The sequence below is a fragment of the Erpetoichthys calabaricus genome, chromosome 1, assembly GCF_900747795.2.
Source record: "Erpetoichthys calabaricus chromosome 1, fErpCal1.3, whole genome shotgun sequence".
Classification (NCBI taxonomy): domain Eukaryota; kingdom Metazoa; phylum Chordata; class Cladistia; order Polypteriformes; family Polypteridae; genus Erpetoichthys; species Erpetoichthys calabaricus.
The window spans coordinates 333,909,676-333,981,764 of record NC_041394.2 but is presented as its reverse complement, the minus strand read 5'-3'; the positions used below and the strand labels follow the sequence as shown (position 1 = coordinate 333,981,764).

Below are 72,089 nucleotides of genomic sequence, written 5' to 3'. Positions count from 1 at the left end.
ACCGCTGACCAAGTTGTACACAAAACCATGCTAGAAGAAAATAGTAAGTTGTTAGTACAAAAATTTTTTTTTTACATTTTATTTTGAGAAAAAGGGTAGAAAAAAAAGTATGGGGACTTTAGTCCAAGTGCTATTGAAAGCAGTGTGTCTTCAGACGACGTTTGAAGACAGTGAGGGTCTCCGCTGTTCGTACAGCAAGAGGAAGTTTGTTCCACCACTGAGGAGCCAATACTGCAAAGAGTCTTGATGCATGTCGTCCTCTTCTTTTAAGTAAGGGTGGTTCGAGACGAGCAGTGCTTGATGTTATGAGAGAGCGAGAAGTGACACGCTGCTTGACCAGTGCTGATATGTAAGGTGGTGCAGCTCCAGTTTTGGCCTTAAAGGCAAGGGTTAGGGTTTTGAACCTGATGCGGGCAGCCACAGGGAGCCAGTGCAGGTTCCGCAGCAGAGGTGTAGTGTGTGAGAATTTGGGAATATTAAAAATGAGTCTTGCAGCTGCATTCTGGATCAATTGAAGTGGTCGTGTTGCCTTTAGTGAAAGTCCAGACATCAGAGAGTTGCAGTAGTCCAGCTTAGAGATGACCAAGGTCTGGACGAGAAGCTGAGTAGCCTCTGTAGTGAGAAAGGGGCGGATTCTCCTGATGTTGTAAAGAAGATATCTGCAGGACCTGGAGAGGTTGCTGATGTGTGGATCATGCATAATTAACAGGCCATCCATCATTACATGTTGCAAGTAATATAAGCTAACATTAAGCACATAAAAATGCATTTAGATTTATTTGCAGACTATCATTGATGGTTGTTGAAGTTACTGTGTAGTAATGATGCTTGCATGCTAACCGGGTGATTGTTAAGACCGTCTTTCAATAAATTGTATTCTGAGTTTTTACTACTGTACTTACTTTACAAAAAAAGGAAAGTTTTACCCTTCTAAATGCCTGAAGTTACGTTGGAGTAATCCTAGCGTGTGACTGGACTCCTGCACACAACCAAATCTTAAAATTCAAGAATATTTTCACTTATGTGCAAAAAAACAAAAAAAGAAACACGCACACTCGTACACACACAACAGATTATTCTTTCTCAGAATGCAGATTTTGGCATTTGAACCCAAGTAGATTTCACACCTGTTCCAATTAATAAAGAAAAGCTTGTCAATCTGAAAAATTAACACAAAAATGCTTTAATTACAGGTATTTTGCACTTCATCAACTATCATCATCATCATCTCTGCCCGTGGTCCCATTTGGGGCATAGACCGCCAGTCAGCTCCCTCCACATTTTTCTAAGTTGAACTCTCTTCACTTCCTACACCATACGTTATTCTTTGTTTGCTCTGTGAGGGTGGGGAACAAATTCACTTCTAGGCTGGGGTTTAGCTCACCAAAACTTGCCATTTATTTATAAGGATGAAACAAACATTTACAAATGATGCACGTCTCCGCCACTCCTTGATGCAGTCTGCTCTACCTACTGTTCACATCCTCACCTAGAGTTTCTGTTCACAACAGCTTTATTCAAAGTTTACATTCATCGTATACTACATTAGAAGAGTTCGTCTCATACAAACTGCTCTTATCTTTATAAGCAGATCTTATAACCATTTAAAGTATTCAGTATCCCTTTTTTTTATTAACAAGTCATTTACTGAATCCTTGAAGTCTTTCCTTTGATTTGTTGTCTTTATTATGACTTTTGACATGTGACCAACAGTGCCTCCTCTTCCATACCCATCAAGTTTTCTCCTAATGTTGCCTACTTTTAAATCTTTTCCAGGCACTTCATCCAACTCAAAATCAAAAGCAATGTCTCTCTCCTTTTCTTTTCTTTTTTCTAGTATGGCAGGCCGACAACGCTTCCTGTGATGTTTTGCTGCCATCTGCTTTATAAAAAAACTATATACTTTCCCTTAATTTGTTTCTAAATCATTTATCATCTTTTCTTCTCAAAATCTATTGCTTTTCCCTGTATCATTTAAATACATCATAATTTTAATTTGAAACCAATTCTTTATAATCATCTTTTTAAAAAAAATCACTAAAATGATTAAAAGAAGTTCTTTTTTGATTGAATTTCCTTATTAGTTTCTCACCTTCATTCCTAAACTCTTTGCAAGACATTATAAAGTGTTGTAATGTTTCTTTTTGCCCATATTTCATGCATTTCCCATCCATACATTTTTCAATATAACATAAATACTAATTTATGCGGTGGGCTGGCACCCTGCCCGGGGTTTGTTTCCTGCTTTGCGCCCTGTGTTGGCTGGGATTGGCTCCAGCAGACGCCTGTGTCCCTGTAGTTAGGGTATAGCGAGTTGGATAATAGATGGATGGATAAATACTAATTTAGTCCACAATGCCCTTGATGGAGTCTATTATTCGTCACTTCTTCTCTCCTTGACTGGCTGTTTTTTTTAGTCAAGGATAAAAATTTATTTTTATCCTTGACTGTTAGTTTTAGTTGATATAAGTGCCTTCTCTTAGTGCCATATTGCCATACTATTTGCCACTCATTTATTAATTTTTAATCACTTGTTAAAATTTTATTTTCCCAAATGTAGTTCTAAATCAGTTAGTCAGTGATTCACCAACCCATCCATCCATCCATCCATTATCCAACCCGCTATATCCTAACACAGGGTCATGGGGGTCTGCTGGAGCCAATCCCAGCCAGCACAGGGTGCAAGGCAGGAACAAACCCCGGGCAGGGCACCAGCCCTCCTTAGGGCACATACACCCACACACCAAGCACACACTCGGGACAATTTAGGATCGCCAATGCACCTAACCTGCATGCCTTTGGACTGTGGGAGGAAACCGGAGCACCCAGAGGAAACCCACACAGACACGGGGAGAACATGCAAACTCCACTCAGGAAGCAAACCCAGGTCTCCTTACTGCGAGGCTACCACTGCGCCACCGTGCTGCCCAGTTCTAAATCAGCTTGTTCTTTACTCAATGCCTTTTGTGACAATTTTTCAGCAATCTCATTACCCGCTATACCTTTATGTCCTGGAATCCATACTAGTTTTGCTAATACTTTATTTGTGTATAATCCTGTAAATTTGTGTTTTAGTTTTTAAAATAAAATCTTCTCTATTATCCAAATTCCCAGACTCTTAACTCATTATCAGGTAAAACCGCAACTTTATGTCAGTTACCTATTCAAGACTCCAAGAAATTGACGCAATTTATCTGAAAAACGGATTATTCATTCTACACCAAGTTCCTTCTCAATTTTTTTTAAATAAAATGTTAATGCCACTCAATTTTTCTCTGGATCCTTTGATCCATCTTTGTATTTCTGAATATATTCCGTATACTTCCTATCTAGGTATTCTGTTATCACATACTTTTGATACATTCAAAAATTCTTACTTTTTACTTCCTGACTTCGATTAAAATCAATCTGTGGCCTAACTACAACAACAACAACAACATTTATTTCTATAGCACATTTTCATACAAATATTGTAGCTCAAAGTGCTTTACAAGAAGTCAAAGAGAAATTTACAAGAAAAGAAAAAGCCAAATAAGATCATGTAAGAATAGTATAGAATTAGTAACAAAGAAAAAAAAATCCACACAAGCTTATAAAAATAGATGTATAATTAGTAAACGGGCGGCGTCCTCACATACAAAATCATAATTCAAGTCTCTAAGGATGAATACGGTGATAAAGTCAGATGGCCATCCTGAATTTATTATTATTATTAATTTTAAAGTGAATCTTCATTTAATCCTGAATCTGATGTCAATGATGTCACTCTTTTCCCGTAAGACTTGCGTTTATCTTCCCATATTTATATTCCCAACACTCTTTCGAAATTTCCTTAATTAGATAGTTATCATCCTCATGTATTAAACAGGACCAGAACGTAATGCCATTTTCCGACTTATTCTAGCACAGCATTAGGAATTCATGGAAAACCAACCCTAGACTGTCAATCTCTCGCTCTCTCTCTCTCTCGCTCGCTCTATGTCTCGGATATACCAATTCACACCATGGGTGGAGTTTTGAAATAAAATCACTTTAAAGCAGATGGAAAATGTTTCATACACGAATCTTAATTAAATAAAAATTTGAAAAACATCAAATAGTAAAAGCAAAAAATTACAGTTCGCACTTAAGTCAAATATATAACCTCATCTTTCCTTGACGCTGATACTCATTTCTCCCTTTTCCTTTTGATGTCGGCTAGCCTCCGACTTCTGGCCAATCAGATCGTTATTACCACAGACAGCTCTTTCGCCAACCTCTCGCGCGATCGCTATCTCGTTGATGACAGCCACTCATACTGCATCCAGCTGTCACCATCCATTGTTTAAAAAATTGGAGGTAAGTTTAAATGTTTTCTTATTTAGGAACCTGATAATAAGACGCTGAAAATACGAAGAGTAATTTAGATGTCATTAGTATTGGTGGTAGGAGGAAGCATTTGAAGCTTCTGAGGTTTCTTCCCGATTGTTCCAGAAAAAGATCTGAAGTCGGCTCTTCGGAAATAGTAACATATGGTAGGTTACAGAAATCTTAGCAGCCGCGAAGTTCAAGGCAGCGGAGTAATTCTGCATAGTTTCTGTCCAAGAGGAATACTAAAACTCAAAGAACGGACCGTGTGTTCACTTTTATCTTATAATGAGCATGTTGTCATTAAAATACTGGAATACATTTACATGCTTTAATATATGTAATCATTTTCTAACACAAAATGTTTACATGTGTTTTGTAAAATATGTCATTTGTTGTTGAGACAACAATCATAGACACAACCTTATTTGACCCCAGGGAGACTATTGGCTTTTTAGAAAAGCTTACAGAGATACACTAACTACAGCTAAGAATGTATAGTACATAGAAAGTGGCCATAATAACTCCCGGGATTTGTCCTCTGTGGTTAATAAACTACTTCATCCTGCATCTGGCCTGATCACCTCTCCCATTGCAGACTGAAAAAAAAATTGCTTCACTTTTTCTGTGATAAAATTAAAAACCTAAATAAGTGAACTAATACAAGTTCTTCCTCCTTTTTGCATGTTCCCCCTCCATCCAGCCCCATTTCCAAATTTTCATCAGTTTTATCTACCGGTACATTTAAAAATGACCTATTCTGTAAGAGGAGGCCTATTTGTGCACTGTGCCCTATCTCCACCACACTATATCAAGTCCTACAGTATGCCTACATGCCATAATCCTAACTGTTACAACAATAATAAATGCATCTCTTAACACACTGGCTTTGTAAAATTGTAACTGTAACCCCCAACAATAAAAATGTATGGTCTTAATGCTGACAATCTGAACAATTTTCAACCTGTTTCTCACTTACCTTTTCTGTTTAAAGGTCTTGAGCGTGTTGTGATCTCCCAACGTACTAGTTACTTAAGTTGTAATAAACTGATGGAACCCTTTCAGTCTGGTTTGAGAGCATTGCGCAGCTGTGAAACTGCTCTGCTTCAAGGAGCTGATGGTTTGCTTACGACAGTAGACTCAGGGCAGACCAGTATATCAGTTCTGTTAGACCTTTGTGATTCATTTCGTACTGTAAAGCTGCTTTGCTACTTGTTACATTAAGCAAAGTTTAGCTGTCTGTGCCCTGCCTAAAAAAGTTAAGGACTCAATACCCCACCATTTAGTTCAAGGACAGGGTGGGGTTTTGTAATGGGTTTGTATTCTTTTCTCGCTATTTCAGCCGTAAATTATTTTCAGGCTGAGTTTAGCACAAAATTTTTAATTTTAAAATTATCCAAAATTTCTATATGTTGTTTTTTTCCCCAAATGCCCACAAAATCTCAACCGGTGAAAGCCTTTTTAGCTGTAGAAACCAATTGAAAAGGCACACTGAGCAGGAAAACTGTAAACACTACTTTTCAGTTCTGTTGTGCTACACTGAGCTTTCAAACATCAACCCAGTGGATTCTTGCTCTTCACGTCTCTCTTTTGATAGCTCACTGGCCTTAGAAGAACTGCTCACTGAGATGCAGTCAAAACTGGGAAGATTTTACTTAGAAATCAAAAAAATAATTTTCAGAACCAAAGTATGGCACGACATATTTAATAATTATTATAACATCAACTTTATTCATATAGCATACATTATCATACATTTCCATACATCTCAAGGTACTTTTTACAGATTAATCAACAAAGTCAAAGATATGCCACATTTACCTGGATTATTATTATTATCATTAATTAATACTAGGATAGTTTCAAATAAATGTAACTATACTAAATACAAAATCAGCCAGGTATTGTTAAGCAAAATTTGACAACTAAAGTGCAAATTAAACCTTCACCCTTATTTGAAAAAAATGTTTTCTAATTAAAATATTTATACATTAAGTGACAATAGAACAAAGATCTAATTTATATGAATATAAATATATACCTTACACAGTTTATCTTAATTTTACCTAGGCATATGTGCATGGCAAACAATTGAGTAGAAACAGTTTGAGGTTATTAAAGTTAATGAAAAGATACAAAAGCAAATAAAACAGTCCATAGCATTTTCAGTTGATTTTGAATGTAGATGGAGTTCTTGATTCCTGAATGACACGGAGGAGAGGAAAGGAGAGGAGAGGAGAGGAAAACAAAAAACTCCTAAGATTGGACAAACCCCTGGACGGCCACAGTCAGAAGACAGAAGGGAGCAAATTAAATAGTTAGGGCTGATGGTAATCAGTTCTGCATTATGAAAGTCAGAATGACCCTGGCCAGGTAGTCTCCCCCCTTCCACTGGGCACAGTTTAATTTGTTATATTTAAACTAATATTTTTCTTTATCAGTCTCTTAAAATTTGTCCAACAAAATTTATTTGTAGAGCACAAGAAGTGTAGCCCAAATTGCTTTACAAGAAAAAAAAAAAATTACAACTGCAAAAGTAAATTACAGGTATTATTGTAGTAAACAAGCTAGTGGAAAGGCACTTGTTTTATAAGAAATATTAGGGGGCTTTGCCCGCTAACCCCCCGGCCTGCGCTATGCACTAGCCTCTTTGCATCTCTGCCATTTGCGTATGTGGATTTCACTTTCACCAAATAACAAATCATTTTATTCTTGTTGATACGCCTCTTCATTGGGAAGAAACGCTACTTTTCCCTGATGGCAACACAAATTAGATGATCTACAAGTCTCCGACTTAAAGTTTAAATCCGAACAATATATTCAATTTTCTTTTTCGCTGTTCTGTTATTTCTCAGAGCAATAATTTCTATTTGTTTGCACTAATGCGATCTTTACTATCATATTTTTTTTGAGACTTTCAAATTTTAATACTTTCATTATCTCTAACCTGCTCTGCATGTGTATCGTGCCAACGTTTTTAAATTTTTTACAGCATTCTACTTTGTCATCTATTCTTTGTCTTTTATTTGCGGCCATGGACGTGGTTAAATCTCTTGGCACAAAGTCTTGTCTCGCAGGACTTGAAAGTTTCTCTGAAAAAGTCTTGTCTCGTCCTAGGCTAAAAAGTCTTGTCTTAGGAATTTTTTACATAATAGAGAGATTTGCTATGGTCAAATGGCGAGAGAGGAGAGGAAGACAAAAATTCCAGCCAGCAAGAATGCTGGACAAAATAAGCCTGTAGGGGGTCCAAGGCTAAAGTCTACCCAGTCCCCTCTACACATCATAACATATAAAAATGTGCTAGTCTTAGTCCAATTACATTTTCATATCCAGAGGATGTAGTGAAATTTACTTTTCCATAGCATCACAGGCAATGGTCAAGGACTTGACCAGGTACAGGGCACCACCACAAAAACAACCAAAAAAGAAAATGGTGATTGTGCAAATCGAACAATTGTATGAAGTACCAATTATAATCTATTATATCTGGTGCAAGTAAACGTCAAATTAGGAAACTGGGTTTGTTGAGGTTTTTTGAAATGCGCTAAATTTGTAACCTCGCATTATATCTTTTGGCAAGACAGTCCAGATTTTTCATGTACAAGTGTATTAAGCTGCCACCACAATTATTTTATGTTTGAGTCTTTATATTAAGCAAATCTGTTTGAGGTTCTGGTTTTACATTGAGGAATACGGGGTTGCAGACACTTCAAAATATAGAATGAGCTAGATTGTTCAAAATCTTACACATGTCTGGTAGGACTGAGTCTGAACTTAAAATACTATTAGAGACATGCAGCCACTATATTGATACTAAATTTGATTAAATGAAGCTCAGATTTTCAGATCCTGCAGTAAAAAAACACAGAAAAAAATTAAATAAAATACTGAAAAGACACCAAAGATCAGAACTGAGATTCATATGGAGGATTCATGAGATGTTTGACAGGAGTAATGCCCACTCCTCCAACTCTATCTATCTGTACTTCCTTCTTCAGTTGCTGCCCTATAATCTGGCCAGACTCCTCTACCTCACTTGAACAGTTAACAATATAAAACAACACAATAGCTAAATAAAGTTTACAATGTTCACACATTAATAAATTTTGACCCTACCGCATACTGTACTCTTGTTCCTTCTCATATCTTGGTACACCCCATAGATCAGCCACAGTGCGGATAATAGACTAACCAAAAGACAGGTAACTTGTGTGTGACCACGTCACATTACATATGAAGTTCTACATGAATTTTAACCCCAATATCTACTCTAAAGGTAATGGATAATTCCACTTTTGTAAAAGGAGAAAATGGGTGCTACAGTAAACTAAAGTTAAGTCTTTTTTTTTTGTTTCACAAGCCAACAACAAAGCACAATACCTCAAGGGAAAAAAAAGTATTTGCAAAAACACTGTTTTGTTACTGTTGGTACTTAAATTGACCTGAGAAAGATAAACTGTTACTGTGTTTATGTGGATTCATGCAGCGATACTCCTCTCAAATATTAAAAATCTGATGTTGCATACTACACATACAAGTAAATACAGATTACCCCATTCATGCCAGCTGAATCGATGGAACATGGGATGTCCTAACAGGATTGTGCAAAATATACTTATAAAACAGACAATCTCAATATAGTCTTACCTCTGAGAATAACACATCTAAGATGAAATGCACGTGGCTGCTATTGGGGAATGCCATTGTTGCAATTTTCACAATTTTTTTAAAGCATACCAAAAGGGCATCCTGTTATGAATCGGAGTCAGTATATGCAGATAAGCTGACTTTTCCTGGAATCTGCCCATCTACTTGGAAAGCCAGTCTCCACTGATGATCCTGCATGATCAAAATACAAAAAGGGCATTGTTTATTCTAAATGGAGTAGTTAGAAATATGTTATTGTTAATGACTTCCCCTTCCCCATTATATTTCAGTTCAGCCTAACTCTATATTATGACTCTAAACCAGCAGCAAAAGCAGTAAGCAAATAACGTATTATTTCAATAAGCAAATTAGAATAATGGGGGCCTATTTATGACACTGTACCACAACTCAAAAAAAGTTTAAAAGTTAAAAGTTCTCTTTAACTGAGTATTGCGCTTTCTAGAGTTCATCTTTTCACAAACATAGTTTCCAATCCTTTGAACTTACATTTACTCCTACTACTGTTAGAACTTTGAGCGACAGAGGCCAAATTCAGCAAGGAGCAATGCATAGTCCAACTCAAATGCCAAAATATAATCTGGTTTTACAGGATGGTTTTTCATTTGCAACAGGTCACATTGAAAATTAAATCATTAGGTGTTTAAGACATTTGAAATCTGGATTAATTTGACTTTACATGTATGATTAAACAGCTAACGTCCCCTTCATATACTGATACAAGTATACATCATACAACAGCAAATGTCCTTTGAAACCAGCTTGCAAAGTATGATGTTATAAAAAAGTTTGTGTAAATGAAAATATCCAGTGTTATCTTGTGACTCAGTAATTAATTTGGTAATGATATAATGTTTGAATTTTTTTTTTTAATTTTGATTTTAAGCACAGTTTATTATTCAGATCTTTTAAGCACTTTTTTTTTTCTATTGTTAGGGAGGCTCCCCCTCTCTGTCAAACATGAAATTCACTCTGTATATCACAGGGAGACACCCTTAGAATAAATATTACACACAAGTTCTCAAACAATGACACATCCAACATTTACATTTGTCAGTTTTCTTATACTGACCTCACACAGCACCTGCCCCTTGAAGATCAGGAAATGCAGTGAAATTCTCTTACAGTTTTATTAATTGCAGAATAGCAAAAGCAAACTCTTCTTCAAATAGGACGTCCAAGTGGATCTGAGGAGTTAGTATCACCAGTCAACAGTGTGGTGCCAGACATAATATCATAGATGTCTTTCTACAATCTAGTACTTTATAGATGTTTTAGGAAGGATTTGGAGAGCCCTTTAGATAAGGACAGATCCAGGCAGATATCCCCCATGACTACCTTGTCTAGGACTTGTGTACACTGGAATATTTGTTTTTCTCTGTTTTTATGTTGCCTTATTTTTAGATGATTTTACCATATCCTACTTTGCCAGCAATAAATAACAAAAAGTAAAATCTGAAAAACACACAATGTCTGTATACAATAGTGAAAATATGTACAGTATTTTTGTCATTGTGTATGTATGAATATATAATACAAAACATTTCCAATGCTCTGTGAAGGGGGACTGTATTTTATTTATTTATTCAGTCATTCAAATTCATTGCATTGATAGTCAGCCTTGTACTGTAATTACTACAGTATACTAACAAGAATGTTAATGGAGCAGGTAACTGGAATTATTTTATCTGACAGTGATCATTTTACATAATCATTTCACAATTTTACATTCAAATGTTGCAAGCCACTTTACAGCTGACTTTGCATCTGCAGGATTGCAGCTTCTTCATACAAGTGCGAGGAAGAAGTCAGGAACACTGAGGATTCACTTACAGGAGAGCAAATTGTGACACGTTTGCTACAGCTTTGCTGGCGTACGATCATCCCCAGTGTGAATATATATTCTGAAGTATTTATGTTTGTGTTAAGTTCAGAGACAGTAACTAGCCTTGTCATCATCAGGTATATGTGCACTATTATAAATATCAGACTTCCACTAATTATAGGGGGGAAAAATTAAAAAGGCAATTGTTAATCGCTGTTATGGTTTAGTTAATTGTCTATCAAATTTGCATGATAGTGGCAAGCCTAGTGACAAACTGGCATTATGTTTGTGTGTTACAATTTTTGTCCAAATCAAAACATAGAAAAAAAAAACATACAAATATTATTGTACTGTATACTAACTACAAACTCTTATGTAAACAAGTATCTCTCAACCTGTGGGTATGCGAAGAATGGTAGTATGTGAGGGAGCACCCAAAAAAAAAAAAAAGCTGGGAGCTGGTATAAGGGCAACTGAAGATTAAAGAGAGGAAATTTGTCTCAGTTGCAGTTACACAGATCATGAAACACGTCCAGGGTTTGAATTTTAGCCTGGGTTTGCAGATGCCCGTTACTTAAAAATCCCTTATAGTTTGACTTTCATTACTGCCTCTTTTATACCTTTACAGAATTCTAAATAAAAATATGCAATTTGTACATGCTTTGAGATTGCAATAAAGTGAACAATTCGCTGTGAGTTTAGCAAGAGGCAAGAGTATTCACTTTTTAATACCACACCATACTCAGCCATGATTAAAGAATGGAAACTTCACAAAACAGAGTTTAACCCTTAAATGGGGAACCAACCTTGCACATATCAAGCTGCAAATCGTATCAAAATAAAATTTATTTAATTAGTGGTTAAAAATATTCAGACAAACAATTATTAATGATGTTGATTTGTAACGGCCAACTCCTTACCCGGCAGGCAGCCACACTACCAGGTCCCCGTGGCCTGGATAAATTACTGAGGTAAACCTAAATCTACCAAGCCGTACCTCTGACAAATACAGTAATCCCTCCTCCATCGCGGGGGTTGCGTTCCAGAGCCACCCGCGAAGTAGGAAAATCCGCGAAGTAGAAACCATACGTTTATATGGTTATTTTTAGAATGTCATGCTTGGGTCACAGATTTGCGCAGAAACACAGGAGGTTGTAGAGAGACAGGAACGTTATTCAAACACTGCAAACAAACATTTGTCTCTTTTTCAAAAGTTTAAACTGTGCTCCATGACAAGACAGAGATGACAGTTCTGTCTCACAATTAAAAGAATGCAAACATATCTTCCTTTTCAAAGGAGTGCAAAGCAAGCAGTCAAAAAAAAAATCAATACGGCTTTTAAGTATGCGAAGCACCGCCGGTACAAAGCTGTTGAAGGCGGCAGCTCACACCCCCTCTGTCAGGAGCAGAGAGAGAGTTAGAGAGAGATAGAGAGAGAGATAAAAAATCAATACGTGCCCTTTGAGCTTTTAAGTATGCGAAGCTCCGTGCAGCCTGTCCTTCAGGAAGCAGCTGCACACAGCCCCCCTGCTCACACCCCCCTACGTCAGCGCAAGAGAGAGAGAGAGAGAGAGAAAGTTAGCTGGATAGCTTTTCAGCCATCTGCCAATAGCGTCCCTTGTATGAAATCAACTGGGCAAACCAACTGAGGAAGCATGTACCAGAAATTAAAAGACCTATTGTCCGCAGAAACCCGCGAAGCAGCGAAAAATCCGCGATATATATTTAAATATGCTTACATATAAAATCCGCGATGGAGTGAAGCCGCGAAAGGCGAAGCGCGATATAGCGAGGGATCACTGTAATATTTTCCCCCAATCAATGGTTAAACACAAGCAAACAATATCCAAATGTAAATCAAATGCAGTAATATATTAGATGAAATGAAATGAAAAACACAATAATACAAAACCCCTGCGTAATACTGTATATATATATTATATATATCCCTCCACCAGACCTCCAAATTGAAAGGCTATATATATACAATAATAAATCCTCCCTTGTCCCTGCACAAGAATAACAAACACACAATACAAATAATGACAACGAATGATTACTTAAATGATAATGAACGTGAAAATAAGTCCGGGTAAATAACTGTCCAAATTACTGATAGATGTCTCAAAATGTGTTTGATTCTACCGAATAAAGTACCGGAACAATCTCACCGTGATTCCTCGGCGATAGTGGAAAATAATGTCCAACCCCAGCGTTTCTGGAGATGAATGCATTGCAGTAATCCAGCCGAGTGAGAAGCAAACTGGAAAAATGTGATGTGAATGAAAGCAGAAATTGATGATCAGTTGCGGTTAGGTGAATTTCCTTCTCTCTCCTCTCTCTCTTTTTCTTCTTCTTTCCTTCCTTCCCTTTTAAATAATAATGAGCCAGATGTAATGGAAAAACCTCCGGTTCTGACGTTTCCAGGGGGTCGCTGCCTCCTCGCAACAGCCTTCCCCGTTTCTTGTTACGGGGACGACATTTAAACAAACACATACTAGTTTAAATGGAGTGATGTGACGAGACGCGACAGAGTGCAAACACAATAAGCAATAACACTTATGTGGCACAGATTGACTAAATTCACCAAAATGCTTTTCGCAGCGAATAACATTTTAACAGTTCAGCACATAACAATTTCAGAAAAATAATAACAACAAAAAAATAGGTGGTACTTCAGAATATTTAAATTCCTGTGTGGCGGTACGCCAAGACAAAAGCATGAAAACCCCTGATCCAGACATTGAACAGCACAGAAAATTGTACTTAAGAAAATTACTTTTGTGAAATTAAAATAACCAGTAATCTAAAATTTAAATGAAAATCCTTAATTTTGACTATAATCAACTTGTAATTCCTCAATTTTATTGTTAACTGTTCTTTTTTTCACAGTCCCTGCTTAATGAGAATTTGCAAAGTCGTTGATGAAAAAGGCCGTGAAAGAAGACACTTTGCCTCTTAAATCACACATCGTCTCTTCATACAAATATGACTGATCACTGCTTGAACGAGAAGTTCACTTCAATGTTCCGTAGAAAAAGACGACGAGATGAAGATGTTTTTGCACTATCAGGTTGGAGTAGTTTAGAGATTTTATTCTTGAATTTATAGTAGTTTGGGGGAAAAAAACTTGGAAGTGTTTTCAAACCACAAAATATATATATATATATATGTGAATTGTGTTCAAATGTCTCTCATTGTATCAAATTCTTGTTGTTCAGCATGTTTGACCTGCCTCAACAAATTTTTATTCCAGCTTGGCATTTGCTGTTTAAATCCGGATTTTTGTTGCTGATAAGATTGTGTAGAACCTTGTTAACAGCCTTTTCCCCGTTATGAAAAGGTTTTTTTTCCTCTAATTCCATGTGTTGAACAACAAATTTAATAGGAAATTTACTGTTGATATGCATGTATGAAGGTATTCACCGGTACTGACCTAAAACAGGTAAGAGGAGGTAGTGGTGACCAATAAGACATTCATTAAATTCAATTACTAAAAGCACACGGTTCAAATGAATAAACCTAGAGAATAATTAAAGGATACTACAAGAGGTTTTAACTAACGGTAAATTTAGTTCATTCGTGCTCATTTTGGAGAGGCCAGGGAGTAGTGGCATCACAAGAAGTGAAACTATGGAAGTCAAATTAACAAATTCACAGGCCCAGAGAATTCAAAAGTTTGGTATAGGGAATACTGTGGGTAGTACTGAATATTTTCAATTCCTAATAACAATAATAGTATGGTGTGTCACTTTTTAAAAATAAAGCGTTTTTGGGCTAATGGGCTGCCTGGGACGACGACGACTTCTTCTTCGATCATTGCTGACATATAACATTTTAATGGAATTAAAATAATGATTTATTTGAGCTTTTTACAGTTTTTTTGTACATTAAGTATACACTCAGAGCACTATTACCAAGTTAGGTAAAAGACAGATTACAAATTTTATAAAATACATAATGCACACACGTAAAATACGGATTCATTCGTTTAATGTTATTGTTGAGGTGTCTGTTCTACTTTCATTTCAGGTTTGACAAAGAAGTTTCTTAAACTTATGAAAAGATTCTCTTATGATGATCTTCTCAAAATCACAGAGTACTACATGTCTCAAGTAGTCTATGTGATTGAGTATGACATCACTAGCATCCTGCAGAACGTGGTCACCAAGAACATCCTCACCAACAATGATGCAAAGGTAAGCAAGTCTCCTTGTTACTGGAGACATAATTGATTAAAGTGGTAAACTCAAGTCAATTGTCTCAAGTTCATAGTTGAGACAGGCTGATCCTGAATAACAAACGGTACTGTCCGTGTCAGGTGGTCACGCCAAATTCACTTCTTTTGTGCGCTAATCGTTATCTTCATTCATTCGCTATTAGAAAATAAAAGCCAAGGAAGAGTGTGAGGGGCGAAGAGGTGTGGAGTCCTTCATCAGAGAAATTATGCAAAAGGATAATGTGCTGCTGGTCAGCCTGTGGGAAGCATTGGCTGAGGAGCTGGTGAGATTTCCATCTCCAAACCTCACAAAAATACTAGAGGAAGTAACAGATGGAGGTGAGTTAATAGAGTCTTATGTTAAAGTGAACCACTAATTGTACAGACAAAGAGGAGGGTGGGACGAGGGATTAAAAACAAAATAGAAAATCATAAAAATGTAGACTAGGGCTGTGTGATGTCTTAAAAGTTCACATCGTCATTTCAAAACATCGGCAATGTACGACTGTATTGGTAGGGAGAGAGAGATTCTTGTGGATTACAAGTAATTAGCTGTTCTACCTATTGTCACAAAATCAAAGAAGCCACATAAAGGTTTGGGGCAGCCACACGTATATTACTCCCTGGCTGCAAAATGGTTTAAAGGTTTGTACTGATGTGTACAGATTGGAGTCCAGAACAGAACTGAGGGGATCGAGGAAAGGTGGTGGCTTTAAAGGTCAGTATAGGAAGTGACATCAAAGGAGCAGGAACCGGAAGGGCCTTCATTCATAGGCTCACACCCGGAAGTGATGTCAATGGGGCCAGAAGCAGGAATGATGTCATCAGGGCCAGGTTGAAATTTCCCGTGAATGGTCTATAGAAAAGCAAGAGAAAGAATCCATGCACTCTGCTACCTCCTGGTCTGGCTCAGAATTGCTCTCATTCAAGCCCTTTAGCTACCTCTCATGCGCATGTGTGTGACACCATGTACCCGAGTGGGGTGATGGGTGGATATTTTCGGGACGCAGCAGTTAATTTTATTGTCTTATAGATTGCTGCAACTCAGCACATGCAGTGATATTCTGAAATGTCTTATGATGATTCAAAGGTGATTTTAAGGTACAAATCTCAGTGCCCTATTGTCATGAAACTCTAAAATTAGATTTGCCTCATATTAAAGTGGGTTTGAATAAATGTCACCCAACAGGAAACTAGAAGGTTTTTTTTTTTTTTTTCTTCAGGAAACTGAAGTTGCCTTTAGTCACTTAAACACGTTGTCCTCAGTTGTTCTCCTTCTACTATCTTCTGGATAAAAACAGCAAATCAGCATGCGTTTTAGAAAAAAATCATACTTGTGTTTGTTCATGGCTTGACTATAGTGCATGATTTGTCTTTTATTATCATGCATGCAAATGAAATGCTGCATAAAGCAAATAAAGGTTAGTGTTGATTCGTTCAAGCTTCCAATGATGTACACATAAGACGACAATGGCACTCAATTTTTTTTTTAAATGTAAAGCACTTCTTTTATACACTCTGTAATTAGTTTATTTCAGATTTTCAGAGAGCTCATGTTCACGATTACATTCCTATTGTAGCAAATCTCCGTGTGGAGTTACACCTTGCCTGATGAAGGGGCCTTGGCTGCCTCGAAAGCTTGCATTTGTAAGCTATTTAGTTAGCCAATGAAAGGTGTCATTTCACTCTACTTTCTCCTGTATCTACTGCTATGGAGAAGAGGAGAAAGGAGAACAACATGGTTTATCCTGCAGGTGGCGCTAGCTCCATTATTGGAATAAGTTCTTTTGTAATTGTGGCATTTTACATAACCCAAAACTATATACTGTAGATATAATATTAAAAACTGATACCCACTCCCTTAGTGATACGGCAGTAAGAAATCACATAGGAGAAATAACTTAGCTTTCTTTAATGACGATTTATTTTGAATAACAGGCAGGAAGTCATGACAAGACCTTGTGTAGAGTCTGCCATTTTTGTCGCTGCGTTAGAAGAATTTTCTGGATCGGATGAAGGTATCTCCCATCCAATGTGTGCTGGGCAATGTTTCAAGGCTTTATACTCTTTCACCGTGTGCAGGCCCCCACTTAGGTAAATCATGCCATTCCAAACAATAAAAAGAAGATCCAATGTCATGCTGACTCTGACACACAGAAATAGTGCACATTGCCCATTTGCAGTTGTTCTTAACTTGTCTTTTCTTGAAATGCTTGCCTAGCAGTTCTGAATGATGAGCCCCTGTGTGCTAAATCTGGCCTTGTGTTAGCTATACTTGTGAGTGGATTTATAAAATATTTTTTGTACAGGGCACAGTGACATATTAAACTTATATACTTATTAGACATGGTTTGTGGAAATAATAATAAAATAGAATAGTTTATACAGTGCATCTGGAAAGTATTGACAGCGCATCACTTTTTCCACATTTTGTTATGTTACAGCCTTATTCCAAAATGGATTAAATTCATTTTTTTCCTCAGAATTCTACACACAACACCCCATAATGACAACGTGAAAAAAGTTTACTTGAGGTTTTTGCAAATGTATTAAAAATAAAAAAATTGAGAAACCACATGTACATAAGTATTCACAGCCTTTGCCATGAAGCTCAAAATTGAGCTCAGGTGCATCCTGTTTCCCCTGATCATCCTTTAGATGTCTCTGCAGCTTAATTGGAGTCCACCTGTGTCTCGATGCATGCTCAATAATCCAGGTAAGGAAATCCTAGAAATTTGATTCTGTTCATCTGGACAAAGTTTTTAAGTGGGAGAAATATTTCGAGACTTATCCAAGTCTCTTCCTCAGTCTCAATTGACTGCAGGTTTCCCCAACCTTATAAACAGTACCTTTGCTTAATCACAGAGACTAGCACCATTGACAAAGGGCCAGTTGATCAGTGATATGCAAATTGTCCACTGATTAGTAGACGTGTGAACCATTCATAGAGGGTTGAGGAATGGCTGCAATCACAGCATTGTAAGATGGCGACAGAAGAAGTGGAAAAGAGGGCTCTATCATCCTATCCTGGAACACCATCGAGCCATTGGTTCAGATATGTGGATGACACCTGGGTGAAAATCAGATCTCAGGAGGTACCACAGTTCACAGACCACATCAACGGGGTGGACAAACACATCAAGTTCACCAGAGAGGATATGGAAAATAACAAGCTAGCCTTCTTAGACTGTGAAATTTCCATCGTCAACGGGGGACATTTGAAAATGGATGTGTACCGTAAACCCACACATACGGACCAGTATCTAAGGTTTGACTCTCACCATCCACTAGAGCACAAACTAGGTGTCATTAGGACTCTACAACACAGAGCTAACACCATTCCCACAGACTCAGAGGCCAGGGAAGCAGAAGAACACCACGTTAATAAGGCCCTGAGTAAATGTGGACATCCCAGCTGGTCCTTTGTCAAAGCAGGGAGGACACCTAAAGAACGCTCCAAGCGATTCATGAGAGAGGAAGGACATCCACTGCCTAAGCGAAAACCCTTAGTGATCCCGTATGTGTCAGGAGTATCGGAACAGCTGAGGCGCATTTTCTCGAAACACCGGGTCTCCGTGGCTTTCAAACCCCAAAACACGCTACGCCAAAGATTGGTCCATCCCAAGGATCGGGTCCCACGGCACAAACAGAGTAACATAGTTTACGCAGTTAAGTGCCAGGAGGAGTGCCGTGAATTGTACATCGGGGAAACCAAGCAGCCACTGGCTAAGCGCATGTCACAACACAGAAGAGCTTCCTCGTCAGGCCAGGACTCCGCAGTCTATTTACATCTACAGGATAGTGGTCACTCCTTTAAAGATGAAGAGGTGCACATCCTGGACAGGGAGGAGCGCTGGTTTGAGAGAGGAATCAAGGAGGCCATTTACGTGAAAAAGCAACGACCATCTCTGAACAGAGGAGGGGGCCTAAGGGTACATCTGTCGCCATCTTACAATGCTGTGATTGCAGCCATTCCTCAACCCTCTATGAATGGTTCGCACGTCTACTAATCAGTGGACAATTTGCATAGCACTGATCAACTGGCCCTTTGTCAATGGTGCTAGTCTCTGTGATTAAGCAAAGGTACTGTTTATAAGGTTGGGGAAACCTGCAGTCAATTGAGACTGAGGAAGAGACTTGGATAAGTCTCGAAATATTTCTCCCACTTAAAAACTTTGTCCAGATGAACAGAATCAAATTTCTAGGAGTCCACCTGTGGTAAATTCAGTTGACTGGACATGATTTGAAAAGGCACACACCTGTCTATATAAGGTCCCACAATTCATGTCAGAGCACAAACCAAGCATGAAGTCAAAGGAATTGTCTGTAGACCTCGGAGACAGGATTGTCTCGTGGCACAAATCTGGGGAAGGTTACAGAAAACTTTCTGCTGCTTTGAAGGTCCCAATGAGCACAGTGGCCTCCATCATCCGTAAGTGGAAGAAGTTCGAAACCACCAGGACTCTTCCTAGAGCTGGCCGGCCATCTAAACTGAGCGATCGGGGGAGAAGGGCCTTAGTCAGGGAGGTGACCATGAACCCGATGGCCACTCTGTCAGAGCTCCAGAGGTCCTCTGTGGAGAGAGGAGAACCTTCCAGAAGGACAACCATCTCTGCCGCAATCCACCAATCAGGCCTGTATGGTAGAGTGGCCAGACGGAAGCCACTCCTTAGTAAAAAGGCACATGGCAGCCCGCCTGGCGTTTGCCAAAAGGCACCTGAAGGACTCTCAGACCATGAGAAAGAAAATTCTCTGGTCTGATGAGACAAAGATTGAACTCTTTGGTGTGAATGGCAGGCGTCACGTTTGGAGGGAGCTAGGCACCGCTCGTCACCAGGCCAATACCATCCCTACAGTGAAGCATGGTGGTGGCAGCATCATGCTGTGGGGATGTTTTTCAGTGACAGGGACTGGGAGACTAGTCAGGATAAAGGGAAAGATGACTGCAGCAATGTACAGAGACATCCTGGATGAAAACCTGCTCCAGAGCGCTCTTGACCTCAGACTGGGGCGATGGTTCATCTTTCAGCAGGACAATGACCCTAAGCACACTGCCAAGATATCAAAGGAGTGGCTTCAGGACAAATCTGTGAATGTCCTTGAGTGACCCAGCCAGAGCCCAGACTTGAATCCGATTGAACATCTCTGGGGAGATCTTAAAATGGCTGTGCACCGACGCTTCCCATCCAACCTGATGGAGCTTGAGAGGTGCTGCAAAGAGGAATGGGCGAAACTGGCCAAGGATAGGTGTGCCAAGCTTGTGGCATCATATTCAAACAGACTTGAGGCTGTAATTGCTGCCAAAGGTGCATCGACAAAAAATTGAGCAAAGGCTGTGAATACTTATGTACATGTGATTTCTCAGTTTTTTTATTTTTAATAAATTTGCAAAAACCTCAAGTAAACTTTTTTCACGTTGTCATTATGGGGCGTTGTGTGTAGAATTCTGAGGAAAAAAATGAATTTAATCCATTTTGAAATAAGGCTGTAACATAACATAATGTGGAAAAAGTGATGCGCTGTGAATACTTTCTGGATGCACTGTATATAGGTTACTATAAAGATTTAACAAAAGGAACAGTGTCTTTAAGCAATGTTATCGTAAGAAAAGAAATAAGCAATATCTATTTACATCCCTGACTGCCACTTCTCCATTGTTATGGCTGTGGAGAACACCCAGTGTGCTGGTCTGGTGTTTCATTCGGCCCCAAAGTACGCAGTGAACCTTTGATCCTTTCAGTCCGGTTCATTACTTGTTGACCCTTTCAACTTCCACAGCCTGCTCTGGCTTTCATTTTTAACCCTTTTATCTCTTTACACAGACAGGGCCATCTCCTCCAAATGTTATTGGTTGTGGGAATCCTGTTGAGATCAGCCCTCAGTTTCTTTCAGTAGTTTTAGTTTGCATAGGCTGTAATCCACTGGAGGCTAACCTTCATACTGCCCGGTGCCAAAAAAATACTGAGTCAGCTACTTAAGCTTAAAGATTCATCACTTCACAGCCAAGACACTATACTTTTTTCCTGCAATCAGTGCTTCAAGTGGAATCAAGTTACTGATAGTACTCTTTTTGGTCAGTACCTTGTTCCTCCTACCAATTTATTATTACTTTCACACAGTTGGGAGGAGGGCTCTCCCTTGGAGATCGGAGTACATGTATATTAGTATACAATATCGATGGGGGTGGGGGTCCCGTTGAATCTTCGAGTACCAGTGCTACTGGCCCACTTTGAGCATTTAGTCTGCGATGCTGCAAATATACCTGCACTCTTCCCATTCAAACTGTATGAGAGGTGCACTGATCAGGCTGCCTTTCCTCAACTGAAGCACACTCCTTCTAGACTAGCTAAGCATGGGAAGATCACATGCCTTGTGCTGTGAATATGAGTGCTTTCTTGTGAGGCAGTGAGATAAAATAAATAAAGTGACTGCTGCAGTTTGGCACTTTGAGGATATTTCTGCAAATGTTTGGAGCCAATTGACAATATTTACTTAACATCATCAATGAGTCCAGCTACTTGGCGATGCACAATATCATCGACCATCTGCCAAGCACTTGGCTGGACTTTTTTGTGCAACATTTTCTAGAAACCATTATTAACACTGAAACATACACTGCCTGGCCAACAAAAAGGTCACACACTCTAATATTTCGTTGGACTGCCTTTAGCTTTGATTACGGCACGCATTCGCTGTGGCATTGTTTCGATAAGCTTCTGCAATGTCACAAGATTTAGTTCCGTCCAGTGTTGCATTAATTTTTCACCAAGATCTTGCTTGTACAGTAGGCACTAGGCATGATGGGTGCATCACTTCATCTGCCTCTCTTCTTACCCTGATGCGCCCATCACTCTGGAACAGGGTAAATCTGGACTCATCAGACCACATGACCTTCTTCCATTGCTCCAGAGTCCAATCTTTATGCTCCTTAGCAAATTGAAGCCTTTTTTTCCGGCTTGCCTCACTGATTAGTGGTTTTCTTATGGCTACACAGCTGTTCAGTCCCAATCCCTTGAGTTACCCTTCGCATTGTGCGTGTGGAAATGCTCTTACTTTCACTATTAAACATAGACCTGAGTTCTACTGTTGTTTTTCTTCGATTTGATTTCACCAAACGTTTAAGTGATCGGCGATCACGATCATTCAGGATATTTTTCCGGCCACATTTCTTCATCGAAGACGATGGCTCCCCAATATCCTTCCAGTTTTTAATAATGCGTTGGACAGTTCTTAACCCAATTTTAGTAGTTTCTGCAATCTCCTTAGATGTTTTCTCTGCTTGATGCATGCCAATGATTTGACCCATCTCAAACAGACTAACATCTTTTCCACGACCACGAGATGTGTCTTTCGACATGGTTGTTTAAGAAATGAGAAGCAACTCATTACACCAGTTGGGGTTAAATAACTTGTTGCCAGCTGAAAGATAATCGCCCATGCAGTAATTATCCAATAGGAGGCTTGTACCTATTTGCTTAGTTATAATCCAGGTGGCGACTTTTTTTTTGGCCAGGCAGTTTATAAATGACTCCCCAGGACACGAAATCTTACAGCTTTATTCTTTCCTTTTTTAAGCCTTCCTGGGTCTACAACAAGAGTCAATAAGTCGCGCCAAATTTACCTGAAAAGTGGACTGCCGCTGCCTTCTGGAGGTCACACTCATAGCTACATGCACTTCCCATTGTCTGGAGACATTACTTTGTCTTTTACAATGGTGGGAGACATACTGTAAGGTTTAATTCTTCTCAGTAACAGACCTTACCTCTTCCTTCATGTTCATAGTTATAAGCAGTAGTTGTGTTCATTTTATCCTTCTCAATTCTTTGAGAGGTTGCTGGGGAAATGTTCCCCAGTGTTTCATCTTTTTCTGTTCTTATCCCAAATCTTCAGATCCAAAGTTGTGTTATTTTTTACCCCATGTATATTTTCTGAACTTGTGCTTTTCATTCTCATTTGAGAAAACTGTCAGCTGATCTCAAACCCTGTGTTCTTTCATGTCTGACATTTGATTTTGTTCGTGATCCTCTATTCATTTCCAGTTTAGGTCATAACTTCTCAGATCTCTCGCTCAGATTTTTAATGATGAATTTCAAACCAAACGCTTTTTTTGTCTTTAGATAAAATATTTATGTGAACTGGTAAACTTGACCTAGTATTCCATGCTGTCAGGTCAACTCAGTAATTATGTTTGAAATAGTGATCCACATGCTTACTAGGTGTGATTAACCTTGGTGACAAATTTGCACACACATTTTCCTCTCTCTCCTTGCATTTCTGTTTCAGGCGTTTCTATTTTATGTCGCCATAAAGTGACAGTGTGGCACCAGTCATTCAAATTTATACAAGTGATAATTTCTACATTTCAGTTTTTAGTTTTTTAAATGTTTTTTAAGGAAGTAACCATTACCTTTGAATATGTTATGCTTTCATTACTCTTCCTCCTCATGTTTGTGATTGTCTATTGCTGTCTCTCTAGGATTGGACCTTATGAAGGATATTCAAGCCAGTCTTAAGCACCCTGACATTGACACTGATATCAGAGGTAACCTACTGGTCTTGTGTCTCTAGTTTCCAAATCCTCCAGCCCTGCCCTCCTCTGTTATCTCACTTGTTTGTGATTTTTTAATTTTTTAAATTTTTTTTAGGCCTTTATGACAAACACAAAGGAAATGTCTTTGAATCCACAAGAAATCTGGAGGAACAGCCTTCTTCTGTAGAGCCATGCACCAAAGCTGTGGGCTTTGAGACTCGATACATAGAGCTGGTGGTCATAAATCAGTACAAAAGAACCTATAATGAGACTCAACATGAACTTGTGAAAACTGGGAGGACTCATGCAGAGCTGGTGGAGCAGCGGACAAAAGAGAAATGTGAGCGTATCTGGACTGAGCAGCTTTTCAGAAGGTGTTCTAGAGGTGACATTCTCCCCAAAATTTTATTGGTCAGTGGAGTGGCTGGAATTGGGAAGACTACAATGGTGCAGAAAATCATGTATGACTGGGCCAGAGGTGCTCAGTACCAGAGGTTTGCATTTGTGTTTGTGTTCAGATTCCGAGAGCTCAACCTCCTTGACAATGAGAATGAACCACAGATGCCTCTAACCAGGCTGATTGTGAGACACTATAAATATCTTAATGACCCACGGCTGAGAGAAATCCTGCAGAAACCTGAATCTATCCTCTTTATATTTGATGGCCTGGATGAGTACAAACACAAACTGGATTTCACACATCGTCGGCTCTGCTCAAACATAAATGACTATTGTCCTGTTCACATACTGGTCACCAGCCTTGTCAGCCAGACATTACTGAAGGGTTGTTCAGTCCTGATGACAAGCAGACCAACAGCCCTGGAGTCACTGAACATGAAAAGATTTGATCGATTTGCAGAGATCCTGGGGTTCTTCCATGAACAAAGGCTGATGTACTTTAAGAAGTACTTTGTTGACACTGATTTGGGCAGTGAAGCTTTTCAGTACGTGGAGGATAACACTATCCTCTACACCATGTGCTTCAACCCCTCATACTGCTGGATTATTTGCTCTGGGCTGAAGAGCCACTTCACCAAGCCTGAAGAAGAGCGAGGAGCTGCGCCCAGAACTGTCACTGAGCTCTTTGTGATGTTCCTTCACAACATCCTGACCAATCACAGACGAGAAGCCGAGAACCAGAGGGAGATCCTAATTAAACTGGGAGAGATGGCTTATTATGGGGTGGATAAAAGGATTCTTGTGTTTTATGACAAATTTGAGATGTCCACCTTTGGTCTACGGCCATTTCTGTCCTCATCATTCCTCTCTGGGTTCCTCAAGGAAATCCTGCAAATAGAAAGCACTTTAGACCACACAACGTACACATTCTTCCATCTCACACTACAGGAGTTCATGGCTGCTTGTTTCTTCTACCTTGATCCATCAGCGGACATTGTGAAGATGCTAGAGAATCTAGACTCTTGTAAAGATGGACGATTTGAAATATTCACTCAATTCCTGGCAGGACTGGCTACAACTTCTGCGTTTGAAACACTGGGGAAAATTCTTGGGGCATTAGAGAGGAGAAAAGCAAAGCAGATCCTGGACTGGATGAAGCAAAGAGCTGAGCGGGCTCTGAAGGGAAGACAGAAGAGCAAACGTTTACAAGTGTGTCAGTGGCTCTGTGAAACTCAGAATAAGAAATTAATCAGAGATGCTATTGGGATGGATTTAAAGATGGATTTTAGTAAAACAACATTATCCCCTCTTGACTGTGCTGTTCTGGGCTCCGTCATCAACTGCTGTAGAGAGCTTCGGGAGCTTGATCTGTCAAACACAAGTCTTACCCCAGAATGCATCAAGAAACTGGCACCAGGTCTTATCTTCTGTAAAAGTGTGAAGTGAGTAATAAAACCTTCATGAGTTTATTTTTACTGTCTGTAAACATTTAAGGGTTTCAGTAGAGTCACTAAATCAAACATACTATTGACTTTTAAGATTTTAAAATAGGCCCCATTAAGGAAGGGATATCACTACAGTGGTACTTCTGGTCATGACCATAATTCATTCCAAAACTCTGGAAGCGACAAGATTGTATGTAAATAAAATTAATCTGTTCCAGACCGTACGAACTGTATGTAAATATATATATTTTTTAAGCACAAAAATAGTTAATTATACCATAGAATGCACAGTGTAATAGTAAACTAAATGTAAAAACATTGAATAACACTGAGAAAACCTTGAACAACAGAGAAAACTAACATTGCAAGAGTTTGCACTACACCCTTACGAACCGCTTGCTGTGAACACTTTTTTTAATGAGTTTTAAGCACAGGGAAAAAAATTAAAGTTTGAAAAATCCTTAATTTATACAAAAACTAACCATAAACAACCAAGAAAACTAACCTTGCATGAGTGAAGTTCTGGCGTGAAGGAAGTGAGGAGGAAGCTGGGTGGAGAGGAGGTTACAGTTTTGAGGGAGAGTCCAGCTCCACGACAGGGGGATGTTCTCCTTCAGGTGTTTTCTCTCTTGTGATTTCTTAGGTTTCTGGTGTTTTTTGCCATTTAGCTGGTGGGCCAGACTTCACGAAATAGCAGTCTAATGTGACTTTCCATTTCCTGCACATTAAAATTTTTCGGAAATGCAAGACGACATGGTCGTTCATCATGTTTATCACTCTGACCGCAATCGCTTTGTCAGGGTGGTTCTTCTTGGAAAAAAATCCTGGCACTCATTCCATTTTTCCATGACGGCTTTTATTGCATCACTTTTTATATCCTCCCTTTCCTCTTCTTTCCCTGAGGACTGCTCCTCGGTGAGCAACTTTTGCTGCTCCTGCTGAAGTTCAGCAAGTTCCACCATCGTCAGCTCCTCCTTGTGATTCAGGATCAGCTCCTCGATGTCCTCATTGTCCACTTCAAGACCCATGCTCTTGCGCATGGACACAATCTCATCCACAACAGGATGCTCAAATCTTTCGAAATCCCATTCAGGAACGCATTCAGGCCAAAGTTTCTTCCAGGCCGAGTTCAAGGTCTGGTATGTGACGTCTTCCCAGGCTTTGTCGATGAGGTTGATGCAATGAACAATATTAAAATGGTTCTTCCAGAACTCCTTCAGGGTCAAAAACATCTCCTCGGTCACATTGAAACACCTGGCAAATAGTCTCTTGGTGTACAGCTTCTTAAAAGTTGAGATAACCTGCTGGTCCATGGGTGCAAAAGAGGAGTTGTGTTGTGGGGGAGGAACACGACCTTAATCAAGTCGTACTCCTCGACCATATTGTCAACCAAATTTGAAGGGTGTGCTGGTGCATTGTCCATCAGAAGAAGGCATTTTTTAGGCATATTATTCCCTTCAAGATATCGCTTCACGACGGAAGTGAAAGCCTCGTGCAGCCATTCCAAAAACAAGGTCCTTGTGACCCAACCCTTCGTGTTTGCCCTCCACATCACGGGCAGTCTGGCCTTGTTTACTTTGTGCTTCTTGAAAGCATGAGGGTTTTCAAATTGGTAAACGACTACCAGCTTCATTTTTATGTCGCCACTAGCGTTAGCACACAGCAAAATGATTAACCTCTCCTTCATTGGTTTATGGCCGGGCATAGCCTTCTCTTCCTGGGTGATGTAGGTCGTCTTCGGCATCTTCTTCCAGAACAATCCGGTCTCGCAGCAGCCTCTCCAGGCCTTACCACACTATGAATGCCACTTCTCTTGCAAAACTTTTCCAACCATCCTCTACTGGCTTTATATTCCTCACCTTCACCACTCGTATAAGGATTTTTTTGCAGCAAATAGCCATGAATATTCCTGGCTTTCTCGCATAACATCGCCTCACTTACACTATCCCCTGCAAGTTGCTTCTCGTTCAACCACACTAGTAACAGTTTTTCCACCTCTTCCAGCACTTGAGGCCTCTGGTTAACATCTTAACTCCTTTGGCAACATCAGCTGCTTTAATGGCCTCTTTCTGCTTTAGAATTTTGATTTCTTGTACTCGGCAGCAAGATCGGTAACACGAACGCCACGCTCATACTTTTCAATAATTTCTTTCTTTAATTGGATTTCAATTTTCTTCGAACCTTTCTTCGAACCAACACTACCACTCTTCACTTGCTTAGAGGCGATGGTTAAATGCAAAATTAATGCAAAAGCACATGACATAGGGCACAGAGTTCACAGTGAATGCACGCATGTCTGACAGAGAACAATGTACAGGGAGAGACTGAACACGTGCGGAAATCATTGACGCGTACAAACCAGGGAAATTGGTCACCAGTGTTTTTGTTCGCCACCAGAGCATGTGGTCGTGAACAGATGCAAAAGTTTGGTGAACTTTTTGATCGTAACCCCGATTTGTACATGTTTGGAAATGTTCGTGACCAGAGCTTTTATTGTGCTATGATATTACCTTGGATGTCCCCGTCTACTATTGACTGCCCCTCTGCATCATAGAGTAAGCAATCTGTTAGGATGTTGGTGAGTAAGGGATTGCCATCAGTAGTCTAACTGAGTCATTGATTTATTTCACGTACAGATGGAAAGAAGCCGTCTGCAACAATATTGGAGTTCTGAGCTGAAACCTGGCGGGTAGTGTGGTGTAGTGGTTAAGGTACTGGACTTGAGACTGTGGGGTTGTGGGTTCAGATCCCACTACTAACACTGTGTGACCATGAGTAAGTCACGTCACCTGCCTGTGCTCCAATTGGAAAAACAAAAAACCAATTGTATCTCAAATGTTGTAAGTCACCTTGTGTAAAGGTGTCCGTGAAAATAATACTTGTCAGTGAAGCCTGATTTTTTTTTCTTTTCCTAACAAAAGAGACATTTACTCATTTTCATATTTTAGTGTAACGCTGGATAGAAAATGTGAGTGCAGGTTTTACCTGCACTAGCCACTTCTCTCATACTTTATTTTTTTTTCCTGCTTTTCAGGAAGTGCTCATTGCATCTTCTGATTATGAGCTTAGCAAATACTGAAATGTAGCAGTCACTTCATTAAACACTGACTTGCCACCAATACTTAAGTGAATGATTATTCAAATGAAGACACTGAGTATTGAGCCAATGGCACCTCACATGCCAGTAGTATTTCTCAAATTTTATAAAATAATTGTGAACTTGACTTAACTGTGAACTCAAAGGTAGTGTAGGGAGCTATATGAAATTGCTTTAATAAAAATTGAGAAAGAGAAAAGTTACAAAAAATACTTAAAAAGCAAAATGACACCTTTTATTGGCTAACTAGAAAGATTACAAGATGCAAGCTTTCAAGGCAACTCAGGCCCCTTCTTCAGGCAAGATGTAATACAGAAACTGGAGTTCCCTGTGTTTATATATACACACACTTGGACAAATAACAACATTGCAAAACCTTTAAGTGTGACATCTTAAATGTAAAAAAATTAATAGACCCCTTCAGGTTAAGATTCATTTAACATGAGGGGAGAATAATGTATAGATCTTTGGATATGATAACTGTCCAACAAAGTCTTGAAGTTTCTGATGTGTTTTTCCATACAATGTGGATCTGTAGTCAGGTTGTCTATGTCAGTCTGTGAGATGCAAACAGTCCTCATATCTGGCCATTAAACTCATCTCTATTTAAACCTTGTTGTAATGTGTTAAATTTTAGCATGAGTTTAACTTCCCATTATGCTTTTCTCTCTTGCTGTGTTCTGAAGTTGCCCATAAGCACTATGACTTTAAAGTCCTTCTTACAGTGTCTGTGGCTGTTGAAGTGAGCTGCTACAGGAACATCCCTATTGTCATGCTTGATGTGTAAGTTCATTCTTTGGCAAAGTGTTTGTCCAGTTTCTCCCACATTAGAGTGCAATGTCAGGACATTTCATACAAAGAATGAGGTAGACCACATTAGATGATCTGCAGGAAAATGATCCCTTTATGTGAGGTTCTAGTCGGCAGTGTGGTATAACTACACGGTCCATTATTAATGAGAGCACACATTTTACATCTTTTCTGTAGGCAGGGGAATGCAGTTCTTGTTGTCTTTGTTTCTGTATTCCAGAAGGTTATCTCTGGGTGTGGCAGTAGCTCTTCTTATTTGAGTGTCTGTTGTTTTGGGGGTATAATCTTGTCTGATGAAATCTTGTCTAAGCTCCTGCAGTTGTTTATCCCAGTCTGTTGGGTCTGAGCAAATACAGTTGTATGGTATTGTTTAGCTAAAAGTAATGGAGTGCTTTATATGCTTGGGGTGAAAGCTATCACTTCTCAGCTGAATGATGGACACTGTGAGAAGGGCTTTACAATCACGGTGCTTATGGGCAACTTCAGAACACAGCAAGAGAGAATAGAATGAGAAGTCAAACTCCTGCTAAAAGTTAACACATTAACATGGTTTAAATAGAGACAAGAGATTTATGACCAGATATGAGGATTGTTTGCATCTCTCAGACTGACCCAGACAACCTGTCTACAGACCCACATTGTATGGAAAAACTCATCAGAAACTTCAAAAGACTTTGTTGGACAGTTATCTTATCCAAAGATCTTGACTAGGCATCTTTTTCCTCTCTTGCTAAATAAATCTTAACCTGAAGAGGTCTATTCATTTTTTTACATTTAACATGTCTCACTTAAAGGTTTTCCAGTGTTATTTGTCTGTGTATATTAACACAAGGAATTCCAGTTTCTGTATTACCTCTTGCCTGAAGAAGGGGCCTGAGTTGCCTGGAAAGCTTGCATATTGTAATCTTTTTAGTTAGCCAATAAAAGGCATAATTTTGCTTGACTCCTCATTACATTCATAATGACTAACACGGTACAACACCCTAGTATTAAAAAGCAAACAAAAACTTGAGAACATGAGTGACTTCAGCGAGCAGTAAAGGAACATAGTAGTAAACGTTTTAAGAAGGAACCAAATTCACTTTTTTTGTTCTTCATTAAAATGCAAACTGCACATTTGATTCTGATCAGGGCAGTAGAAGGACAGTGAGATCTATAAGTCTTCGGGGAAAAAGATGTGATACAACAAAAGAAGAAAAACGGAAAGTTGAAAGTGACATTTGAAATTTTGTGTGAATTTGGAAATTAAATTAAGACTTTTGAATTGGAGAATTGATGTTTATTCTTTTATTTTTCCACACATTGGAAAGCACACATGTACTTTGAAGCACATAAGGAAAGGAAATGCCAAATTTGCAAAAAAAAAAAAAAAAAAAATGGAACTGATTACCTGAGGAAGGTGTTTTAGATTTTATCTGCAACCTTTTGATTTCACCTCCTCTCTTCACATCTCTGCAGGCTGCAGTCTTGTGGTCTCACCTCTGAATGTTGTGATGCTGTCTCCTTTGCTCTTGCTGCTAAACATTCACTTTTGAATGAGTTGAAGCTGGGAAGCAGTAAACTGGATGATTCAGGAATGCGTCTGCTGTGTGAAGGCCTAAGGAGCAAAAACTGTAAATTGGTGAAACTAAGGTGAGGAATCATTAAGCGTCCTTAACAGTTTGTGAAAAAGTGAGAGATTTTTATGGATTTAAATCCCTAAAGTCTTTATGGATGTGACTATTTAAGACCCACAAAATAAAAATACATGACATGTTCAGAAAGAGCACAGCATCACATGCAAAATCCAATTTGTTGGTTTTAATACTGTTTGTCACATTGTCACTCCAGATGTTGTATCATTAACTCTCACACCATTAGATTCAGGGACTGTTGCTGGTCTTTTGCTACTGTCACTAGTTTTGGAAGATACAGAAGTTAGAATCTCATTTGTAGTGTTTATGCATATATGACAGTAAAACAGAACTAGAACCTTCAGTACTTGGTGATGTTCAATTACTCTCTCCCCCTCTCCGCAGTCTGTCTCAATGTGGTCTCACCTCTGGATGTTGTTCAGCTCTCTCTTTGGCTCTCTCTATTGACCACTCATACCTGACTGAGCTGGAGCTGGGATGGAATAAACTGGAAGATGCAGGAGTGCGTCTGCTATGTGAAGGGCTGAAGAACAAAAGCTGTAAATTGGAGAAACTCTGGTGAGAAAACACTGAGTGTGTGACAGACATTTTATATATTAATGCATTAAAGACAAAAAATTAGAGCTTTCATTTAAATTACACAAGGTGACACCAATGCTTACTGCAGCAACACTTGTGTAATCTGATTTCAGTTATTTTGTATTTGATATTTTATTACCTGTGCATCAGATTAGTACTCCGCTTCTTTAACACTTTTCACTTGCTTTCTCCTTATCGCTACAGTCTGCGGTCATGTGGGCTCACTTCTGAATGTTGTATACATCTGTCATCAGCTCTGTCTGTGGAACACTCAAGCCTGATTGAGTTGGAGTTGACTAACAATAAGCTGGAGGATTCAGGAGTGCATCTGCTCTGTGAGGGAAGAAAGAATCTAAATGGTAAATTAGAGAAACTGAGGTGAGCAAACACTAAGTGTTTTTTGTTGTTTTTTCCCTAAAAAGCATTAAGAACAAACCAAATAAAATGCTAGATATGACCAGGAAATCGGAGATTCATTTTAATGGCTTTAAAATGTTTTCACAGTGTCTTTGAATTCAGTCTCTTTCAGCTTTACTTTAAATGCTCTGAATTCCTTAAACATAATGGGAAAACCACCAAAATATAGACTCTAATATTTTTGTCATCTGTGCCCATTTTTTGGGACCCTTATACTTATAATCAAAAGTATTTTATTTTACAAATTAAGTCTCAGTGAGACTTCTCTTCTCTAGTCCCTAATCTTATCTCTTTACTATTACAACTTCTTGTTTCTCCACTTAAGGCAGTCCTGCCTTAATTATGATGAGTTCAGTTGTCTTTAATTTTTTTCAAACCTTGTATATTTTTTTGTTATTATTTTGATATCTTTGGAGATTATAATCTAATTTGAAAAGATAATTTAAATGTCTTATGTCTTGATGCCCCTGTTCCTATAAATGTTCTGTGATTTCTTTGATTCTTTTCTTGTCTTTCTACTACTGTTTCCCCCACAACTCACTCCTAAGGTTATAGCCATATCCCTATGTTGGTTCATTATATGACATCCATCCATTATCCATCCATTTTCCAACCCGCTGAATCCAAACACAGGGTCACGGGGGTCTGCTGGAGCCAATCCCAGCCAACACAGGGAGCAAGGCAGGGAACCAATCCCGGGCAGGGCGACAACCCACGGCAGGACACACACACACACACCCCCACACATCAAGCACACACTAGGGCCAATTTAGAATCACCAATCGACCTAACCTGCATGTCTTTGGACTGTGGGAGGAAACCGGAGCATGTGGAGGAAACCCACGCAGACACGGGGAGAACATGCAAACTCCACGCAGAGAGGACCCGGGAAGCGACCCAGGTCTCCTTACAGCGAGGCAGCAGCGCTACCACTGCACCACCATGCCACCCCCTCCATCCATTATTCAACCCACTATATCCTAACTACAGGGTCACGGGCGTCTGCTGGAGCCAATCCCAGCCAACACAGGGTGCAAGGTAGGAAACAAACCCCGGGCAGGGTGCCAGCCCATCGCACAGCACCCACACACCAAGCACACACTAGGGACAATTTAGAATCGCCAATGCACCTAACCTGCATGTCTTTGGACTGTGGGAGGAAACAGGAGCACCCGGAGGAAACCCACACAGACACGGGAAAACATGCAAACTCCACGCAGAGAGGACCTGGGTCTCCTAACTGTGAGGCAGCAGCGCTACCCACTGCGCCACTGTGCGCCCCATTATATGACATGCTTAAGATAAATTGACAGGTCCAAGAAATCAAGAGACTTAACATGATCGTAATGATATACTGGCATGAATACTAATTTCACCATTTATTCTGAAAGTGTTACATACAAAGCATGATGTGAATAAGAGTAGAAATTCAGAATTGGGTAAACTGAAATGCCATCGACATGTAGCCACAGAAATCAGTGGTCCCCCAAGATAAAAAAAACCTTTAGATTATTAGATGCTATAGCAGTCCTGCAGGCCTTTGTTGATGACGATTTGACAGTTAGTCAATTTCTTAATGTAAAACTGGTTCTCTCTGCAAGCAGAATCCTGGATTAATATTCAGTTATTTGTCATTTAGTTAAGAACTTTCCAGCAGAATTTGTTTTATTTGTCTAACTGGTGAATGAAGTGCTCAATGAAAAGTGGACTGGATTGAGATTTAAGGTCACAACAATGTACCAAGTTCAGTTGAAACCAAAGTGGTTATACTTTAATAACGAGCCATTAATCTTTAAAGATACTGAGTCTAGAGCATCCTCTTGTAGTTAGTATGTCTATTTTAATTCACTCTAAGAGATGCAGGGCAGGGAACTCTCTGCTAAAAATAGCTAAACACTTTCTTTAACTTTTACTGCCATTTCACAGGCTGTGTATCCTGTAGTGTTTCCAAAATGTGTATCATAAAGGTTTTCTAGCATGTACAGAATCTCTGAACTTGTGCTGTGCTTTGTGTCTCATTGTTGGCTATCCCTTAAACTCTAATGTACATGGTCAGTCTGTGTTATATCAAGGAAAGACTCACGAGATCCCAGAATTCCAAGTTACTATCTCTGACCAGTCTCCAGTGCATTTCCAGACCATAACTGTATTCAGCATGAAACAAAGCACTTTGAGCTAAGTGACAAAAGCAGGAGCTTGTGGTAGTGTGAAATAGTGACACAGTATTTCAAACATCAAGGTTGCTTGTTCAGTTTTCAGCTGTGTATTGCTTGATGATGCTTTAGCTATTAAATATCCTTGGGCAGTGATAATAATGGATAAAGCCATCAGCCAAATGTTAGAAGATAGTAATAAAAGAAAAAAGACTCTCATTCATTTATTTTGACACTGCAGTGAAGGATAATGGCAATTCATAGAGATGTCAAAAATAATCTTTAAAGAAACATTGGAGTGAACTTCCTTTGTAATCTTCAGTGTCTGGTTTCTTCAAAGTATGATGTTGTCTGTGTTGGTACAAATGGCATTGTGTCCCTTAAATGAGTAAGAATTTGCCCCCCGCAATTAGACTTTTCATCAGATTCAGACTTAGAAAAGATGAATCATGTCAGTATAAATTTCTTCACTTTCTGTCTACTTATTCCTACAGGTTGAACTCATGTCATCTCACCTCTGGATGTTGTGAGGCTCTTTCCTTGGCTCTATCTGCTGAACACTCACAGCTGACTGAGCTGCAGTTAAATGACAATCAACTAGGGGATTCAGGAGTGCTTCTGCTATATGAGGGGCTGAGGAACAATAACTGTAAATTAGAGGGACTGTGGTAAGTTAAGACTGTGGGACAATTTAATGAAAAGGTCATAGTCATGTTTGCATTTTAAATCCTAAAAAGCAACTGATGTTAAATTCGCTAAAGCTAAGTATAACTAACATTTCCTTTTATTCTATTCCGAATGTTGATAAATCTGTAGGGTGGTCCAGATCTAATTATGCCATTTTCATTACGCTATAACTTATTAAGTTTATTACATAGAGAATTCACAGCACCTGCCCTGCACATAGAGATTTCACTTAAAATTCTTTTTGTTGCCGATAGATGGCAGCACCTGCCCTGCATTCCAAAATGGTGGGGAGACGGTTGTCAGTCGAACAGTTGCATAATTAGATCTGTACCACCCTGTACAATGACCATTCAGCCTGGCTAGTGTATGTGCAGGATGCTAATTATATTTATTTATTATTTAACAACAATGGTTTTTATTCAAAGCAACTTAACAAAATTACACATATTTGTAGACTGAATGTAATTGGATGGATGGATGGATGGATGGATGGATGGATGGATGGATGGATGGATGGATGGATGGATGGATGGATGGATGGATGGATGGATGGATAGATAGATAGATACTTTATTAATCCCAAGCGCATTCTAAAGCTTTAGATGAAAAACTAAGAAACGTTTGATATTTTACAAAGGAAGGTGTAATGGGGTCTCAAGTTATGTTTAAGAATAAAGAGAATTGAACTGCGATAACGGCTGCACAAAATGCATTTCTGAAACTTGATTTGTTGCTGCTATTTTACTTTGTTGCTATGTATTTGTAACATATGAAATTTTATGATAATTATCTATATAATGTCTTTGAAGTCAGAGTTTAAAATGCAGATAAGATGGTTTATAAAACATTTCTCTATAGCACTTCTAAAGCCCCCATCCCCACAGAGTGAGAAGTTCACTTCCGAATAGTTCTAGAAGTAACACAAGAACACCTTAAAAGTTTCTGATGTATTTCACTAGCACCGCTTCCCCATACGATGGACACTTATGTAACGGCCGACCCCTTACCCAGACCAGCCACTACACTACCAAGACTATTTCCTTGGTTAAGCCTGAAGACTCTTGAGACGATAACAAGCCATACTCCTCACAGATTGTCTTAATTTTCCCAACACGACAAAATAACCAGCAAACAGTAGACAGATATGTAAAACCATAAACGAATATGTTGACAAGGATAAATATAAATACACATGAAGACAGATGAATATTCAGTAATATATAATATTAATATATTATATAAGAGACCCAATGACACCAGTGAATAATTATTAAACGAAAACACAATATTTTCAAAACCCTCCCTTGCCCCAAATAATAAACAAATAAACATGAAACACAAACACAGATGAATGATAAACAGCATTGGAAATGAAAGTGATAAATGAGTCCAAAAGCTAATAACAGTTAACAGTTGAATGTTGACGGATGTGATATATTGCTTCCTTTCGACATTACAAAAAACGACTTCATCGTAAGTGTATTCAGCAATAGTTGATATGTATCCAAACCCCAGGGTTTCTCTGTGCTGGTAGTCGTGATAATGGTCCGGATCCTTCAGAAGCAAGTAATGGTGACGATGAACAATTAACGAAAATGAGATGAAATATGGATTCATAATTATTCTTTTTCTTCTCTCTCCTCTCCTTACTCCTTTTTTTGCCTTTCGCTCCTCTCATTTAAATACAGAATGTCCCAGATGTAACTAGTGGATTCAACAGGTGATTTCCATCTTGGGTTGTGGTCTTCCTTCATCATCCTTCCCCTTTTCACTTACAGGGACAACATTTACTGATACACACATATAGTACAAATGGGACAATGAAAACAAAACACACTCAGCACAGACAAAAAAAACCAAACACTTATTATATAGCCCCGCTACAACTTTTAATATTCTATCTATGAAATCAAAAGGATGGATATGAATACCTTTAAGGAGATAGGATTTTAGATCTTATGAGCCCTCCTGGAAGAGGACTAAGGTTGTAAATATATGAGAATCCAAACCCCACACCCTACCAAAACTTCAAGCAACAAATAAGATAAATGCCACTTAAAATCAACACACACATTAGAGGTATTCCTGATTTTTCTTCTGCTTTCAGACCTAAAGGATGATCCAGGTTTTATGGTATGAATTGCCACTATCTATTTGCTTCCACATATGCACTAGCTATTTGATAATATATTTAAAGATTAAAATTTATGAAGCCAGCTTTCTTGCTTGTACATTTTGCTCTATTCTGCCACTAGTGGCAGGGAAAGAAGTTTTTTTTTCGCACCTATTTCAGTCAGTGGTGAATGAGAGAGACAATACTTCCAAAAGAGAAGCTATAGTGATAGTCATAGCAGGGTGAAGTCTGAAGGTAATCAGATGTTTTCCCGGATGCTAGTATTGCAACTGTGAATTGTTTGTCCCAATGTTGACAAGTATAAGAATAGGCAAACAGAAGTAGTGGTAGCAGTGTAACATAACTATGTGTCTACAGGAAAAAAATCTTGCTTTTAATAAAGGACTTTGTTTTAAGGAGAGGTGTCCCCAAAAGATTTATATCCCGATATAGTTACAAATGATCATGGTTACAGTATATTATTATGATATAGCCTATGTGCAGTTTAGGTGCTTCTGTTGGCCAAATTTCTTAGGTTAACAAGGACTAGTTCTTCTGTTTGCTTTCATGAGAACCATTTTAATAAACTAATAATAATGATTTTTATTTATTGATATAGCGCCGTTCTCATGCTCAAAGCACTTCATAGAAGCACTATTCTTTGGTGGATTTGCTAGTGTGCTTTGAATCATTAACATTTTGAAAGGTCCATTTCCAGTTCAACTTCAACCTTCAGACAGATGGTCTCTCATTCTCCACAGTCACACATACATAATGCATAATTCATAGTTAATTCAATGACTGAATGCTGCCCTGGCTCTTAGTCAGCAAAGCAACATCAAACCATAACATTTCCACTACCATACTTTACAGGTGGTTCACAGGTTCTTCTCCTGAAATGCTGCCTTTGGTTTGCACCAAACCTGTCTACCTTTACTGTGGCCAAAAAACTCTATCTTTGACTCATCTCTCCAATGTACATGGTTCCAGAAGGTCTGGGGTCTCGTTTGTAAAACTTTTGAGTGCATTTAAGTGTGAAAATATGCCAAAAAGCAAGAAAATGCTTATGCAAAAAATGAGACTTAAAAAACCTGGAAAATGCACATTTCTAAGCGGTTTCTCTTTATAATTCATACTCATCTTGTACCTTTGCATTGATGAAACCAGGAAACAGTTATACATGGACTATGTTAATCCACAACATACATATGCAATCATGATACAGCTGTTAGAGCAACCTCCATCCTGATGCATTTTGGTTTGCTCTGCAACTGATTGTGCTAAGAGCGTCTGTGCCTCTCCTGTTGCATAAGGTGTCAGCGTTTGAGTGGCTACCCATTATCACCTGGCACATGTAATGACATGATTGCTGTTACAATGAATTATACAGGTTGTCTGAAAAACTGAGGGTTCAGCCAGTTACCTTACCAACAAGGTTGGTACAGGATCAACAGTAAGTCATCTGCCATAGCTACTTTGCCGCAAAATAAAAGAATCATGGGATGACGCAGGCCACCAAGCCACAATGTTTGTCAGTCAGTCTCAGCTTGGGTGCAGATTCCCTGTTTACTTTGGCAAAAACGTGTTATATTTTATGTATGTACACTCATACCAGACAGAAAATAGATGTAGTGCTTCATCGTTTGGTTAATGGCTTCCAAAACAGCAGGCATGATAGAGTGAAGCTTGTCTAAGATATTGCTGACCTGTTGCTCAGTTCCTGGAGAAGTGACGACAGGTACGTTATATAAACTAGTGAAAAACAAAAAAGTTCCTCAGTGCAAATACACAGAATTGATACTCATAAAAGTTAAGTAAAATGAGTCTGTACATCATAATGATCACTTTTGAAATGTAATATGCTTGCCACGTCAACACGCATTCTAAGAAAGGCTTGGTGATTAAATCTGTTAGGTGTGTGAGTCTTTGTTTAGCTGGTTTGGCTGCACATCCCTACCTTATTGAGGGTGCTGGCATTTCTCAGTTTCTCCATAATGTTGCGTACGGATATGTCAGAGATTCTGTATGTATACACTCATTCTCCCGTCAAGTTTTCCTTTAGAAATTCCACCATTTGCATGGGAAGTTGCTTGTGCACATTTCAAGCCTCCTTTTGTGAGTGTGCAGGTTTTATAAATCTGAATCCTGGTCTATGTTTGTATGTTCAATGACAAAGTGTACTCTTGCTGTAATGTTCGTTTTGGACAGCAAAGGCTTTTCAAGTTCAAGTTCAAATGGACTTTGCCATATTTACCATATACATGGTCATTCCCCAGGACCATGCAACATCCACCCATCCATCCATTTTCCAATCCGCTGAATCCGAACACAGGGTCACGGGGGTCTGCTGGAGCCAATCTCAGCCAACACAGGGCACAAGGCAGGAAACAATCCCGGGCAGGGTGCCAACCCACCGCAGACCATGCAACATAAAAACAAGTTATCTAGGGAGGGCTACATACAAGGGGGATTATAGATATAAATAAATGTGTATGTTGTGGCCACCAGGGGGTGCTTCAGCTCCACAAACCCGACAGACAGACGTGGGCCCATGTTTAGCACAACAACATACCTTTAATTTGCAGGATAAAACACCTCCCAAGTAGCATTTCCCAAGAAAGCACGGTTTACAAAGCACAATAAATAAAATCCACAGCACTTTCTTTTTTTTTCTCCTTCTTTTCTCTCTTCAACCTCCAACTCCCCTAGCAAGTTGTGTCCTGTTCAAGTAGTGGCAGCAGGCATCTCTTATCCTGCACCTGATAGTACTTCCGGTGGCCCATGAGCGTGGTCTGGAAGCACTTGGGAGTGAGGCAGAAGTCTGACAAAGTAGGCCTCCGCAGTTCCTGCAGCACCCCCTGGCAGCACGCATGGAACCCAAGAGGGCTGTGCCGAACTCCCAAGTCCCATGGAGCCCTGAGGGAATCCGAGGCACCGCTGCAACCCATGGGGGCTGCCGTCTATCACTCCGGCGGAGATAATGCACTACATGTGTTGTCTGCCCCGGTCCTTCCATTACACAGGTGTCTCAGCCGGGTAAGGGCGCAGCCGTCCACCACAGTGTATGTGCAATTAATCAGTTAAAGAATAATTTGAGTTTTCTCAGTGCAGATCAATAAAACTGTACAAATGTACAATACACATATACATGACATTTTCAAACAGTCATATATGTTGAGTGTGAGGAAACAGAAAAATAGTCCGTGGCACCAGTTTCTGAAGGTAGACATGCATGCTGTGCATTGCAAGATGTTTAAACCATCACAGACAATGCATAGTTTTATGGTAAGTCAGTCACAGTAATAAAGGCCGTGCAGTTATTTTTCCTCAAACACCTCACACGCAGGTCAAATTTTTATAATCTCTTTCTGACTGTAGATGTGTACACTTTAATGCCAACTGTTGCAAGGGTTACCTGCAGATCCTGTGATAAAATTTTGTGGTTCGTGGAGGCTTCCTTTAGAATCGAACAGTTTGAATTTGCTATGCCTGCCAGTGTTAGACAAATTAGAGTTGTTCAAAATGTACACCAGTTGAAGATGATTTTCCTTAAGTTGGAATGATTAATTTCAAATAACTGGTGATCTTTTGAAATCCCTTGCCAGACTCCTAGGCATCCACTTTCTTTCTGAGAGCTCTGTTGATCTTGGCATAATGTCACCATACACATTAATGGCAAAGAGAAACCTAGACCCTCTAAATAACGCAGGATCCACCTGCATACTCCCTAAGGAAGTTTTAATGATTGGTATCTCATCTGCAGTACAATATTCTAATTTGTTGGATCTAAAGTGGTGATAAATGTAGGAATGAATTTACTTTTTTATGTGAAAAATCCACATTTTTGTTAATTAAATTATGAGAATTGAGAGAATCCCCTCCTTTAATCGTCACCTTATCGTGGTGGAGGGGTTTGCGTGTCCCAATGATCCTAGGAGCTCTGTTGTCCGGGGCTTTATGCCCCTGGTAGGGCCACCCAAGGCAAACTGGTCCTAGGTGAGGGATGAGACAAAGAGCGGTTAAACAAACCTCCTATGAAGAAAAACAATTTTGGACGGCGTTTTCCCTTGCCCGGACGCGGGTCACCGGGGCCCCACTCTGGAGCCAGGCCTGGAGGTGGGGCTCGATGGCAAGTGCCTGGTGGCTGGGCCTGCACCCATGGAGCTCGGCCGGGCACAGCCCGAAGAGGCAACGTGGGTCCCCCTTCCCATGGGCTCACCACCTATGGGAGGGGCCAAGGAGGTCGGGTGCAGTGTGAGTTGGGTGGTGGCCGAAGGCGGGGACCTTGGCGGTCCGATCCTCGGCTACAGAAACTGGCTCTTGGGACGTGGAATGTCACCTCTCTGAAGGGGAAGGAGCCTGAGCTAGTGCACGAAGTTGAGAGGTTCCGGCTAGATATAGTCGGACTCACCTCGACGCACAGCTTGGACTCTGGAACCAATCTCCTTGAGAGGGGCTGGACTCTGTACCACTCTGGAGTTGCCCCCGGTGAGAGGCGCCGAGCAGGTGTGGGTATACTTATTGCCCCCCAACTTGGAGCCTGTACATTGGAGTTTACCCCGGTGGACGAGAGGGTAGCCTCCCTTCGCCTTCGGGTGGGGGGACGGGTCCTAACTGTTGTTTGTGCGTATTCACCGAACAGCAGTTCAAAGTACCCACCCTTTTTGGAGTCCCTGGAGGGGGTGCTAGAGGGCATACCTTCTGGGGACTCCCTCGTTCTGCTGGGAGACTTCAATGCTCACGTGGGCAATGACAGTGAGACCTGGAAGGACGTGATTGGGAGGAATGGCCCCACTGATCTGAACCCGAGCGGTGTTTTGTTATTGGACTTCTGTGCTCGTCACGGATTGTCCATAACGAACACCATGTTCAAGCATAGGGGTGTTCATATGTGCACTTGGCACCAGGACACCCTAGGCCTCAGTTCGATGATCGACTTTGTGGTCGTGTCGTCGGACTTGCGGCCACATGTCTTGGAGAGAGGGGCGGAGCTGTCAACTGATCACCACCTGGTGGTGAGTTGGCTTCGATGGTGGGGGAGGATGCCGGTCAGGCGTGGTAGGCCCAAACGTGTTGTGAGGGTCTGCTGGGAACGTCTGGCAGAGCCCCCCGTCAGAAGTAGCTTCAACTCCCACCTCCGGCAGAACTTCGACCACATCCCGAGGGAGGTGGGGGACATTGAGTCCGAATGGGCCATGTTCCGTGCCTCTATTGTTGAGGCAGCTGACCGGAGCTGTGGCCGTAAGGTGGTCGGTGCCTGTCGTGGCGGCAATCCCCGAACCCGTTGGTGGACACCGGCGGTGAAGGATGCCGTCAAGCTGAAGAAGGAGTCCTACAGGACCCTTTTGTCCTGTGGGACCCCGGAGGCAGCTGATAGGTACCGGCAGGCCAAGCGGAATGCGGCTTTGGTGGTTGCTGAGGCAAAAACTCGGGCGTGGGAGGAGTTTGGGGAGGCCATGGAGAACAACTTTCGGACGGCGTCGAGGAGATTCTGGTCCACCATCCGGCGTCTCAGGAAGGGGAAGCAGTGCAGTGTCAACACTGTATATGGTGGGGATGGTGCGCTGCTGACCTCGACTCGGGACGTTGTGGGTCGGTGGGGGGAATACTTCGAAGACCTCCTCAATCCCATTAACATGCCTTCCAATGAGGAAGCAGAGCCTGGGGACTCAGAGGTGGGCTCCCCCATCTCTGGGACTGAGGTCACCGAGGTGGTCAAAAAACTCCTTGCTGGCAGGGCCCCGGGGGTGGATGAGATACGCCCGGAGTTCCTCAAGGCTCTGGATGTTGTAGGACTGTCTTGGCTGACACGCCTCTGCAACATCGCATGGACATCAGGGACAGTGCCTCTGGATTGGCAGACCGGGGTGGTGGTCCCCCTCTTTAAGAAGGGGGATCGGAGGGTGTGTTCCAACTACAGAGGGATCACACTCCTCAGCCTCCCTGGAAAAGTCTATTCAGGGGTCCTGGAGAGGAGGGTCCGTCGGATAGTCGAGCCTCGGATTCAGGAGGAACAGTGTGGTTTTCGTCCTGGTCGCGGAACAGTGGACCAGCTCTATACCCTTAGCAGGGTCCTGGAGGGTGCATGGGAGTTTGCCCAACCAGTCTACATGTTGTTTGTGGACTTGGAAAAGGCATTCGACCGTGTCCCTCGGGGAATCCTGTGGGGGGTACTCCGAGAGTATGGGGTACCGGCCCCCTTGATAAGGGCTGTTCAGTCCCTGTACGATCGGTGCCAGAGCTTGGTCCGCATTGCCTGCAGTAAGTCGAACCCGTTTCCAGTGAGAGTTGGACTCCGCCAGGGCTGCCCTTTGTCACCGATTCTGTTCATAACTTTTATGGACAGAATTTCTAGGCGCAGCCAGGGTGTTGAGGGGGTCCGGTTTGGTGGGCTCAGGATTGGGTCACTGCTTTTTGCAGATGATGTTGTCCTGTTTGCTTCATCAGGCCGTGATCTTCAGCTCTCTCTGGATCGGTTCGCAGCCGAGTGTGAAGCGGCTGGGATGAGAATCAGCACCTCCAAATCTGAGACCATGGTCCTCAGCCGGAAAAGGGTGGAGTGCCCTCTCAGGGTTGGTAGCGAGATCCTGCCCCAAGTGGAGGAGTTCAAGTTTCTCGGGGTCTTGTTCACGAGTGAGGGAAGAATGGATCGTGAGATCAACAGGCGGATCGGTGCGGCATCCGCAGTAATGCGGGCGTTGCATCGGTCTGTCGTGGTGAAAAAGGAGCTGAACCGCAAGGCGAAGCTCTCAATTTACCAGTCGATCTATGTTCCTACCCTCACCTATGGTCATGAGCTATGGGTAGTGACCGAAAGAACGAGATCGCGAATACAAGCGGCTGAAATGAGCTTCCTCCGCAGGGTGTCTGGGCTTTCCCTTAAAGATAGGGTGAGAAGCTCAGTCATCCGGGAGGGGCTCAGAGTAGAGCCGCTGCTCCTCCGCATCGAGAGGAGTCAGATGAGGTGGCTCGGGCATCTGATCAGGATGCCTCCTGGACGCCTCCCTGGTGAGGTGTTCCGGGCACGTCTAACCGGGAGGAGGCCCCGGGGAAGACCCAGGACACGCTGGAGGGACTATGTCTCTCGACTGGCCTGGGAACGCCTTGGGATTCTCCCGGAAGAGCTAGAAGAAGTGGCCGGGGAGAGGGAAGTCTGGGCATCTCTGCTCAAGCTGCTGCCCCCGCGACCCGACCTCGGATAAGCGGGAGACAATGGATGGATGGATGGATGGATGGATGGAAATTATGAGAATTAATACACCATGTCAATTATCTGTACTTCTGTTCATAATCATTTTCTCTGTGCTGGGGTCTGTATAAGAAAAAAAGACTGATTGACTAATTTTTCCACAGGGTGAATGATAATGGGATTAGTGAGCATGAGAAGAGACGCCTGACATCACTAGAGGAGGAACTAAAAAGATCTGGACAGCGTGTGACAATCTATGTATGAGGAGATGAGGTTTGGTGACCAAACTGACCTGCTAGTGATATTCTCTAGTTGTGTCAACTGTCTGTGCTTCCGTCTGGAATGTCACCTTGAGTTTAAATTTTGTAAAATATATGGAATGATGATTTTGAATTAGTTAAGGAGACTTATTTGTTACTCTTGATACTATCCTGCACAAAAGGCACTATACTGTAATATGCACTATTATTTGACAGCTTTGATGTTGTTGCTTGTTTAACTTTATTTGTTGTGAGACTGTTTTAATAATCTAATATGTTAATAAAATGTTTCACTTAACAATGTAAAATGTCAGGATTTAAAAGAGAGTGCATTGTGGCTATTCAACTCAATTAGTACATTTCAGCATTTATTTAATTAGACATCCATCTCATCCACGAGGGAGAATCAGGATATGTGTTTAATTGTAAAATGCTGTAGAAGGGATACCCAGTCAGAGGCAGCCTTGTAATGCAAAAGAAAATGTCAAAATATAACAGGAAAGTCACACACCGCAAAACTGAAAGATGTACTTGCTATTGTGTCAGAAGTCAGTTTACAAGTTAGCAGCCTTGTTGGAAGCTGGCTGAGGGGAGTTTCTCTGTTTAGCTTAGCTGGCTAAGAGGGTTGCTGTGTAATTCCAAGGTTCGAAGAGCTTTTGTCCCAACAGTGCTATCTCAAGGGATAGCAGCTGGAAGAAGAAGCTAACTATAAGTGAATTCCTGAGTGGAGGTACATAAGGTAAGAGCAGGCACATAAGAGACCCTGACAGTAAAAGGAAAAGACTCTAGGAACTTTGATGCTAGAGCACCAGAGTCAATAGTCTATAAGTGAAAATAAGTGCCCAGGGAATATTGCAATTGGAGAGGATAATAAATTCAAGAAAGGTATTTCAAACTGCTAAAACATAACACTTGGGTCCTCTGCAGGGAGGTGCCTCCTTCTTTAGTAAACATTTGCTGTGACACAGAGTTACAAGACTTACAGAGAGTGTTTTTAACCCCAAAATTTGTACGAGGCTGGGGTTTAAACTCTTGTTCTCCCTGATTGGCTGAAAAACTTAGAATCGAGAGGAAGAAGTAAGAGAAGGTGATAATAGAGAATATACAGGAGGCAGAGAGAGAGATTGAAGTGCTTATTGTGATAGTTAAGTCCAAATCCTGTTTTATCAATATATAAATTTCACTTTGACGTCAATTTAAATGACCAGAGTCGTTGACAGAGATGTTCATACGCCTGCAAATTTGTGTCTTGGTTTCTTGTTCACATTGCTTTTTTGCTCTAATAGTAATAAATGTATTCCTTTTACCATTTGTGCAATCATTGCCTATTTCTGGTTGTCTGGGTGGATGAGTTTAGATTATTACAACAATTGTGACATGAATATGCCATTCATCTTATTGATGCTTGTTACTCCTATTTATCTCCAAGATGACATAAAGAAGAGTTTTTAAGGTCCCTGTGGTACAACTAACTACTGTATTGTACTACTTGGCACTGTATTCCATATGTCTATGGCTCTGTTGTAGGATTAAGTGGTCATTGTCCTTTCTGCTAGGCTTTAGTGTCACACCAGGCCTGTTAAGAAAACAGATTTATCAGGGATGCAGCCCACTTGCATTCCAAACTAAGTAACTGAAGTCCAGCTTTTCTAGGATCTGCCTGGATTTCATCTGATAACAAAGGTGTAAGTCACAGTTGCATTGATATCTCTCCAGAGGAACCTCTGTTGACCTCTTGAGCCAGAAGGCATGGAATGGTCTCAAGCAAGGACAACGACCTATATATAATTCAAGGGATGACAAATAGGATGGACAGAAGAACTAGCCTATTAGAAGACACTGATTTTGTAACTAGAAGTGACTTTAATCTAGTCAGGAGAGGGTTCAGCCTTCCTTTAACTCCACTTCCATCCCATCCTAGAGAATTCTGGGACTCTTCCCAGGGGCGCTCATTCTCCAAAATGACTTTCTAAAATCTTCTCTCAAAGTAACAAGTTGTGTGCCCCTGTCCATAAAGCACTGAAAAGGTGAAGTTCTCTTCTCTTTGTGGACCAGAAGCTGAGACCCAGTCTGTCAAGCCAGAGCTGTGTGCCAGCCTATGTATTATGTATTTGTTTATCTAATCTGTCTGTGTCAACTCTCTTATGTCAATATATATGTATATAATATAATAAGCATTTACCATATTTCTATAACCCTTGTGTTTATTAATAAGTTTTATTGTACTGTTCCTTAAAATAAGTGTGCCTCAGTTTCCTTGATATATTATAAGTCTAAAGTCTGGATATCATCTCCTATAACAGAGAAAGGTAAGGTAAATAAAGTAGGAGCCTTTCCTAATTATTTGATTAAGTACCATTATTGCCGAAGGCAAAACTGATTATCAATTAACCATCTTAATATTTACTAAATTCTTATGTTTAAATTGACTGTCCCTGGGTGGGCAAGTTCAGATTTCTTCTTCAAATCCCACACTGTGGTTAAAAAAAAAAACAAAAAAAAAAACTTTAGCATTTGTATGAAATTTACGGGGCGGCACGGTGGCGCAGTGGTAGCGCTGCTGCCTCGCAGTTAGGAGACCCGGGTTCGCTTCCTGGGTCCACCCTGCGTGGAGTTTGCATGTTCTCCCCGTGTCTGCGTGGATTTCCTCCGGGCGCTCCGGTTTCCTCCCACAGTCCAAAGACATGCAGGTTAGGTGGATTGGTGATTCTAAATTGGCCCTAGTGTGTGCTTGGTGTGTGGGTGTGTTTGTGTGTGTGTCCTGCGGTGGGTTGGCACCCTGCCCAGGATTGGTTCCCTGCCTTGTGCCCTGTGTTGGCTGGGATTGGCTCCAGCAGACCCCCGTGACCCTGTGTTCGGATTCAGCGGGTTGGAAAATGGATGGATGGATGAAATTTACCCTCAAGTTTTCAGCTGTGTTGTGAGTTCTTTTTGGTGAATTCATTTTAAAGTAAAAGCTGAACTCACTGTACTGATTTGCTTCAGTCTTGCCACATCTTAATCACTCTTTGCTTAAATTGATGAAGTTCAATCTCTCCTCATTGCTCATACATCTCAGTGCTGAATCAGCCTATTTGCTCTTCTCTGCATTTTCTCGGTCAGTTGTTGTTCTCCTGCTTCTTCTTCTCCTTCTGCTTCTTCTTCTTCATCATTATTATCATCATTCGGCTGCTTCCATTAGGGTTTGCCACAGTGGATCATCTTTTTCCATATCATCCTGTCCTCTGCATATTGCTCGGTTAAACCCATCACCTGCATGTCCTCTCTGACCACATCCATACATTTTCTCTTAGGCCTTCCTCTTTTTCTCTTTCCAGGCAACTCTATCCTTAACATCCATTTCCCAATATACCCAGCATCTCTCCTCTGCACATGTCCAAACCAACACAATTTTGCCTCTTTGACTTTGTTCCTAGACCGTCCAACCTGAGCTGACCCTCTAATGTACTCGTTCCTAATCCTATCCATCTTCGTCACACCCAATGCAAATCTTAACATCTTTAACTCTGTTTTTTGGTCAGTGCCACCGTCTCCAACCCAAATAACATAGCTGGTCTCACTACCATCCTGTAGACCTTCTCTTTCACTCTTGCTGGTACCAGTCTGTCACAAATTACTACTGACACTCTTCTCCACTCATTCCACCCTGCCTGTAGTCTCTTTTTTCACATTTCTTTCATGATTCCTGTTACTCTGTGTTGTTGATCCCAAGAATTTAAACGCATCCACTTTTGCCAGCTCTGCTCCCTGCATCCTCGCCATTCCACTAACCTGCTTTATACTAACACTACAGATCACAATGTCATCAGCAAACAGCATAGTCCACAAGGTCTCCTGTCTAATCTCGTCTGCCAACCTGGCCCATCACCAGAACCAATCCTTGATGTAATCCCACTCCTCAGACCTACCACAGACCTCACCACAGTCACACTTTCCTTGTACATATCCTTTACAACTCTTACGTACTTCTCTGCCACTCCATGAAACTCCTTCTGGCCTTCTTTATACTTCTCCATCAACACTCTCAGAGCAAACATTGCATCTGTGGTGCTCTTTATTGGCATGAAACCATACTGCTACTCACTAATCATCATCTCCCTTCTGAACAGAGCTTCCACTACTCTTTCCCATAAGTTCTTGCTGTGGCTAATCAATTTTATCCACATGTAGTTACTACAGCTCTGCACATCCCCCTTTTTCTTAAAAATCGGTACCAGTACACTTCTCCACTCCTCAGGCATCCTCTTTCTTTACAAGATTCCATTAAACAGTCTGGTTAAAAACTCCATTGCCATTTCTCCTAAACACCTCCATGCTTCCACAGGTATGCCACCTGGACCAACATCCTTTCCATTCTTCATCCTCTTCATAGCTGTCCTTACTTCCTCCTTGCTAGTCCATTGCACTTCTTGATTCACTATCTCCACATCATCCAACCTTCTCTCTCTCTCTCTCATTCTCTTCATTCACCAGCCTCTCAAAGTACTCTTTTCATCTGCTTAACACACTTTCCTCACTTGTGAGTATGTTTCCATCTTTATCCTTTATCACCGTAACCTGCTGAACATCTTTCCCAGCTCAGTCCCTCTGTCTAGCCAATTAATACAGGTCCTTTTCTCCCTCCTTAGTGTCCAACCTCTCATACAACTCCTCATATGCCTTTTCTTTAGCCTTTACCTCCTCTCTCTTCACCTTGTACTTTATCTCCTTGTACTCTTGTCTACTTTCTTTGTCTCTCTGACTATCCCATTTCTTCTTCGCCAACATCTTCTGTATACTCTCCTGTACTTTCCCCATTCCACCACCAGGTTTACTTTTCCTCCTTCCTCTATCCAGATGACTCACCAAGCACCCTTCTTTCTGTGTCACCCTTTCTACTTCTGCTGTAGCTGCGCAGCTGTCTGGTAACTCTTCACTGCCACCCAGTGCCTATCTTACCTCCTTCCTGAACTCCACCTTACAGTCTTCCTTTTTCAACTTCCACCATTTGATCCTTAACTCTGCCCTCACTCTCCTCCTCTTCTTGTTCTCCAATGTCATCCTACAGACCTCCATCCTATGCTGCCTAACTACACTTTCCCCTGCCACCGCTTTTCAGTCTGCAGTCTCCTCCAGATTGACCCACCTGCATGGGATATAATCTACCTGTGTGCATATTCTTCCACTTTTGTAAGTCACCCAATGTTCCTTCCTCTTCTTAAAATACATATTCACCACAGCCATGTCCATTCTTTTTGCACCTCTCCTTGACACCATACATAACCATAACTTCCACCTCTTCTCTGTTCCCTTCCCCAACATGTCCATTGAAATCCGCTCCAATCACCACTCTCTCTCCCTTGGGTACACTGTCCACCACTTCATCCAATTCACTCCAGAAATCCTCTTTCTCATCCATCGCACACCCAACTTGTGGGGCATATGCACTAACAACATTCATCATCACACCTACAGTTTCCAGCTTCATAATCATTACTCTGCCTGATACTCTTTTCACCTCCAAAACACTCTTGACATGCTGTTCCTTCAGAATAACCCCTACCCCATTTCTCCTCCCATTCACACCATGATAGAACAATTTGAATCCACCTCCGATCCACCTGGTCTTACTCCCCTTCCATTTAGTCACTTGCACGCACAATATATCAACCTTCCTTCTCCATCACATCAGTTGACTCTCTCCCCTTACCAGTCATAATGCCAACATTCAAAGTTCCTACCCTCAATTCCACTCTCTCTACCTCCCTCCTCTCCTCCTGCCTCTGGACACTTCTCCCCCTGTTCTTCATCCAACAATAGCCCAATTTCTGCCAGCACTCTGTTGGCTAACAGTACTGGTGGCAGCTGTTGTTAACCCAGGCTTTGACCAATCCGGTATGGAAATATGTATTTTTGTCCACATATTGATCTGGCAAAATTTCACACTGTTTGCGCTCCCTGACGTAACCCTCCCCATTTATATGGACTTGGGACCAGCACGAAGAAACACACTAGTTGTCCATCTTCTGTGGGTGGGTTGCATTTTCTGTTGTCACTGCTATGTCTTTTTTGTAATATTGAGAAACGGCACTCCGGGGGTCAGATTTGTAAATCTTGTATACACATGAAAAGAGGCTTGAAATGTGTTCTTGCAGCTTTCTGTGCAAACATTTGGATTTGTAAAAGAAAACTTAACAGGAGCACATGCATACATTAATTAGACTCTTTAATGGGAGAAGACATGATGGTTCCCTGTTTGGCACTGGCACTGCCATAGTGAAGAGGTTTCATCTGTTCGTGCTTGCTGATATACTCGCCATGTAATGGTAAAAATGTAGAACTGTCTTCCAGTTTTGGATGGATTCTTTGCTTTCGCAATGGTGTGTAGGAACTTTTCTACAAGGGGTCACATCTGTTTTTTTTTGTTTTGTTTTTTTTTTTGCTCTAGCCCCATTGTTCCTGCTTCTAACGTGGCACAGGTCCCTCACCCTCATAATGTGGATTGTCTTGATCATTGTGCGTTCTATATCAAACAAATCTTTCATTTCAAATGATTTATTTTCCAGCAAGACTTTTTGCTTGTGACTGAATGTTGGAAACGGAATATGAAATTGACTTATCTTAATGATCTTTGCACACCGTGTTTTACATTTGTTTCCACACTGCGGCTGTCTGACCATGGTGGTGTGCTTGTAGTAGTTTTCCAGTTGAAATTCAGCTGTCAACCAGAGGGCACCGTTTCTTTTAGGTCATTTGAGCTTTAAGTTACAAAGGTTGGCTGGCTTAAACACATTTTTGTATTTTAATCTATCAGTCTTTTCATCATGCAGCTGTTTTTTAACTAATTTTTTTTTTGTTTGTTTCCTCCGTTATTAAGTCAGTGAGGATGGTTCTCACTGGTGATTTTAGTCTATATATAGATGATCTTATTGGGAGTTTCAGTTTTACTCACATTTATGCACATTTATGCACATTTCATGTGAAAGGGCTTACTGTACATTGAATTCTTTTGTTATAATGTTAATATTGATTTTATGCTTCTTAAAGGTGTTGCTTTTAGTGACCATAAGTGAATTTTCTTTGATATTTTGTGTTCTTATTGATCCTGCTCCAATTCAGCGGTTAAAATCTAGATGCATCATTAATGAATCTGTGATAACTCAGTTTTGCACTATATTTATCACAGTTGGTGTGCTTGGTTGTAACAATGTTGAGATACAAATGTTTTTTTAATAATCAGTGTTAGCATATTTTAAATAAAATTGCTCCATTTAAGATGAGTTACTTCCAGGTTGTTAGTCTGGTTTTGATAATAAACTACACAATTCATAATTTAAGTGTAAATGTGGTAAGGTAGTATACTTATGGAAGGTTTTTAAGTCAGAATTTCATCACCATTACTTTAAAGATTCAGTTTCAAAGTAAAATAACATGGTAAGGAATAGGAGGGCCTGTTATTTTTTTAATCTTATCTTTAGTTTTGAAGCCACGGCAACCTCTAGGCCTGTTAATATTCTAAACAATCAGTCCGAATGGAGCGCTTGCCCTGATACAGCCAGCAATGTAACCAGGAAGGTGGAAAATTTGAACAGTAAGGTGAGAGCTGCAGCTGATATAGTGGCCCCTCAAAAAATAGTTAAGAAGTCTTTCACTACTAATATACCTTGAAAGACTCAGAGCATTTGAACTTAAGAGAAAATTCTGCAAGGCTTATTGTAAAAAGAGGAACACCAAATTAACAGACCATTACAAAATACTGAAGATTCATAAAGTATAACTGAATACAACAAACTAGCCCATCATGAAAAACAATCCTATTTTTCTAAAATTAGAAATGATAATGCAGTAGTTTTTTTTCTTGATATGGATTATCTTCTAAGCCCAGCTAAGAGAAATGTGAAACTTTTGCAGCAATTTTAAAACACAATACAAACATTATTAGATGTAATACAGTATATCCCTCCAAAGTTGATCCATTGAACCTCAGCATGCTAATGTCAGTGGAATTAATGCCTTTACTCTAATAGGTTTACCTGAACTATGTAGAATCATTTCTCAACTAAAAGTGCTATTTGTCTTTTTCAAACAAGTCTCCAATGTCCTATTTGCTCATTAACTTTACGTAGATTATCTAAAGACTGCAGTAGTTAAACCCCTGCTCAAGAAAAATAATCTAGGCTCCTCTGTCTTTGATAATTTTAGACCTGTAGATCTGTAAACTGTCATTAACTAAAATTCTAGAAAAAGCACTTTTTTAACTTTTAAGTGATTATTTGAACAAACATTATATTCTTGATAGGTTTCAGTCAAGTTTTAGAACAAATCCTAGTACAAGATTTGTTCTACAAGATTTGTTAAAGTAGTAAATGACCTGCAATTTAAGGCAGACACAGACCACAGATCTGTTTTTGTGCCACTTTACCAAAGTATAGCAATTGGTGGGTCTCTCAGGCAGTGTCTGCAATTGGATTTAGTTTTATTTAACAGGTAGAAAAATCTTTAATTGTGGTGATTATTGTCTGTGATATTATATACAGTGTACTCTAAAGTTCTTTTCTGTGCCCACTGTTAATTTTGATCTACATGCTCCCAATAACCCAGGTTCTCTCACAACTACCACAGCTATGCAGATGACACACAGCTTTATTTTATAGCACTTGATGACTCTGACACTCTGGGGGGAAAAAAATGGAAAAGTGAAGTCTTACAAATAACTTCACTACCTGGCATTAAAAATCAAGGAGGAAGTAAATGATTTAGGTGTTATTATAGATTCTGACATAACCTTAAGATTGCACGTTAACCAATTACTAGGGCTGCATTTTTTCATTTGAGGAACATTGCAAAAGTTAAATCTATTACAACATTGAAAGATGCTGAACTTAATTCACGTTTTTGTTTTTAGTCAACTATAGATTGTTATAAGGCACTCCTTACACTTGTTAAAAAGACATGGATTGGTTGCAATTAGTTCAGAATGAAGCAGCAAGAATCTTAACTAGGAAAAGAAAATCTGAGCACATCTCACCAATCTTGATGTTGTTTATCATTGTTTACCTGTGTACTTTAGTATTTACTTTAAAATAATGTTAATGGTACATAAGGCTTTGAATAATCTTGCCCCTACTTATATTTTGGAATATATGTACCCTTATACTTCTAATACTTCTAGCGATAACCTTAACTTTTCTAATAGTGGTCTGCTTATTATTCCAAAAGTTAAGTATAAAGGTGGTGAAGCAGCATTTGCTGTTATGCACCAAAAATCTGGAATACTGTACTGATAGAGATACACCATAGTTGAATTTTAGTCCCACTTCTTGTAAATTATATGCAGTATGTATTTAAATATCCTCAAATGAAGGTAAGTGCCCTGGCTGTCCACAAAACCCCTTTCATCAAATCTTCTAGGACAAAACTTAAATCTTCCTCTTTATCTTTTTCCACCTCTTTGCAGGGTTGATGTGCTTAATCAGCCTTGATCAACCTTCTCCATAAGGGCTCAGGCCTGCACCTCCTTGGCAGCCAAGCCCTTTTCTGTCAGATCTTCTTTTTTATTTCCATCCCCCTCTGCTTTGGCCTCCCTCACCTTCCCATCCCCTGTACTTCCATTCCCATAACTCTTTTGCTCGCATGTTCATTGCCTGTCCCGCATTTCACATGTCCATACCACTTCAACCTTCTTTCTTGTACTTTCTTAGATATCTCTCCCACTTTTGTTGTACATGTGATTGTCTCATTTCTGATTGTCTTTTTTTTGTAATTCCACACATCCATCTCAATATTCTTATTTCTGCCGCATCCAACTTGTCCTGTTCTCCGTTTACTGCCCATGTCTCAGCTGCATACATCATTGCTGGTCTTACTACTGTCTAAAAGAAAACTACAATCTCACCAAGGCTTGGTTTGACATTCCTCACCTTATCACTCCTCCTTTTACACTGAGAAGACTATATTTTCGTTCTTTGGATACTACTATACCTACACCATTTTTCCCTTGCTCATTAGATCCACTGTACAACAACTTAGAGCCTCCATCTCATTTCCTGTGCACACAACACTCCAACTTTCCTCCTTTCCATCAAATCTGCCAACTCTCTTCCATTCCAACAACATTCAGTGTCCCCACTGGTACCTTTAACTTTTTTCCTCTCTCCAATTTTCCTCTGCTGCTTCTTCTGCTTCTTCTTAAGCAAGAAACTGAAATAAGAAGATTTACTTTGGGTAGAATGCCCAGTGGAGGCTCAGTAGTCTTTTGACCTTGGAGCCTCTCCAGATTTGTTTTTGTTCTCCAGCAATATGCCCCTATGTTTTTATTATTTTATTCTGTTCTCCTTCTCCATCTGATCATAGTATTAGAATTATCACTAAAGACTTAAAGTAGAGTTATTATGTATAGATTTATTTTTATCTATTACTTGTATATCTGTGCATACTGATTTTATTTCTTTATTCATTCATATAGTAATTTCTTTTTTGTTTAACATCTTGTAAATCACTTTGGTCAACCTACTTTGTATGAAAATGAGCTACAGAAATAAATGTTGTTGTTATGGGTTTATTATTAACTGCACGATAGGGCAGTCAGACAGTCAAATCTGCCAAAGCATTGTTAGACACTCACATTTACTGGTGAGATGTTTACAAGCCTGATTGGAAAAGGAACTCCCCAAACAGATTTTGGTCAGCTAGGTTAGGCCTCTAATGAAAGTTATTTAAATTTCTCTCTACATCTTTAATGTCAAACACAAGAAAGTGTAAGATTATTCATCGTTTACTGTATACTATAAATAGACTATAAACATGATGCAATCTACATGTGCATTTCTGTTTCCTTTTTTGCATCATTCAAGTGACCAACACGTGGAGGACATTCTATATGATACGTTATTTACTGATGGCTAGATGCCCAGATCTTGGTATTCAAGTTACTGACAACAACAGCTGTAGTTAAGTGCCCTTATTTAATACTGACTTTTCTAAAAGCTTGTTTTTAAAATCTTTTATACTTCTTAAATATTAGTAATATATAAGTATAGCAATTATTAGCACATATTGCTTCTGAAGTTCATTAATAATTTCAAATCTGTAAGTTTACATCCAAATGAATGGTATCAAAGCTTTATCACTCTGCAGGTATTATATACATTGAAAACTCACAAATGACTTCCTAATTCATTTCTTGCTTGTTCCTTTGACTATTTAGTAGATTACGATGTAAGGTGCTATATTTAATAAATGTTCAATCCATTGTAATCAGTTCTCCTCTCCTACCTTTATACTGTGACTCTTCTTTGATCTTTTGGCTCTGTGTTTGACTGATATGACTTTTAAATGGGTAGGTTTTAAATTTGCTGTACAAAGTTTCTGATAGACTACATCCCCATTTGTTTTACTAACTGAACTTCATCTCCATAGCCTACTTTTGGTGCCTTGCTGTTGAACACTGTGAAATTTATGGAGGAAGTCTTTAATGAACCCTGGCACAGCTGTAAACCAGGAAGCAGACTGTCAGGCCTAAACCTAGACTACCACTCAGAGTCCAATAGTCAGGAAGGTCCTGTACCTTACCTGAAGCTCAGAGCGGTAGTACCCTAAGTTCTTGTCTATAAGCCGCGGCTTATCTAAGGAAAAAAGTTGTGAAAATGAAAAAATAGAATATCGGCTTATACATAAATCCGGCTTATACAGTAATCCCTCCTCCATCGCGGGGGTTGCATTCCAGAGCCACCCGCGAAGTAGAAACCATATGTTTATATGATTATTTTTATATTGTCATGCTTGGGTCACAGATTTGCGCAGAAACACAGGAGGTTGTAGAGAGACAGGAACGTTATTCAAACACTGCAAACAAACATTTGTCTCTTTTTCAAAAGTTTAAACTGTGCTCCATGACAAGACAGAGATGACAGTTCTGTCTCACAATTAAAAGAGTGCAAACATATCTTCCTCTCCAAAGGTGTGTGTGTCAGGAGCACAGAATGTCACATAGATAGAGAAAACAATCTCTAGCAAACAAATCAGTGGTGCTGTTTGGCTTTTAGGTACGCGAAGCACCGCGGCACAAAGCTATTGAAGGCGGCAGCTCACACCCCCTCCGTCAGGAGCAGGAAGAGAGAGAGAGAGACAGAGACAGAGTTTGTTTTTCAGTCAAAAATCAATACGTGCCCTTCGAGCTTTTAAGTATGTGAAGCACTGTGCAGCATGTCTTTTCAGGAATCAGCTTTACAAAAGATAGCAACGTGAAGATAATCTTTCAGCATTTTTAGACGAGCGTCCGTATCGTCTAGGTGTGCGAACAGCCCCCCTGCTCAATCCCCATACGTCAGGATCACAGATAGTCAGCGCAAGAGAGAGAGAAAAGTAAGCAATCTAGCTTCTCAGCCATCTGCCAATAGCGTCCCTTGTATGAAATCAACTGGGCAAACCAACTGAGGAAGCATGTACCAGAAATTAAAAGACCCATTGTCCGCAGAAATCTGCGAACCAGCAAAAAATCCGCGATATATATTTAAATATGCTTATATATAAAATCGCAATTTAAATGACCACTACGCGCGTGTGTTGACTCGGCAACGCCCAGAGCAGAAAGAACGCGCTTTGGCCGCTCCAACCGCACCATGCGGGGAGTGAGAGAGATGCCAATATCTCACACTCTCTCCCCCCTTAAAAAATTAAATGGGTGTGAGTGAGACCACTGACCTCCCTCCCTTCTATTAGTTATAGGTTATAGTACGTTCGGCTTATCCATGAGTCCGGCTTATCTATGATACGATTTTATTTTAAAAATTCGTATGATTTTTGGTCTCCGGCTTATACATGAGTCTGGCTTATAGACAAGAACCTAGGGTACAACCATCGGGAGGGCCCAGAGATGACTCCTGTCTCTAGTAGAGGAGCACAAACTGACAATTATATACAACTTAAAAAAAAAAAAAAAAAAAAAACAACTGACCATTATATGCAATAAATAGTGACCGATGACCTGATTCCTAACTATTAAGCCTCGGTTTGTGTGATTAAAGAACAAGAAGATGAGAGCATATGGAGGGGAGAGGACCAGTACAGCATGAATTGAAATTGGAGCCAACTCTCCAGTGCTCATTGCCAATGTGACTGAAATGTGTAGTACCTTGGCCCCATGACACTTTAAGATCATATTCTTTCTAGTATGTAGAATCTGGGGTGGTAGCCAACAGATTTTTAAATCTCCTTCAGGGAAAGCATGGACACTGTTGACCCTTACCTGTTGTTCATTTGGTGCTCTATCATTTCTTTGTCTGACTGACTGACAGAGCTCCAGATTTCAGCTGAACAGAATACCACACCTGGGGCCTCATGTATAAACGGTGCGTACGCACAGAAATGTTGCGTACGAATGTTTCCACGCTCAAATCGCGATGTATAAAACCTAAACTTGGCGTAAGGCCACGCACATTTCCACGGTAACTCATACCTTGGCGTACGCAATTTCTCCGCTTGGTTTTGCAGACTGGCGGCACCCAGCGCCAAAGCAGTGCTACTGTTCCTGTGTGATCACCCTTTCTTTCTTAGCTCCACATTCCTGACACGGCTTTATAAATACACTGAAATTAACTGCATATTGTTTATTAGTGTAATGCATCTGATTGTAATTAACCTGTAGCAATATAATGGTCCAGGGAATAGCCATAGTATTCCAAATACCATAACTGCTTTAGCGTTGTTACGCTCACTGCACCTTGTTCTTGTTTTTGCTGCTCCCGTTAAGGGTTGCCACTGCGGATCATCTTTTTCCATATTACTCTCACTGCACCACTCGGAGTATTTATATCACTGTATCTGAGTGTGAATCACAGCAGCAGCTGATCGGAAAGAGAATTATCGGTATACAGTTTCAAGTACACACTACCTCAACCACGGCAAAAAGTGTCAAAGCCTTTCCTGTACGGACCTCGCGTTTCAGAAACAGTTTCATCCCAAGAACTATAAACGCACTCAATCAGTCCATCAAGTGCTTCTTGAAGAACTGTTTGTACTTATAAGTACAATTACCTCACTGTAAACTTACACTACAGTTATAATATTGCACAACCTGCACTACTTTATAAAGCGCGTATGATGACAATATCATTTTTAAGATGAAATGCAGCAAAATATGTTGCTTATAGTATACAGATAAAACTTTAACTTCATTTAAATAATCTGCATTGTTAATAATTAAACATGTGAGGACACGGTGCCGCAGCGTATAGCTGGTTCACGGATAGCTCCTGCCTTGCGCTGTATTATTGCTGGTGCTGACGCGACACTGGAAGGATAGACTGATAGAATAATTAAACATGTACTACGAAGATATTTCAATGTTCCTTAAAAGTTTTGAAGAATCGGCATTCTAAGCTTACAGATGGCTTAACGTCTATTACAGAGCTGTTTGTGTGGCGATTGGGTATTTGGAGAAAGAAAAGTACATTTGAAAGAGACAGTACTTCTGTAATACATTATTTCATCAAAGGTCGCACATGGCGCAGCAAGCCTCTTGCGTGAGATATGAACAATCACTGCGCCGTGTTCCCATGTTTAATAACATGCTTTCATTCCTATCATCATGAAAATGATATCACGTATACATCTCAGTATTTTAATTATTCAGAGAGCTGTAATATCTCGAATGTAATGGATTCTGTGACCTGTCGGAGAAAGAGAAAGAACGGAAGCACGTAGTGATTCACACACATAGAGCACATAGAAGATCAAATACAGAACAAAGCATTTAACGTGCTACTTGAGAAACTAGTAAAATAAACGATTTTAAGATGAAGTTTATGATGTTCTACTTTAATGGCAAAATAAACTACGTGATTAAAGTGGAAATTTCGAGATTAAAGTTGACATTTCGTGCTTTTTTCCCCACTGTGTGCCTATTTTTTTTGTCTGTACCCTAATAAGCTTTCATATGACACTCAGACGGTCCGCTGCGAGTCGCCTTTTCACGGCGACTTTGATATGTGATTTCTTTTTTATTTCGGGTACTGTGCGACTTTGTGAACTCGATCTTTCGAGTTTCTCTGACACTCTGTCACTCGATCAACTTTCTTTTGTTGATTATACCACTGTTTAAACCAACAAATAGTACGTTTTTCCTTTGCCTCCACTTGGTATTCGCTGAAATTCTTATATTTTCCCCTGTGCTTTTCCCATTGTCTTTTCACAGAAGGCTGTTTATATTGATTTGCATATTCAAAGAGGCGTAATTCTGGGAGAAGTTGAGGCGGGACAGAAGGCGCGTGCACGTGCGTTACTTTTCACGCTGATCGGGATTTATGTAGTGGAAGAACATGAAATTTTGCATGCGCACAGATTCCTGCATCTGGATTTTTCTGTGTGTACGCACAATCCCGCTTTTGTGCTTACGCCATGTTATAGTGTGAGTTCTACGCACTGTGTTATACATGAGGCCCCAGCTCCAAGCAATTGTACCTGATGGGTCCGTGATGCCCTCGAGGAAAGTCTCTGATAGGTTCTGCACCCAATCCGTAAAAGTTCAAAACAGAAACCCCAAATGCCAGACAAGTTTAAGATTATTTTATCTGTTGACACAATTCTGTACAAGAGGAGCATAGAACAGTGAAATCTTTATAGGACACAATAAATCCCAACCACAAGTTACAGCCAGTCAGTTACCATACTAGCCTCTTCACAGCTCATAGTTGGCCCAGTCAATTACAGTGACTTAGTCTTTGAATGAATAGTTTGGGAAATGGCCAACAGATGTTTAGTCTTCATGTTGACAGCACATTCTGTAAATGGTGTCAGCCTATGAGTCAGAACCACCATTTTTTCAGCTGGGGTTTGCTTAAGTGTAAAGTGATGTTACAACTCTGATCAATCAGATTTTATTTTTATAGCATCTTTCATTTCTGATTAACATATTAATATTTAGTAAACTAAAACAACAAATAAAGACACATAGGGGGGCTTGCTTATAGTTACACATTGAGTTATTGGTAGGCTTTTAAACTTGTGAACATATATAGTGCCTCATATAAATACATCCTATAAGAGCAGTACAGTTCATTCAGTATTTTTACAGTGATGGGCCATGATAGGTGAAGTGCCACTTAGAAGGCATAGGAAGGCAAATGCATGAATCACAAGGTTGCAATTCAATCTTTGAATTACTTTGAGTCCACACTGCTACCATAAGATTAACCAATCAGTCAATGCTAATGTCATCACATGGTGTACTTGAGACACAGAGAGAGAGAGAGAGAGAGAGAGAGATAAGGGACTCACTGATGATACTGACATTACTGACCAAGTGGCCCTGGCAGGCTGTATAGAGATGTGTTCTCTGGTGTGGCAGAAACTTATCTTCCGTAGAAATGCAAAGGGGCCCCTGTAGTGTGGTAGTGTAGTTGTAATTTGCCATGTAAATGTCCCATTTATAGATGGTTAATCCCATCAACAGCATTAAGGCAGGCATATGATCATGTGCTGACAAAAAAATCATTCCTTTGTAAATTTCAGGCTCAGAATCTTACCTGTAGGTGACATGGCATTGAGGTGACATTTCATTGTGGCATCACGTTAGATACCATCCTTGTAAAACTATTATTCCTCCAAAAGTGGCAAATTCTTAATTTACTATTTTGTCAAGTATCAAATGCATAGATTTTCATGTTTGGTCAGATGCAGCTCAGGTAGAGGACATTTACCACCAGACTGCTGAAATGTGTGGCAAATATCTGATGTGTAGAGATGCCTTCCCAAACACAGCAAATAATGAAAAAATAACTGTGCCTCATTTCCTAAAACTGCTCCCCCTGAAATGGAAAAATCACATTTTTTGAAACACCAAGATGAAGGTAGAAGGAAGTGATCTTGTGTTTGTGAAGGCATTCTAAGATGTTGACGGAGACAACAGAATCTGGTTCTTAAATTCACATACCCAGAATACCCATGGAGTCCTAAGCCAGCATCAAGCTGCACGACTTCTAGTAGGTGAAGATGTCAAACTTGACAACTGTAGTTGCTGATCTCATCACCCGAGGATGACATGACTAGCACTAGCAGTAGAGGACATATTATACAACTTCATGATAATTTTCAAAATAGTGTCAACCCATCCCTTTTTCTGGTAGGCAATTACGGGCTGCCTGACCGAGCTAATGCTGCACAAAGGGTTTTTGGGTATAGTTTGGAAATGTAAATCTTGGTAAATAATTCTTTGAGGGCTGAATATTTTTTCCAAAAAACTCAGTTTTCTGAAAAGCACACAAAGCAATGGTTTCACACATAAAACTGTGCTGTGGCTGGTGTCAGCACCTGTGGCTGCATGGGGGTGGCTCAATGGCTAGTAGTGTTTGAACAGCAGGTGGGTGGCAGTGATAATCGTAGTGCAACGCAATGTGGTTTGTACCTCTTGTCATCATAAGTAGTGATCCTCCCAGGCGAACAGTGCTGTAGGTGTATCAACTACATGAACATGTTCATCACCACGATCAGCTGGGGTCAATTAGCTGATGCTGGTACCTCACTTTTGTTTTCATTATCCATCTCCAGATCACTTGCCTCAGACTCAGAGTCTGACAAGTCAGAGTCAGAATCGGCTTTAATATGTAAAACGTCATCCATGGAGTATTTTGCTTTGCACATTCGCTTTGGTCTCTCGCCAAATGCCATTTTAGATTCTCTCTAGCAAACAAAGAGAATTGAACTAAAACATAAGGGCGACTTTTGTCACAGTTTACAGGTGATTACCATTTTCTACCCCTGAATTTAAACAAAAGTCACCATCAGCCCTGAAAGAGTTAACCCAAATTCCTTTACAGTTGTCCCTGTGGGACTACGCAGGCTCTGACCAGGCTGGTATTCAGCTCTGTAGTGTGGCCCCCTAGTGGAACTTTCTAAAGCCATTTTTCTACCACCTGTCGCACTGACATTTGAAAACTCTTTTGTTTTCTTTTGCAAAAAAGCAGCTAAAATAGGTCAACCAGAAAGAAGAATGTCGGACCTGTGCTGACCATCAACCTGCTTTTCTGGAGGTATCCTTCCATTGTCTGAAGCATCCACCTTCAGCCCCTGCATCCCCAAAGACTTTTTCTTGTGAAAGTCCTGTAGCATCTTTACCTTTAAGGTCGCTTACCAGCTGCAGGTCAATGGAAGTTGGACTATATAAGATTGTGTAGTGGGTGTTAGAAACTGTTTACTGGTATTTAGAGTTCTACTTTATCTTGGCACAGATAAATAGTTTTACGATGCCAAGTCTTTATGGATGATGTCCGAGATTGTGTGGACTTGATGATTACCTACTGTCACACACGTGCAACTAGGAGGGAGCTGAGTGGACCAAGTGGAGGTAATTACCTGCCATGCCAGGGGGTTGCAGAGTGCACTAAACCTACCTCTGTTATCTCTGCAGGCCAAATACGGGAAACCTACCTAATTCAATGTCACTTCCGGTTCCAACGCCCGGACTGACGGCATTTCTGGTTCCGGCTAAATGACACCACTTCCACTTTTTGGCTTATAAAGTCTCCATCTTTTTTCATCCTTATCAGTTCAGTTCAGGACTCAAAACAATGCACATGAGTGCTCTTACAAACCCTTTTGCATCCAGGGACAATATATGGGTGGCTGCCCCAAAACTTTTTGTGTGTGTCGAGGCTGTTTATTGCACACTACCTACCTGCATACCTACCCACCCTTTCTCAACTCCTGTCTGATTTTATACTTTCTGTCTTTGAAGGTGACTTTCAGCATGCAAGTTTGCCTTCCTCTATCAAAAAATAGGTCAAAATCTACTAGAGTTAGAATTACAGAGCAGCCAGTGCAGCCACCCTCCCTGTCTGCATTAGTAATTACATACAGTGTCATACAGAAAAAGGTTAAAGAGTAAAAGGTCTCTGTATAAAAGAACTGAGGTGAAGGAGTTTGGCTGCCTTTACTCCTCCATCCATCCATCCATCCATTTTCCAACCCGCTGAATCCGAACACAGGGTCACGGGGGTCTGCTGGAGCCAATCCCAGCCAACACAGGGCACAAGGCAGGAACCTCCTCATGTGTCAAACACACTTCCTCTTTCTTTGCGTTGCCAAAGCTTAACTGACCAATCACACCACGGCCAAACTGACCAATTAGATTGCTCTGATGGATTGAACACACAGACCTTATTATTTTATTATATAGCAGATTGGTATATACCATCAATAACTGGCTCAAGACATTAGATTTTGTTTTCTGTTTATCTTTTTTTTTAATTGTCTGTTTAATACGAACCAAAAATACTGTTGAAGTTCACCTCTCTTTATTTGTTCTATTGGTCTCTATGAACATCCCTTAATTTTGAGGTTCACAGAAAATTTTGCCTGTCCCTGCAGTTTTTTTCTGAGGATGTCCATGTGCATTAGGTATTCAATTTGCATTTAAAAGAAAAAGGTTCAGTAAAAATCCCCAAAACTTTGCAGGAATTGCAAAAACTTTATCTCTTATTTGGTAGTCTACTTTGTTATGCATTATGGGAAAATTTTATAAATTAGGTTGGCACAATTAACCTACAGTAAGTACACAGGAATATTGTGATATTGTTATGTTTAATCAAGTCAAATTTAATTAAATATAATCACTGACTTATTAAAGTTGAGCAGGATATGTGCTAGTAGTGTGGTGTCGGCAATTCTAATCAAGTTGTCCTTCTCCACTTTAGGCTGATCTAAGAGTCCACTAGATAGATAGATAGATAGATAGATAGATAGATAGATAGATAGATAGATAGATAGATACTTTATTAATCCCAAGGGGAAATTCACATACTGCAGCAGCACCTTACTGATACAAAAAACAATATTAAATTAAAGATTGATAATAATGCAGGTAAAAACAGACAATAACTTTATATAATGTTAACGTTTACCCCCCCCGGGTGGAATTGAAAAGTCGCATAGTTTGGGGGAGGAACGATCTCCTCAGTCTGTCAGTGGAGCAGGACAGTGATAGCAGTCTGTCGCTGAAGCTGCTCTTCTGTCTGGAGATGATACTATTTAGTGGATGCAGTGGATTTTCAATAATTTATAGGAGCCTGCTGAGTGCCCATCGCCCTGCCACAGATGTCAAACTGTCCAGCTCCATGCCAACAATAGAGCCTGCCTTCCTCACCAGTTTGTCCAGGCGTGAGGCGTCTTTCTTCTTAATGCTGTCTCCCCAGCACACCACCGCGTAGAAGAGGGCACTTGCCACAACTGTCTGATAGAACATCTGCAGCATCTTATTGCAGATGTTGAAGGACGCCAGCCTTCTAAGGAAGTATAACCGGCTCTGTCCTTTCTTACACAGAGCATCAGTATTGGCAGTCCAGTCTAATTTATCATCCAGCTGCACTCCCAGGTATTTATAGGTCTGCACCATCTGCACACAGTCACCTCTGATGATCACGGAGTCCATGAGGGGTCTGGGCCTCCTAAAATCCACCACCAGCTCCTTGGTTTTGCTGGTGTTCAGGTGTAGGTGGTTTGAGTCGCACCATTTAACAAAGTCATTGATTAGGTCCCTATACTCCTCCTCCTGCCCACTCCTGATGCAGCCCACGATAGCAGTGTCATCAGCGAACTTTTGCATGTGGCAGGACTCCGAGTTGTATTGGAAGTCCGATGTATATAGGCTGAACAGGATCGGAGAAAGTACAGTCCCTTGTGGCGCTCCTGTGTTGCTGACCACAATGTCAGACGTGCAGTTCCCAAGACGCACATACTGAGGTCTGTCCACGATCCATGCCACCAGGTATGAATCTACTCCCATCTCTGTCAGCTTGTCCCTAAGGAGCAGAGGTTGGATTGTGTTGAAGGCGTTAGAGAAGTCTAGAAACATAATTCTTACAGCACCACTGCCTCTGTCCAAGTGAGAGAGGGATCGATGTAGCATATAGATGATGGCATCCTCCACTCCCACCTTCTCCTGATATGCAAACTGCAGAGGGTCGAGGGCGTGTTGAACCTGTGGCCTCAGGTGCTGAAGTAGCAGCCTCTCCATGGTCTTCATCACATGTGATGTCAGAGCAACAGGCCGGAAGTCATTCAGCTCACTAGGACGTGATACCTTTGGGACTGGGGTGATGCAAGATGTTTTCCAAAGCCTCGGGACTCTCCCCTGTTCCAGGCTCAGGTTGAAGATGCACTGTAGAGGACCCCCCAGCTCCGATGCACAGACCTTCAGCAGTCGTGGCGATACTCCATCTGGACCTGCTGCTTTGCTGGCACGAAGTCTCCTCAGCTCTCTGCTCACCTGTGCTGTTGTAATTATGGGTGGGGATGTCTCTCCTGGTATCAGCAGAAGGATGTGTGGAGGGTGCAGTACTCCGAGTACTCACTAAACACAGCTGTTAATAGATTATGAATGATTGTCACCATAAGGCTGTCTGGTAAGCATTCAAAGATGTTTATCCAAAATTATGTTAATTTGGTTCACACCCAAAAAAAATAATTCAATCTAATTGCCAGGTCAGGAAAGGCTACTTTAAACAAAATGCTCTTAGACATCAATGTAAGTTTGTGCAATCACATACACTTAAGCTTAGCATACTTGGGTACACAAGTCAATTTTAAGCATGGATGATTTGGCAGTGAATTACCAAAGCTCAGATAGCTTGACTGCAATCAAATAACCCAGTGTGCTGCACGAGTTTGTCATCACCTATCCAAAAATAATTCAACTATCTCCTAGGCCAGCTGGAGTTACAGAGCAGCCAGTGCAGCCTCCCACCATGTCTGCTTTAGTAATTATATACAGTGTCATACAAGCAGCAGAGTTAAAGATCTCCCAATCAAAGAACTGAAGTGAAGAGGTTGGAAATCCCAAGCTTGAGCTCCTGGCGAAGAAGAGTTTATTTGTATAGAATTTGGATTGAGTGACTGTTTTCTGCAGCATAACTTTGACTAAGCTATTGAACAAGACAGGTTTCATCAGTTATTGCAGCTTTATCAAAGGAGGAGCATTGCACAGGCTTAAAAAGCATAAAAACTACCTATGGAATTATTCGGTGAAATAGAGAAGTCATGGCTGGAAACCTCAAGTTGTACACAGATCTGAGACAAAGCTACTTTTTTTTCCCTTCTGATGAATTTGTTTGAAGAAATAGCTGATAAACGTAGCACTTCTTTGTAAATCACCAACAGCCTAGTTAGTAGCCCCAGCAGTGATTTCTGGAAGTTGTGGAGGAGACGGAGACTCCGTGACTCAGGTAGGTGGCTCTACTCCACTTGTAAGTGCACTACAGGTAGCTGACCCTGTACAATACAATACGATACAATTAGTTTTTAGTATAGCACTCTTCATTGAGTGCAGGTGCACAACACTGTGAGCAATTCTCTGTTAAAATACAAGTACAGATTATAAGAATTACTAAATACAGAATTGGTACACATATAAATGCAGATTTGTTAAAACACATGGAGATCAAATTAGGAACTGATTAAACATTAAATGGAAGCCAACAATATCTGTCAATTAATTAACTGATGAACAATGGCCAGTTGACAACAGCGGAAATTAAAATCGTTAAAGTCAAAAACAAAGTCACAGTCCTGGAGACCTCAGCCAACTGGCTGCCTACCCCCTCCTGGATTTTCTATAGTGGAGTCTGTGCAGGCCGTCCAGTCTGAGGAGAGAATCTTTTCATCCATTGATTCCAATGCCCCTTTAGCCGAGATGACTTTTCCATGGCCAGAAACCAACAAGAAAATCAGAATAAAGGAGGGTTAGTACGGTAATAGTTTAAAATATTGCATTAGTTATATGTCTATTGTGAGTGCTGAAGTCGAAAAATGACAAGATAAACACCAATTTAAAATTAAAAGTAATTTCTTAAATATTTATTCTTGGTGAGTTAGAGAGACTGTGAGACTGCCCCCAAATCCACACAAACAATCCCCCCACTCCCCCCAAAAGCTCTGCCAACTGATTTGAGTTCAGGCAGACTTGCCAAAAAGAAAAAATGTTCTCTTTTTTATCACCTAGATTGTTCATTAGCCAAAGAGAGAACAGAAAAAAACATAAAAGTTCATTTTGAGATCATACTTACTGTAGATTAGGGTTACATCTTAATTTATGACATACAGGAGTATAGAAAAACAAAGCAGTACCAGGCACTTGCATTTTCTAAAGAATGTGCCCTTCTCAGTATACACACACAAACCCATTTTAACTCTTTGAGGGCTGAATATTTTTTCCAAAAAACAGTTTCTGAAAAGCAATGGTTTCACACAGAAATCAACATAAAACGTCTGTTGCTGCATGCTGAGGCAGCCAGTTTGACAAGAATGTGCAGCAGGCTTGCTGGCAAGCTGTCTTCACGTGGCTGAGGCATTGCCATCTAGTTTCTACCTCTTATCATTGTTAAGTGGCATTCCTCCCTGGCGAACATTGCCCTAGGCATATCAGCTACATCAACCCATTCAGCACCATGATTAGCTAAGGACCAGTCAACTGAAGCTGGAACCTCACATTCGTTTTCGATCAATTGTATCAAAATTGCATTCCGACAAGTCATAGTTCAGTTCAGCGATAACATACAAAACATCGTCCATGCAGTAGTTTGCTTTATGCATTCACTTTATTCTCTCGCTAGATGTCAGTGCTATTTTTGCTGTTGTTTGCACCTTGCTATTCACACAAGCGCAGGAAATCTCGGTCAAACCAATGAAGCTAACTTTCCTTCTAACAAAGAGAGTCCAGCTTACAGACGATTACCATCGTCAATCCTCCTTTTGACAAAAGTCGACATCAGCCCTGAAAGAGTTAAGCAGTTTTCTTAAAGTTCATTGCATTAATTATTAAGAGATTACATTCTTATAACTTTAATATCTTCATTAGATTATATTTGTTTGACTAGATTAATAATCCTTATTTATTAATTCATAAATGACATTTTTGTCTTATATTTTCAAGCAAGAGTGAAGAAAAGATCACATTGATTTATAATATCACAGGGTGTTCTGTTAATATCAAGAGGTTAGCACTTTCACATAGAAGAATCTAAACCAGTCTCATATTCTGTGCATAAACATAATTCCTTTCCAACCTAAATGAAGATCAAATTATACAGAAGTATAAAATCATATAGTTCTCTGCAGCATGATTAATACAAAATACAGTCATTGGTATTTTGTGAGTTAAAATACTTATAATCATCTGTAGTGGGCTTGGGGTCTGCTTCCTGCCTTGTGCCCTTTGTTGGCTGGGATTGGCTCCAGCAGACCCCCGCAACCCTGCACTTAGGATATAGCAGGTTGGATAATGGATGGATAGATGGATACTTATAATCATTACAGTTAATAATGTTTTTTCTGCTTTCTCACTATACAAATGACTAACAATTAGTTAATGTTCTTGTCAGGCCTCTGCCACCGGTGTCTTCATATTAAATCATGTTAATTTACTTGATGCTGAAATGTTTTTCCAGTTATGTGGAAAAAAAAAAGTTATAAAAAAGTCACCTAAATACACACTTGATTATCTTAGTACAGCACCACTTGGCAGACTGATTAACCAGATGAGGCACACATTACCTGGCGGTATATTCAGTAACGTTTGTACACCCCACTCCTGTGCTGTTGACTGACTCCAGGAATTTTTTGGGTCCCCCCTCATGTTTATTATTTAATAAATAAAAATATATTTTATATTTATTTGAGCTTTTCTTCTTCAGTTAAATATTTACTGAAAAATGGTTTATTTGGACTTTGGAAATGTATTGCTACAGTATAAGAGTTCACATTAAAAATACTGAATGGATAAATATATGTAAATATCTTTTGTCATGGAGAAAATTAGGATGACTGTCAAGGGGGCTGAATACTTATGCATGCCACTGCACATACAAACACACACACACCTGTTCAACAGCTTGTTAATGCAAAAATCTAATCAGCTAATCACGTGGCAGCAACTCAATGCATTTAGGCCTGTAGACATTGTCAAGATGACCTGCTGAAGTTCAAACTGAACATCAGAATGGGGAAGAAAGGGGATTTCAGTGATTTTCAACGTGGCATGGTTGTTGATGCCAGGCAGGCTGGTCTGAGTATTTCAAAAACTGCTACTCACCATTAGGATATGCTGATCTCTCAGTCTTGGTCTTACCACTTCCAGGTTACGAGAGATTTTGGCTGCTGCTTCATCCCTATGGGTTGCACATTATTGTCCATATGCTCTGCTGCCTGCCTGCTTGTTTACTTCTTGAATCCTGTGGATTTCCTGTTGGATTATGCTGTTTTATTTACGGCATTGTGCTGCTATCACTACTGGACTGCCTCTTGCTGTAAATGTTGAGAGCTTGTGGTCCATATCATTAATCCTCTAGTTATTTGCAAAATGCTAAAATTGCCCTATTTAACATCCCACCCTCTAATTAGCGAATCAGCTTTTATTGCAGACTTTTTGTGGGGCATAGCATTGCTTTTTTTGTGCTTGACAGAAACTTGGCAACAGCCAAATGAGTATTTTGGATTAAAAATGGCTCTTCCATCTCACTATTGTTATCTGGAAAATCCACATATTACTTGTCATAGGGGTGGTGTTGTTGTTATATATTCTTCTAAGTTTAGAGTCAAGCCAGTTTCTGCTCACAAGGTTTCATCATTTGAGTATCTGACACTACTGCTGTGTGGTGCAAGGCCTCTGTTGATATAAACCGTCATTTTTGTCTTCTTGGCAGAAGTCAATGAGTTGCTCTCTTCTCTGTGTTTATTGTAATCTGCGGTGCTATTGCTTGGTGATTTTAACTTACATGTAAATTCTGTGATTTCTCTACAACTGTCTGATTTTCTTAATGTACCTCAGTGCTATGATTTTATTCAGCATGTCAGTTTCACTACTCATGCTAGAGGCCACACACTTGAGCTTGTATGTAGCTTTGGTGTTACTCCTGATAATTTGTATGGTATTGATTTATCCATCTCTGACCATAAGGCTATTCTGTGTTATATGCTTAATCTTGGTCAGCCGCATGGGAAATAGTCACTTTGTAATATCACCTTTAGGGACATGAAAACTATCAGTGCCACTGCTCTTGTAGGTACATTGAAGCAGTGTCCTCCTCTGGCTGGTGTTTCTTTATCGCCTGCTCCTTAGTTCATCACTATGACTCTATATTTTCACCTAGTCTGGATCATCTCGCTCCACTTAAAACTTGTAGTGTGATATTTACGCGCTCTGCTCCTTGGTTTTCTCCTGAGCTGCGTCACATGAAAGCTTGTGGGGGAGGCTTGAATGCCTTAGTAGAAAAAAGAGCTTGGCTGTCCATGCAGCTGCCTATGAATTGTCTTGTATGTTTTAAATCACAGTTTAAGGACTGACAGCAATTTGTTGCCGTTGATAAGTTTAGGTCTGACATGTTTTATTTGTTCCAGGGTGTCCCTCAGGAATTAGTTCTTGGTCCTCTGCCCTTACCATTTATATACTTCCTCTCAGTGCCATTAGGCAACATGGTCTACAATTTCATTATTATGCTGACGATGCACAGATTTATTTACAAACAGAGCTTATGCAGACATTACCTCTTCTTGCATTGGTTGCCTGTTTGGCTGATATTAAACACTTGTTGTCTGTAAACAACCCTCTTGAGCATGGGAAAGGTGCTATATAAATAAAATGTATTATTATTATTATTAAACTTTCTTAAACTGAATAGTGATAAAACAGAGGCTTAAATTATTGCATGTCCAGGGACTTTAATACTAGGGTGTTGTACCGTGTTAGCCATTATGAATGTAGAGAAAAGCCAAGCAAAATGACACCTTTTATTGGCTAACTAAAAAGATTACAATATGCAAGCTTTCGAGGCAACTCAGGCCCCTTCTTCAGGCAAGATGTAATACAGAGACTGGAGTCCCCTGTGTTTATATACACACTCCAGGACAAGAAACAACATTGGTAAATATTTAAATGAGAAATTTTAAATGTAAAAAATTAATAGATTCATTCAGGCTAGGGTTAATTTAACAAGAGAGAAAAGAACAATGCATTGTCAAGATCTCTGGATAAGATAACTGTAAAACAAAGTCTTTTGAAGTTTGTAATGAGTTTTTTCAAAACAATGTGAGTCTGTAGACAGGTTGTCTGTTATTCTGAGAGATGTAAACAATCCTCATATCTGGCCATAAAACTCTTGTCTTTATTCAATCCATGTTGTAAAGTATTAAATTTTAGCATGAGTTTAACTTCCCATTCTTTCCTCTCTTGCTGTGTTTTGAAGTTGCCCATAAGCACTGTGACGTTAAAGTCCTTCTCACAGTGTCCATGGCTGTTGAAGTGGGCCGCCACAGGAACATCTGTGTTGCCATGTTTAATGTGGAACCTGTGGAAATTCATTCTCTGGCGGAGTGTTTGTCCAGTTTCTCCCACATAGAGTGCAGTGTCAGGACATTTCATGCAGAAAATTAGGTAGACTACATTAGATGATCTGCAGGAAAATGATCCCTTGATGTGATGTTCAAGTCGGCAGTGTGGTATAACAATACGGTCTGTATCATAGATGTGGGCACATGTTTTGCATCTTTTCTGTAGACATGGAGATGTGCCATTTTCTGTTGGTTCACTTAGGGAGCCTCGGACAATTAATTGTTGAAGGTTTGGTGGTTATCTGTATGCCAGGAGGGGAGGTTCTGGAAATACATTTTTCAGTGTTTGGTCATTGTTTAGTATTGGCTGAAGTTCTTTTATAATTTTTCGAAGTGTTTCAAGATGTGGGTTGTAGGTGACAACAAGGG

General features: G+C 40.3%; 2 protein-coding genes across 2 annotated transcripts in view; both read left to right on the top strand.

Annotated features, from left to right (window-relative positions):
• Nucleotides 1-13,754: 13,754 nt before the first annotated feature.
• On the top strand, nucleotides 13,755-44,898 carry LOC127527185 (NACHT, LRR and PYD domains-containing protein 3-like). The gene is made up of 10 exons (XM_051925072.1): nucleotides 13,755-13,910; nucleotides 14,870-15,036; nucleotides 15,221-15,395; nucleotides 23,533-23,598; nucleotides 23,702-25,427; nucleotides 30,796-30,969; nucleotides 31,356-31,529; nucleotides 31,755-31,928; nucleotides 34,615-34,788; nucleotides 44,274-44,898. Exons 1-10 carry the CDS (start codon nucleotides 13,826-13,828, stop codon nucleotides 44,371-44,373), a joined length of 3,015 nt encoding a protein of 1,004 aa, XP_051781032.1. The 5' UTR covers nucleotides 13,755-13,825; the 3' UTR covers nucleotides 44,374-44,898.
• Nucleotides 44,899-66,463: 21,565 nt separating this feature from the next.
• LOC114665951 (NACHT, LRR and PYD domains-containing protein 3-like) overlaps nucleotides 66,464-72,089 on the top strand; it is a 49,140-nt gene continuing 43,514 nt past the window's right edge. Inside the window, exon 1 of the mRNA XM_028820632.2 lies at nucleotides 66,464-66,562. The gene's annotated coding sequence lies outside the window, so the exon portion shown is untranslated. The remainder of the gene's footprint in view (nucleotides 66,563-72,089) is intronic.

Bases quoted from the DNA above. Each gene is read 5' to 3' on its own strand.
- LOC127527185 (XM_051925072.1), top strand. From the start codon at position 13,826: ATGACTGATCACTGCTTGAACGAGAAGTTCACTTCAATGTTCCGTAGA. The intron at 15,037-15,220 runs GTAAGCAAGTCT...ATTCGCTATTAG, and splicing joins TCACCAACAATGATGCAAAG to AAAATAAAAGCCAAGGAAGA. The intron at 25,428-30,795 runs GTGAGTAATAAA...ACATCTCTGCAG, and splicing joins ATCTTCTGTAAAAGTGTGAA to GCTGCAGTCTTGTGGTCTCA.